A 72,089-nucleotide genomic window follows, 5' to 3' on the forward strand; every position below is an offset into this window, starting at 1 on the left:
ATATCAATCTAACTGAGCTTATGACATAGCCTTAGTGAATGGATCAGCTAGATTTTCAACTGATGCTATTTTTTGCATGGCTACATCACTTTGTCCAACTATCTCTCTGATAATATGGTAGCGCCTTTCTATGTATCTGGATTTCTAGTGAGACCGGGGTTCCTTATCCAAATAGCCTCTTTTGCAGCATCTAATACAACAATGTACTCGGCCTCTGTAGTAGAATTAGCAGTCGTACTCTACTTGGAACTCTTTCAACTAACTGCACCTCCATTACAAATGAACACAAACCCAGAGGTACACGTTCTATCATCGATATTTGATTGAAAATTAGAATCAGTATAACTATCCAATTACAAGTCACCACCTCCATAAATAAAAAATAAATCCTTAGTTCTTTTCAAGTACTTAAGGATATTCCTGACAGCTATCCAGTGTTCCAAATCTGGATTGGATTGAAACCTACAAGTCAAACTAACAGCATGTGCGATATCCGGCCTAGTACACATCATTGCATACATCAAACTTCCAATAGTGGAAGCATATGAAATCCTGGCTATTTTATCTCTTTCTTCAAGCGTCTTTGGAAACATCTCTTTAGAAAGGTGGATACCATGTCTTACTGGTAACAATCCTCTCTTGGAATTAAGCACGTTAAACCCTTTTAACACCTTTTCCAAACATAGACTTTCGGATAAACTAATTATTCTTTTCGCTCTATCTCTATAGATGCAAATCCCAAGAATATAGGTTACCTCCCCTAAGTTTTTCATGGAGAATGTATTTGACAACCATACCTTGACAGTTGTCAACATACCTATGTAATTACCTATCAATAGAATATCATCCACATATAAGACAAGGAAAGTGATAGCATTATTACTAACCTTCTTATATAGATATAACTCATCCTCTTTTTTGATAAAACCAAATGACTTAATGGCTTCATTAAAACAGATGTTCCAACTCCTCGAAGCTTGTTTCAACCCATAAATGGATAGCTTTAGCTTACATACCTTGGAACCATCTTGGGATTCAAAACCCCTAGGTTGTTCCATGAAAATGTTTTCTTCAATGTAAAGCTATTTTGACATCCATTTGCCAAATCTCATAATCATAGCATGCAGCTATTGCTAATAGAATCCTAATTGATTTAAGTATGTTAACAGGTGAGAAAGTCTCCTCATAGTTGATTCCTTACCTTTGGCGAAACCCTTTCGCTACTAGCCTTGCTTTATAGGTCTCTACCTTTCCATTAGAACCAATTTTCTTCTTGAAAACTCATTTATTCGCTATAGGTACAATACCTTCAAGTGGGTCAACAAGATCCCAAAGTTGATTCTTATACATGGAATCAATTTCGGATTTCATAGCATCAATCCATTTTTAAGAGTCTATATCTGATATAGCTTCTTCATAGGTAAGTGGATCATCTCTACGATCTACTTCTTCATGAGTAAACAACTCTTGTTCTTCTTCATGAAGAAAATCGTATCTCATTGGTGGGTGAGATATCCTAGTTGATATGTGAGGAATTACTGTAGATGTTTCATCAATAGGTGTATGTTGACTAGATGGATCTATATCTATTTGATCTGTTGGTTGATCAGAATTCTCCAATTCTAACTCTATTTGCCTTTCTTTTCCTCCTTCTTGAATAAATTGTTGTTCAAGAAATATGGCATCTCTGCTTACCATAACCTTTTGTGATGTAGGCAAATAAAAATAATATCCAAAACTCTCTTTTGGATATCCAACAAATCGACCTTTTTCTGATCTGGTTTCTAATTTATCAGTGTTCAGCTTTTTGATATAAGCTGGATAACCCCAAATCTTAACATGCTTAAGACTTAGTTTTCTTCCATGCCATATCTCATAAGGTATGGAAGAAACTGATTTTAATGTAATCCTATTCAGAATATGCAAAGCTGATTCTAACACAAATCCCCAAAAAGAGATTGGCATATCAGTATAGCTCATCATACTACATGCCATATTTAATAGGGTACAATTTCTCCTTTCGGATACACCATTCAACTGTGGCATTCCTGGAGGAGTTAGCTGGAAAACAATGCCATGCTCTTTCAAGTATTCATCAAATTCAGTACTTAAGTATTCACCTCTACGATCTGATCGAAGAGTTTTAATACTTTTTCCTATTTGATTTTCTACTTCTAATTTAAATTCTTTGAACTTTTCAAAGGATTCATATTTGTATTTCATCAAACACAAATACCCAAACCTTGATTTATCATCAGTAAAGGTGATAAAGTAATGAAAACTGCCTCTAGCCATTTCTTTAAATGGACCACATACATCACTATGTATTAGCTCCAAAATATTTTCAGCTCTTAGTTCTTGTCCAACAAAGGGTGATCTAGTCATTTTGCCCTGAAGGTAGGATTCACAATATGAAGTAGGCTCAGAACCTAATGAGGATAAAATCTCCATTTTCTCCAGTTTTGCAATCATATCTTCTACAATATGATCTAATCTTAAGTGCCAAATATATTTTGAACTTTAGTTGATTTTCACCATGGCATTGTTTAGATTGCTTGCATTAGATTTGTATTTAACATTATTATCTAAATAATAAAGTCCATCATACATATAACCCGAACCAACATATTTATTTCCAAAATAAATATTGCAAACAACATTTATAAACTGAAATTCATAACCATCTCTAGTCAAACTAGATATAGAAAAGATGTTCTTAAAAAGCATCAGGTACATGCAAAACCTTACAAAACATGTCCACACATGTATAAAGATTTAGATCCTATGGCTAAAGCTTCAACAGTTGAGCCATTGCCAACATGGAGTCTAGTATCTCATTACTGCAAGCTGCAACTATTTGCTATACTCTGGGCAGTTCCTATTCCAATGCCCATCCTTCTGACAGTAGAAACACTTTCCTTTGCCTTTATTAGCTTTGGTCTTCCCTTTCTGTTTGGCTATCTTCTTGGAAGGACCAGGAATTTGAGATTTCTTTTTCTTATTGCCCTTCTTCTTGTTGGACTTTCTAGCAGAAGAAGATGCAATCAAAGCTACCTCTTTTCCTTTATTATTCGACATATTCTTTTGGGTAATAACTAACATATTAAGTAAACCAACCAAGGTGTATTCCTACTTAGTCATAAGAAAATTTGTCACAAAATTCCCAAATGAGTCAGGTAGGGACTGAAGTATCAAATACGTCTGCAGTTGGAAATCCATGTGAAAGTTAAGATGTTCTAGCTACTCGATAAGCCGAATCATCTTGTGGACATGATCCCTAACATTTTGTCTCTCAGACATCCTCATGCGGAATAGCTGTCTAGATATCTTATACCTAGTATTCCTGTTGTGCTCACTATACAACTTTTGCAAGTGAAGGATGATCTCACTCGCATAATGCATATTTTCATGTTACTTCTGTAACTCATTACTCATATAAGCAAGCATGTAACACTTGACTCTCATATCATGCTCCTTCCACTTGTCCAAAGTATCATATTCCTCTTGAGTGGCCTCTGGAGGTAAGGGACCAAGAACATTTGAGTCTAGAACATATCCAATACGTTTTAAGTTCAGGACAAGTTTTAAATTTCTTAGCCAATCAGAAAGATTAGGTCCCGTCAACCTATTATGATCAAGTATGCTCGCAAGGATATTGGATGGTGGTGGTTGTTATGTGCTCATTATTATTAGAAAATTAACTGTAGAAAATAACTAGATTAATTATTAAAAGTATCATGTAATTAGCCAAAATGATTATGGTTTTTTAGTCAAATTGGTCATCCACTAACTTAGCGAATCCTACACTTCCAAAGTAGAAAATGGAAATCCTAGTTGGATGGATTTCTAATGGATGATTGAATTCTTATAGTCTTATTGATCATCCTCAGGCACATCTATTATTGGAATTACAATAAACTATAAATGAGTAACTCCTTGCCCATCACATCTAATGTGAGGCTCAATCCTTTATCTAGCCCCTAATGCTCAAAATCTCAGGCACATCTATTATTGACTTATCTTGCATTAGTTAAGTTGATCCCATTGAGCCTGTAAACATGCAAATAATTTTAATATCCTCAGGCACATCCATTATTGGCCACCAAACCATTTACATATTTACAACATCTCATGCTTAATAATTATTCTTAAGAAAATCTCTTAAATTAATTGTATCATATGCAAGTATTTAAAATTTCTTAAAATAATTGTCTCAATGGAGGGCCCATGATATAATTACCTTTAATTATACCATTTCCAACTTAATCATTTATTTGGAAGATTTTGTGGTCGGCCTAATTACTATTATGGTCTCACCTTGCCCATTATCCAATTAGCATGCATATATCATATACTTGCATACATTCTCATGCATCTCATGCATTCATGGATAAACATATAAATATGGTATGATCATGGACTTTCTAAGGGATTCAATTCTAAGTTACCAAGAATAGAATTAGGGCATTCCTAGGTACATTTCATTCATTCATTTTACAAGAGTTGTTGAAGGAGTACATAATCAACACTTGATCTTGAATTCCTCCCACAGGTCCTACCAATGCTCTTGACCTCCTCGATCTTCTTGCAATCTATTATATTGTAATCCTTGGCGTACCAAGGTGAATTTACAAAAATATGGACTTCAAAGTCCTCAAATAAATGAAATTACAACCCAAAAATATTACAGCCTTTATAATACATGCCACCAAAATAAATTAATTAATTTACCACCCAAAAAAATAAAAAAGAAATAAATCCAATCACATTAGTCTTTTATTGTCCATGATCATCCATCATACATATTACCATTTAACAATTAAATAAAACACACATACTAAAATTAAATTGAATATCTCATATTCAATTAAAAAACTCATATTTGAATCTCATTCAACCAAATTTAAAAATTCAGATTTGAATCTTATTCAAAACAAATTTAAAATTCAGATTTGAATCTCATTCACCAAATTTAAAAATTTAGATTTGAATCTTATTCAAAACAAATTTAAAAATTTATATTTGAATCTCATTCAACCAAATTTAAAAATTCAGATTTGAATCTCATTCAAATAAATTTAAAAATTCAGATTTGAATCACATTCAAACTTATTTAATTGTGTGATTATAATTCCCAATTAAACAATTTAATTAGTCATAGGCATAATTATGGGCATCAAAGCATACAACAATTGCACAATTGAAGTCCAATACAATGTGCGCCATGGTGGTGCTCAAACCATGCGCATCAAGGTGCACAACCAAGCATGCTGCCACACTCTTTGAAGCAACCAGCAGTGAATCAATCATCTTATGATCAAATCACATAATTAAATCATATATTAAACAATCTAAATGGCAAATATAGTGGCTCTGATACTAATTGAAAGAGCAGAAGCATGAAAAAATTTTCTTCTAGGGTCTCATGCATCATGCAAGATTCATTATTTACCTATTGATTTCAATGTTTAATAGCATATTAAAACACTTTAATATGTATTTAGATCTACATTTTCCATTTAAGATTTTAGAATTAACATATTATTTCATTAGAACCCTATATTAATTCAAGAATATGTGCACTAACCTTTTAATGCACTGCAGATGTTTTGGTACCTTTGGGAAGCACCTAGGACCCCAAATGTTATCCCTCTAGATTGTCCACACCAAGATCACCAATGGCAGCCCCTTGAACAGCTTCTAAAGCCTTGCCAACCAATTAGAATGTAACACCTCTCACCTGACTGCAGTGTAGCCAAGCAAGGTGTGCTACATTCGGTGCCGGAGCACCCTATCTTATCTTACTTTATTCCTTTAATAATTTGATCTTATTATATCTTAATATCAATTATTTTTAGATGGAGAAACCAGTGGAGTTTCCCTTATTTTATTATCAGTTGACGTATTTCACTATTCACCTGTTTGAAAATTTCAATAATATTTTAAAATAAAAAAAATATCATCCATACTAATCATAATCATCTGATCAGTTCAAATATTCTCTATATATTTCAATTTCACATTCATTTCCATACTTTATCATTAATGCTCATCATATTCATCTCACATTTAATTCTTGTAGTTCACATACTTATTTTATATGTAAACATTCTCAAATTACATAAGCAAAATTTTCAAATTTTCTTAATTTACATGATTTACAAAATAATTACATGATTTCATAATTTAAATGATCTACAAATTAATTACAGTTCCATAATCTATATTTCAACATACAATTCATAGTTTATATTATAAATAATACCTAATTATAATGTACAAAATACATAATATAATCTATATGGGCCTTATCTACGTGCATTGTTGAGGAAGTGACAACCTTGAACACTCTACAGATTAGACTCCAAAATCTCTGTTTAGTATTCACTGGGCTTTAAGTTCAGTACCTACGCGAGGAAACAAATCCATCGCACTAAGCATTGCTGCTTAGTAGTGTAATAATATAACAAAAAAATAATATATATAAATAAAAATAATTAGAGCATATTTTCTATATTCAAGAATTTTACTGGGTTCATATGAAATTTGTCATACAGTATATTTTTCGTCATTTATGTTGCTCTCTAGAATCTCTTTTGTCATAAGTTTACAACAATCATTTATATAATGTACAAATAAATCTAAATATTTATTTTATGTTTATTTTATTATGGAGGATGCATTTCTAATAATTACTTACATTATGCTTATTTTGCTAGTCTTTCATTTACTCTCTTAATATTTTCTATGTGTTGTGGATCATTTCGTAATATTTAAAATTTTTTTGGAACTAATTTAATTTACTTCATATCATTCTAAGGAACAAATTTTTGGAGATAATCTAATTTATTTCAGAACTTCTTCTCATTTATTTACTTTCTAGCATTTTTAATTGCTAATATTCGTAACTTATTTTAATAAATTAGTCTGCCTAAGTAACCTATAACAGGCTGACTAAACTTGATAACGGGTCGTTGGCACTGGACACCACGGTACCTCAGGCCGTCATACCATGGGACGCAGAACGTCACCCACGTATGCAGTTAGTATGGCTAAAAAGCCATGATAACACATAATCGAGCATTAAGCCATGAGTGTGAGCATAAAAGCCATGAATACAGGCATAAAGCTATGAGTACGGGCATAAAGCTATGAGTACGGGCATAAAGCCATGAATATAGGCATAAAGCCTTTCACAGTATTGCTAAAGCAATACCCTATTGGCATGCCAAACTATCCAATTTGACACACATATCTAGGCAATACAAGGGCACATAATATCATTAAATATTAATAAATTGTGTTTTATGATTTCATTATTTCATGATAAATTCCATAATTTATGCATTCATCATAATATTCATATTAATTTCAATTCACATTCATTTGGTTTCACGTACCATTTACATTCATCATCTTTCCTTTCTCTCTTGATGGGAACCTAAATCCTAAATGACACTTTTATCTCATTTATACATTCAACAATTTATTCATGTCAAGTACATTTCATACTTTAAGTTGTATTGCTAATATATTATAAATTCCACTGGCGTTGGGAGTATAAATCTCAATTACCTATTCCAAGTAATCCATGAACATTTCACGGATTCTAAATTTCATGCCTTAATTTCCTCTACGAATTTAGTTCTTACACTTTGTATCTTTGTTTTACTATTCACCTTACTATTCACTCAAATTGTTGACTTTTTTACGCATAATAAATTTATTGAACCTAAATTCACCAAGATACCACATTTTGCATTCTAAAGTTGTTGGTATTGGTTGCCAATACCATTTCAAAGCTTAGTGTTAGTTATTTACAATTTTCAGATTTCAAGCACTAAGTTTACTATTCTATTGGTCATTTGTACAGTAGGAATTTGGAAAAATTGTCTTCATGAAAGTTGTTCCTTATTGGGTCTAGATACATTTCTTCTTTTGAATCACTCCATTTGGAGTTTTGTAGCTCAAGTTATAGTCATTTTACCATAACTAGCCGGATTGACCTGTACCCAGAATTTTTGGGCAATTTGGTTCTGCTAGATTTGGTTACCTAAGTTTGGTTGGTAATTTGACTAGGTTATGGTCAGAATTTGGATTTGTGTTCTTAATGAAAGTTGTAGGGCTATGTCTTAGATTTCTGCTGGTAAACTTTCAGATCAATTGAACTTTTCTACACTGAGTTATGACCATTTGAACAAACACTGTTTATTTGGTCATTTTCCAAGGACAGCATGTTGGTTACCCGGATTAAGATAATTTTTAGGTCAACTTGGTTTGGTTTTCTGGGAAGGGTTTCTTCACCAAAGTTGTGCCATTATGTGTCTAGTTTCATGTCCAATTAACCTTGCACCAATTGAACCTATACAACTCCATTTATGGCTGCCCAAACTTGCTGGACTCACAATCAGTCCTGCAGTGCACACTGGACAACATACCTAACCTCAATTCCCATGGCACAAATCACTTCATTTCCTAATCAAACACAGCCAAATGGTCACTAATTGACCATTAGGACTGCCATTCACCAACACATGAGCAAAACCCTAACTTCATGCTCAAACCCTAGTTTTCAAATGTCCATTCATGCACAAAAATCAATTAAACATACTAATTCATTATCACTCTACATATACACTTCAAACACCACCTCTAATCCACTTTAATCCATAAAAATAATCATAACTACTTCTCCCCATACAGCTGCCAAAATTTGTAGATGCCCAAACATGCACATATTTATTCAATTTTCTCAATTTCCTAGCATAAATAATGTTACTAGCACAAAATCTAAAGAGAAAGAGAAGAAATAGGCACTAATCCTTGTGTGAGCAGAATTTTCCCTCATCCAATCTTAAATTTTCCTTCACTTTCTTAGCTTTTCTTGGCAGCTAAACACTTCCTCAAGGTGTAAGAATAATTTTTTGTGAAGGGGCCTAAGGGTTTTGGTGTGAAAAACTTGGGGAAATCAAGCTTACAAGACCAAACACATGGTGGAAACCCTCTCCTCTCTCTCTCTACGTTTTGGCTGTCCAAAGGATGAAGATGGGAGTGCAAATTGGTTTTTCATTTTGTCTCTTTTTAATTAGTTTTTATCCCTTTTAATTAGTTTGTCAAGTTGTGATTGGGTGGAGAGTGTTTAATGACATCATGTGATGTCATAATTCCTAATTCCTTTCATTTTTCTTTCCTTTTCTTTTCTACTCATTTTAATTAAATTTTTAGCAATATTTATTCATATTTTATATCATAATAATTATTTACTTAACTGGACAAGTCGGCCAAAAATCATCTCTGAAGACGAAATGACCAAAATGCCCTCCGTTTGGCTTAACAGACTAAAATTGTCTATACCAATTGAAAAATTTTTCTAAACCTTTTCTTGGCATTCTCATGCCATAGAACCCTCAATGACTCTTCTCTGGAGTCCCAAAACTTATTTTACGAATTTTCTCCTGGGTTTAGGGCCTTTAGCTACGAAGACCGTAACTTTTCACTGGGTTACCCATTGCTAGGGCACTAGCTCATTTAACTTAGTTCTATTTTATTTCTAAAATTTTTCCTAAATTTTTCTTATTAATATTTGAGTTATTTATGGCTCCTCAAATTAGTCTAAATATTTATCTAGACATTCTAGCTGTCCGAATTGACACCGGTCACCGGAACAGTAGAATGTATGGAATTGCTACAGTGAGGGTGTTACATAGAAAAGAGGGATATGCCTTTAGAGAGGTTGTAGATGTATACATGATACTAGAAACGATCAAACAATTTTAATTTAAGAGAATATAGGCAATTCTCTTTGAATTGATGAAAGAAGAAGAAGAAGAGAGAAGAGAGCTTTTTTGGGTGGCTGCACATATGAGAGAATATCAGATTGGTTTTTCATTCTTTCATAACATCACATTATATAATTAGGTCATCACTTAAAACCCTTGCCACATGTCATCTTTTGATTGCCTCTTAGTTTAATTAACCCAATCACGTTGTGCCAAGTGTCAAACCTAGATTTAATATTGACTTTGATCATCTTACATGGCAAGCTTATATGGTGCCATGTGTCACCATCTCATGGTGCCACATGTCACCCTGTGAAATGACCAAATTACCCTTGTGTTGTAATTTTGAGTTTTCAATCCAAAATAATTATTTCTCCTCTTCTAATCAATTTATGTCAAATATAAATTAATTAATTAATCTCCATTAATTAATTTCTCACAATTAAATTTATATTTATATAATTTAAATATAAATTTAACTTATACTATACATCAAATAACCTAGATTTGGTTTTAAACCATGATAGGGACTTTGCAATCTAATTGCAAGCCAAACCTATTTAATTAATCAATTAAACTCTTTAACTAATTAATTAAATCACATTTAACTTGGTGATTACTTGTGTATGTGTGTGACTCACTTGGCTCAACACTAATTGGCAATGAGATATGATATTAACTCTTAATATCATCAAAATTCTTTCTTACCATAAATGATTTCTCTAAATCGTTTTATGCACCTCATAGACCATGGTTAACACCTAGCATGGCATGCCATGGCCACCCAATTAGTAATAAGGAATACCTTAAATGAACCTTTAATCATATGTTATCATGCAATATAATCTCTTTGTAACATCCTCACCTTAGCTAGTTCGTACAGTCTACTGTTCTGGTGACCAGTGTCGATCCGGACAGTTAGAACATTTAGAAAAATATTTAAACTAAAGTGAGGAACCATAATTAACTCAAATATTAATAAGAAAAATTTAGAAAAAATTTTTGAAATAAAATACAACCAAGTTAAATGAGCCGGTGCCCTAGCGATGGGTAACCTAGTGAGAAGTTGCGGTTCTCGTAACTAGGAGCCCTAGACCTGGGAGAAAAATTATAAAATAATTATTGGGACTCCAGAGAAGGGTCATTGAGGTTTTTATAGCATTAGAATGCCAAGGAAATACTTAGAAAAAATTTTCAATCGGTACAGACAATTTTAGCTCGTTAAGCCAAACGGAGGGCATTTTGATCATTTTGTCTTCAGAGATGATTTTTGGCCAACTTGTCCAGTTAAATAAATAATTTATATAACATAAAATATGAATAAATATTGTTAAAAATTTAATTGCAATTAAATAGACAAGAAAAGATGAGAAAATGAAAGAAAATGGACTTTATGACATCATAATGATGTCATTAAGATTCTCCCAACCAACCCAATGTTGACACATGGCATAAACTTACTTAAAAGAGAAAAATGGGCTGAAAAATGAAAGAAAAATCAGAACTCTTCTTCCTCATCTCTTCCTTGCCGTGACCTATCCACTATTGCCAACCATAGCAAGCTTTTTCAAAGCTTGATTTCCTTAGCTCTCACCCCACTAAACCCTATACTCTTAACACAAAAAAGTGTTCTTGCATCTTGGTAATTCTTTTGGGGGCAAAAATAAAATGAAAAGAGCAACCCTAGCAAGTGGGGAATCTCACTCCATAGAGGTTGGTGACCTAACCTTGGTTTTTACTTTGAATTCATGTTTAAGGACCTTAAGTGAGTGTAAATTACAAAGAAAATTTGTTGAATACCATTTGTATGCCATCCATTAAATTTCGGCAGCCTTGGTAGGGTATGCTTGTGATGAGTTTTAAGGAGTTAACATAGCGTATGGCTGCCGACAATATGTATCTCCTAAGTGGATTGATGAAATGAAATGAAAATGCATGGGTTGTAATGTTTGAGTTAGGGTTTGGGGTGGAAAAATGGGACTTTGACCATGTGATGATGAAAATAGGTTTTAATGGTCAATTAGTGACCATTTGGTTCTGTTTAAATAAAAAATGAAGTGTGTTGAGTAGTGGGATTTGGGTTGGGTGTGGCTGCCCTTGGTGACCTGCAAAATTGGACATGAGTCCATCAGGTTTAGGCAGCAATAACTTGAATTATAGAGGTCCAATTGGTGCAAGGCCAATTAGACATGAAACTAAACACATAATGGCACAACTTTGGTGAAGAAATCATGCCCAGAAAACCAAACTAAGTTGACCAAAAGTTTGCCCTAATCCTATCCGGGTGACCTGCAGTCTGCCTAGGCAAAATGACCAAATGAACAGTGTTTGGTCATTTGGCCATAACTCAGTGTAGAAAGGTCCAATTGATCTTAAATTTTACCAGCAACAAGCTGAGATATATATCTACAACTTTCATGAAGAAACCTAACCCAAATTATGAGCAGAACATATTCAAAAAGTGAGTTGCAATCACTGTTCCTAACACTGTAGATTTGGTCAGTCTAGAAATTCTAGAAAAATTTCAATCCGGCCAGTTGTGGTTTTTGGTCCATAACTTCAGCTACAAAACTCCAAATGAAGTGATTCAAAAAAATAAATTCAACTAGACAAAATAAGGAACAACTTTCATGTTGATCATTTTGCCAAATTCCCCTTGCAAAAATGACCAATGGAACAGTAAAGAGAAAGCATGAAAACTGAAAATTCTGCCCATTTAACATTAAGCTTAGAAATGGTATTGGCAACCAATACCAACAAATTTTGAATGCAAAATGTGGTATGTTGGGAGTATTAAAACCAATGTACCTAATGTCTATGCAAAAGTCAACTTTTTAGTTGACTAATGAAATAAATAGTAACACTAAAACTTGAATTTCAAGAATTATGAAATTTAAAAGTGTAATATGCCCTAGTATACCTAACAAGATTGGTTTGGATAGCTTGGCATGCCAATAGGGTTCTGTTAACATTACTGCATATGGTTTCATGCCATTCTATGTTTCATGGCTTCCCATGCTATTCTGTGACATAATAGCCTTTGGCCATGTTATTTGAGTTGCTATACTCGGGTTGTAACCCTGATGGTTTTTACAGCCTATTAGCTGTTCTGTTGCACATCGGGAGACACAATGTGACCGACGGTGTGATGGTCCAAGGTACTTAGTACCCAGTGCCAGTTTACCCGTTTATCCAGTCCAGTTGACAAGTATGGGTTACTCAGGCATTGACAATAAACCTTACCAAATTTTAATTGAATAATACTGTAATAAATATCAGAAATTAAGTCTACTAAAAAATGTAAACATACATTCTGCATACTTATTTTTATTTTATTTTATTTTATATTGTCATCACTAAGCAGAATTGCTTAACGCGTCGCTTGTGCCACACGCAGGTACTGGAGATCTAGTTGGGGAGCCCAGCAGACATCAGACAGGGCTAGCCTTCAGAGCTACATCCGGAGTCTAGAGTCACCTCACCTCTGCAGTGCATATGGTAGGACATTAGGATTTTGGGTAGCATTTTGTATTTTGTATTTTTTATTAGTTTTGGGATTGTAACTATAAACTCTTGAAATTATTGATGATGTAAATATATGAAATTTCATATTATTAAAATTTTCTGTATATTATGTTGAGAAATAATTATGATTGTGCTTCCAGTAATGAAGTGAAAAGAAAAATTTCTGAAAATAGTGTTGTGATTTGAGATTGACTTGAAATGTGAATAATGGAGTTTGGGTTTGGAAATTATATTGGAAGTGTTTTTAAATAGGTTCAGAAGAACTTTTTTTCCAATTTACAGCCGGCACTTTACTGGATTTTTTATAAAAATTGCGTAAAAATTTAGATTTACCAAAAATTGTAAACAAATGAATTAAAAGGGATAAATTGTAATAGAAATATGAATTGGTGCTCCGCCACACTGAGTGGCATATCTTGCTCGGCTACACTGTAGACGGGTAAGGGTGTCACATTTAGTGGTATCAGAGCATCGATTTAAGTGTTTCTGGGCCTAGATAGAGTGCATACCATTGCATTGCATTTGTAAGTATTGAGGTGACACTGATGCAGATCTGTTTGTTTTCTTATTTTGAATAGGATATGGATTCTGCTTCGCAAAGAGCAGTTGATGAAGAGGTGGAGAGTCATGCTCCACCAAGGGCTAAATCTGGGGGCAGGGGAGAATCTGTTCCACCAGCAGCTGAGGCACCTGCCCAACCTTAGTTTGCTCTATTTTAGCAAATGATTGAATTTTACCGATAAATGATGGGGGCAATTCCACCACCACAACCATAGCCATAACCTCCACCGGCACTATAGAAATCTCATCTGGAGAAACTGCGAAACCATGGGGCTGTGGACTTCTTTGGGAAGAGGGAGAATGATCCCATTACAGTAGAAAATTGGTTGGATAGAACCATCAGAGTGTTGAAATAGCTTAATTGCACCCCCGAACAGAACCGGAGGGTGCTGTGTCCCTACTTTAGGATGATGTATTTCAGTGGTGGGACACAGTAACTAATGAGGTACAACCTGAATGGATCACCTAGGAATTCTTCCTCACAGAGTTCAGGAAGAAATATGTTAGCAAGGTGTATTTAGAAGAGCGAAGAAGAGAGTTTATCAGTCTGAGACAGAGACAATTGTTAGTGGTTGAGTATGAGTATGAGTTTGTCAGACTGAGTTGATATGGGAGGGAGATAGTCCCTATAGAGATAGAGAGGTGCAGACGGTTTGAAGAAGGGCTCAATGACAACATCAAAGCGATGATCACAGCATTGGAGATCACAGATTTTGCTAAACTAGTAGATGCTGCATCAAAAGTGGAAAGGGTCCGGATAAATGAACAAAATAAAAGGGAAAGACAACAGAAGAGGGGTCCGAGTCAGTCTAGTACATTTTCTGCTCCTAGTAAGAAGAGTAAGGGTCCTCCTGCTTAGAGTTCAGGACCACCATAGGGTCAGGGTCAGTCTCAAGGACCCAGACCACAGTTTACACCTAGGAGAGGCCAGTCCACACCATCAGTGGGCAGCTCTCCAGGAACGGTGTTCAGGGGACCAGCCCCAGCATTTTCTGCCTGTCAGTATTGCCAGAAGTGGCATAAGGGGGAATGTTGGCGAGTGACCGGTGCATGCTTACGGTGTGGATCTACAGAACATCAGATCAAGAATTATCCGAAGAGGACTACTACAGTTGCTCCAACACAAGCTGACAGACCTGCTCTTGCACCACAAAGGGGTAGAAAACCTGGTAAATCTGAGGCAGCTGGTCCATTACTGAGGCCTGCATCCGAGTCAGCTAAGAGGCTAGATACTAGAGTACCTACCAGGGCCTATGCCATCAGAGCTTAGGAGGAGCAAAATGCCCCGGATGTCATCAGGGGTACGTTTTCCCTCTACAACACTTCTGTGCATGCATTGGTGGATCCAGGATCCACTCATTCCTACATTTGCATCAAACTACCCATAGAGAGGGGAGTTCCAGTAGAGGACAATGATCAAGGCATTCTGGTCACAAATCCACTAGGCCACAGTGTGGTAGTGAATAAGGTGTATAAAGGTTGCCCGTTGAGGATTCAGGGGTGTGAATTCTTGGCAGACCTAATTGAATTGCCCTTCCACGAGTTTGACGTGATTTTGGAAATGGATTGGTTGTCACATCATCAGGCAATAGTTGATTGCAAATTGAAGAGGATTTCTCTAAAAACTTTTGAGGGTAATGAGATTATTGTTGTGGGTGAAAGGATAGATTTCCTATCCAATATTATCTCAGCCACAGTTGCAAGAAGATTGATGAGAAAAGGCTGTGAAGCTTACCTAGCATACGTGGTAGATACTAGGTAGGTTAAGCCGAACCTGTGTGATATACCCATTGTGAGAGACTTCCCAGATGTGTTTCCTGAAGAGTTACCTGGTTTACCACCAGAAAGGGAAGTCGAGTTTGCTATTGAGGTAATGCCAGGTGCAGCACCCATTTCTATTGCTCCTTATAGGATGGCACCCACTGAATTGAGGGAATTGAAAACTCAGTTGCAAGAGTTACTTGATAAGGGGTTCATATGCCCCAGTGTGTCACCATGGGGAGCTCCGATGCTATTTGTGAAGAAGAAGGATGGAAGCTTGAGATTGTGTATTAATTACCGGCAGTTGAACAAGGTAACTGTGAAGAATAAATATCCATTGCCCAGAATTGATGATCTGTTTGATCAGTTGAAGGGAGCCGGTGTATTTTCAAAAATTGATCTCAGATCAGGGTATCATCAGTTGAGGATAAAGGATGCAGATGTGTCAAAAACTGCATTCAGAACCCAGTATGGGCACTATGAATTTTTAGTGATGCCGTTTGGGTTAACAAATGTACCAGCAATATTTATGGACCTTATGAATTGTATCTTCCATCCATATCTAGATCAGTTTGTAGTGGTCTTTATTGATGATATTCTGGTGTATTCCAAGACCAGGGAAGAATAAGATGAACATTTGAGGATTGTTCTGCAAACCCTGCGAGAAAAGAAGCTGTATGCTAAGCTGTCCAAGTGTGACTTCTGGATGAGTGAAATCTCTTTCCTTGGACACATAGTATTAGCAGAAGGGATTAGAGTGGATCCCAAAAAGATAGAAGTAGTGATGGAATGGAAGCCTCCCAGAAATACAACTGAGGTCAGAAGTTTCTTGGGGCTAGTTGGGTATTACAGAAGATTTGTGAAGGGGTTCTCTCTTATAGTTGCTCCAATGACCAAGTTGTTACACAAGAATGTGAAATTTGGCTGCAACGACAAGTGCCAAGCCAGTTTTGAGAGGTTGAAGGCTATGTTGATAGAAGCACCAGTGTTAACACAGCCAGTGTTGGGAAAATACTTTGTGGTCTACAGTGATGCCTCACATAATGGGCTAGGGTGTGTATTGATGCAAAAGGGGAAAGTGGTCGCCTATACTTCTAGGCAGTTAAGGCCACATGAACAGAACTACCTTACTCATGATCTGGAGTTAGCAACAATTATCTTGGCATTGAAGATATGGAGGCATTATTTATATGGTGAAAAATGCTACATCTATACAGATCACAAGAGTCTAAAATATTAGCCAACCCAGAAGGAGCTCAATCTTAGACAGAGGTGATGGATTGAGTTCCTAAAGGACTATGATTGTGTGATAGATTATCATCCTGGGAAGGCAAATGTAGTTGCTGATGCTTTGAGCAGGAAGTCCATCACAACTTTAAGATCACTAAATGCTTGTCTGTCCTTAGCTCAAGATGGAGCTATTTTGGCTGAGTTGCAAGTGAGGCCAACCCTGCTACAGCAGATACAAGATGGGCAGAGGGTAGATGAAAAATTAATGACCATTGTGGGTAAAATTCCAGAGGAAAAGGAAACTGATTATGAGGTGAAAGCAGATGGGTGTCTGTACTACAGAGAAAGAGTGTGTGTACCAGATGATGGGGAATTGAAGATTAGTATTCTGAAAGAAGCACACACTAGTGTTTATGCTATACACCCAGGAAGCACAAAAATGTATAATGATTTGAAGCCTCATTATTGGTGGCCTGGTATGAAGAGGGATATAGCTGACTATGTGACTAAGTGTTTGACATGTCAGCAAGTTAAAGCAGAACATCAAGTTTCATCAGGATTGCTACAGCCTATAAGCATAACTGAATGGAAATGGGACCGAGTCACTATGGATTTTGTTAGTGGTCTACCTCTCACCCAAAGGAAGCATGATGCAGTATGGGTGATAGTGGATAGATTAACGAAGTCAGCACATTTTCTGCCAGTTAGGACTGACTACTCACTAGAGAAGTTAGCAGAATTGTATATCAGTGAGATAGTTAGACTTGCATGGAATCCCACTTTCCACATATCTGACCGAGACCCAAGGTTTACATCGAGATTCTGGAAAAAGTTGCAAGAAGCCTTGGGCACACAACTCCGCTTTAGCATAGCTTTTCATCCTCAGACGGATAGGCAGTCAGAACGAGTAATCCAGGTAAACCCAAGAACTAATTGAATTTTCGCAATTAATAAATTGAAATGACAATAACAATGTAAATTATGTGATAGATCCTGGAGGATATGCTAAGGAGTTATGTCATTGAGTTTGAGGGGAGTTGGGATAGATACCTCACACTGGCAGAATTCGCATATAACAATAGCTATTAAGCTAGCATTCAAATGGCTCCGTATGAAGCACTGTATGGGAGAAAATGTAGAACCCTAGTGTGTTGGACTGAATTAGGCGAAGATAAGCTAGTAGGACCAGACCTGGTGAAATAGACTGAGGAGAAAGTGAAGATAATCAAAGCAAACCTGAAGGTTGCCTCAGATAGACAGAAATCTTATGCTGACTTGAAGAGAAAAGAGATAGAGTATGCAGTTGGCGACAAAGTGTTTCTCAAAGTCTCATCGTGGAAGAAAGTACTGAGGTTTGGAAGGAAGGGTAAGCTAAGCCCTAGGTTCATTGGCCCATATGAAGTCATTGAACATGTGGGACCAGTGGCCTATCGGCTAGATTTACCACTAGAACTGGATAAAATCCATAATGTATTCCATGTTTCTATGCTGAGAAGATATCGCTCAGACCCTTCACATGTCATTTCCATGGAAGAGATTGAAATCCAACTAGACTTGACATATACAGAAGAACCTATACAGATCCTAGCTCGGGAAGTGAAGGAATTGAGAAATAAACAAATTCCACTGGTGAAAGTGCTTTGGAGGCACCATAACACTGAAGAGGCAACTTAGAAAAGTGAAGAGATGATGAGGCAACTTAGGAAAGTGAAGAGATGATGAGGCAATAGTTCCCTCAACTATTTAAATCAGGTAAATTTCAAGGACGAAATTTTTATTAGAGGGGAAGAGTTGTAACATCCTCACTTTAGCTAGTCCGTACAGTCTACTGTTTCGGTGACCCGTGTCGGTCCGAATAGCTAGAACGTCCGAAAAAATATTTAAACTAAAGTGAGGAACCATAATTAACTCAAATATTAACAAGAAAACTTTAGGGAAAAATTTTGAAATAAAATACAACCAAGTTAAATGAGCCGGTGCCCTAGCGATGGGTAACCCAGTGAGAAGTTGCGGTTCTCGCAATTAGGAGCCCTAGACCTAGGGGAAAAATTATAAAATAATTATTGGGATTCCAGAGAAGGGTCATTGAGGTTTTTATGGCATTAGAATGCCAAGAAAATGCTTAGAAAAATTTTTCAATCAGTACAGACAATTTTAGCTCGTTAAGCCAAACGGAGGGCATTTTGGTCATTTCGCCTTCAAAGATGAATTTTCACCAACTTGTCTAGTTAAATAAATAATTTATATAACATAAAATATGAATAAATATTGTTAAAAATTTAATTGCAATTAAATAGACAAGAAAAGATGAGAAAATGAAAGAAAATGGACTTATGACATCATAATGATGTCATTAAGATTCTCCCAACCAACCCAATGTTGACACATGGTATAAACTTATTTAAAAGAGACAAATGGGCTGAAAAATGAAAGAAAAATCAGAACTCTTCTTCCTCATCTCTTCCTTGCCGTGACCTATCCACCATTGCCAACCTTAGCAAGCTTTTTCCAAGCTTGATTTCCTTAGCTCTCACCCCACTAAACCCTATACTCCCAACACAAAAAAGTGTTCATCTTGGTGATTCTTTTGGGAGCAAAAATAAAAGGAAAAGAGCAACCCTAGAAAGTGGGAAATCTCACTCCATAGAGGTTAGTGACCTAACCTTGGTTTTTACTTTGAAGTCATGTTTAAGGACCTTAAGTGAGTGTAAATTACAAAGAAAATTTGTTGAATACCATTTGTATGCCATCCCTTAAATTTCGGCAGCCTTGGTAGGGTATGCTTGTGATGAGTTTTATGGAGTTAACATGCTTGTATGGCTGCCGACAATATGTATCTCCTAAGTGGATTGATGAAATGAAATGAAATGAAAATGCATGGGTTATAATGTTTGAGTTAGAGTTTGGGGTGGAAAAATGGGACTTTGACTATGTGATGATGAAAATAGGTTTTAATGGTCAATTAGTGACCATTTGGTTCTGTTTAAATAAAAAATGAAGTGTGTTGAGTAGTGGGATTTGGGTTGGGTGTGGCTACACTTGGTGACCTACAGAATTGGACATGAGTCCAGCAGGTTTGGGCAGCAATATCTTGAATTATAGAGGTCCAATTGGTGCAAAACCAATTGGACATGAAACTAGACACATAATGGCACAACTTTGGTGAAGAAACCATGCCCAGAAAACCAAACCAAGTTGACCAAAAGTTTGCCCTAATCCGGATGACTTGCAGTCTGCTTGGGCAAAATGACCAAATAAACAGTGTTTGGTCATTTGGCCATAACTCAGTGTAGAAAGGTCCAATTGACCTGAAATTTTACCAGCAACAAGCTGAGATATTGATCTACAACTTTCATGAAGAAACCTAACCAAAATTATCAGCAGAACATATTCAAAAAGTGAGTTGCAGTCACTATTCCTAACATTATAGATTTGGTCAGTCCAGAAATTCTGGAAAAATTTCAATCCGGCCGGTTGTGGTTTTTGGGCCATAACTTAAGCTACATAACTCCAAATGGATTGATTCAAAAAAAGAAATTCAACTAGACAAAATAAGAAACAACTTTCATGTTGATCATTTTGCCAAATTCCCACTGCAAAAATGACCAATGGAACAGTAAAAACAAAGTATGAAAACTGAAAATTCTGCCCAATTAACATTAAGCTTAGAAATGGTTTTGGCAACCAATACCAACAAATTTTGAATGCAAAATGTGGTATATTGGGAGTATTAGAACCAATGTACCTATTGTCTATGCAAACATCAACTTTTTAGTTGATTAATGAAATGAATAGTAACACTAAAACTTGAATTTCAAGAATTATGAAATTTAAAAGTGTAATATGCTCTAGTATACCTAACAAGATTGGTTTGGATAGCTTGGCATGCCAATAGGGTTCTATTAGCAGTACTGTATATGATTTCATGCCATTCTGTGTTTCATGGCTTCCCATGCCATTCTGTGATATAATAGCCTTTGCTTATGTTATTTGAGTTGTTATACTCGGGTTGTAACCCTGATGATTATTACAGCCTATTAGCTGTTCTGTTGCACACCAGGAGACATAATGTGACCGACAGTATGATGGTCCGAGGTACTTAGTACCTAGTGCTAGTTTACCCATTTATCCAGTCTAGTCGACTAGTATGGGTTACTCGGGCAATGACAATAAACGTTACCAAATTTCAATCGAATAATATTACAATAAATATCAGAAATTAAGTCTACTAAAAAATGTAAACATACATTCTGCATACTTATTTTTATTTTATTTTATTTTATATTGTCACCACTAAGCAGAATTGCTTAGCGCGTCGCTTTTGCCATGCGCAGGTACTGGAGACCTAGCTGGGGAGCCCAGCAGACATCAGACAGGGTGAGCCTTCAAAGCTGTATCCGGAGTTCAGAGTCACCTCACCTCTGCGATGCATATGGTAAGACATTAGGATTTTGGGTAGCATTTTGTATTTTGTATTTTGTATTAGTTTTGGAATTGTAACTATAAACTCTTAAAATTATTGATAATGTAAATATATGAAATTTCATATTATTGAAATTTTCTGTATATTATGTTGAGAAATAATTATGATTGTGCTTCCAGTAATGAAGTGAAAAGAAAAATTTCTGAAAATAGTGTTGTGATTTGAGATTAAGATTTTGAGATTGAATTAAAATGTGAATAATGGAGTTTGGGTTTGGAAATTATATTGGAAGTGTTTTTAAACATGTTCAGAAGAACTGTTTTTCCAATTTACAGCCGGCACTCTGCCGGATTTTCTATAAAAATTGCGTAAAAATTTAGATTTACAAAAAATTGTAAACAAATGAATTAAAAGAGATAAATTGTAATAGAAATATGAATTGGTGCTCCGGCACACTGAGTGGTATATCTTGCTTGGCTACACTGTAGACAGGTAAGGGGTGTCACACTCTTTGTTACAAAATCACAATTTCAGCTGGAGTCATGGTTAATGTCAAACTCCATTTGCTATGAATATTATGTTCTCATTTAATTTCAATTCTAGATTAAAAAGATTTTCACATCAGAAACTCTTTTCTGGTTAAATCTGCTTGTCTTGGCCAGGAACTTAAAACATCAAGAACAATTAAATGAGCATACGACTTTATCCCTATTTACTTAAGGTAACATATTCCATCTTGATCAATACCTTGTTAGTAGTATGCCCTAGAGCATATCATTTAGTATGTATCTTGTACATATTTTTATTAATAAAAGGCATTTCCACTTTTCTGTTTACATAAGATATTTATGTGTAATAGAAAAGGTCCATTGATATTTTGTTAGAAATTCTATTCTTAAGTTGTTAAGAATATGAGTGACAGTATTTCTAGTACAAAGTATCATAAATAGGTTCATAATCGAGGATACTTCATAATAAGGACATGACTTATCCAGAATGATTGTATTCATGCTTGTTCTCAAGTTATTTATATGAGATATAAATAAGATGGAATGGTGAGTCTCATGCCATATGACAAACATGATAGGCACTTATAAATGATAAGTAGGTCAACTAAAGGACACTTATGACAAGCACATAGAGTTTACTCTTGTCAATGTTTTGTCATAAATCATATCAGTGCATATAATCTTTAGACCTGAGATAGCACAGTTATCTTGTATATAGGTAGTTTGAGTTTGATACTGCTTTCAAACTTGTACTGTGTATGGGTATATGGGCATGTGTTGGCTCCTACTAGTTGTATATGCAGGTAGGTGTTGATCAAGATGGAATCTGTTCCTCTAAGTAAATAGAGATAAAATCCTATGTTCATTTAATTGTTCTTGATGTTTCAAGTTCTTGGCCAGGACAGATTGATTTATTCAGAAAAGAGTTTCTGATGAGAAAAATCTTTTTAATCAAGAACTGGAATTAAAAGAGAACATAATATTCATAGCAAATGGAGTTTGACATAAACCATGACTCCAGCTTGAGTTGGGATTTTGTAACAGAGAGATTCTAGTGCATGGTAACATATGATTATAGGTTCATTTAAGGTAAACCTTATTACTAATTGGGTGGCCATGGCATGCTATGCTAGGTGTTAACTATGGTCTATGAGGTGCATAAAATGATTTAGAGAAATCATTTATGGTAAGAAAGAGTTCTGATGATATTAAGAGTTGATATCATGTCTCATTGCCAATTAGTGATGAGCCTAGTAAGTCACACACATACACAAGTTATCACCTATTTAAATATGATTTAATTAATTAATTAAAGAGTTTAATTGATTAATTAAATAGGTTTGTTTGCAATTAAATTGCAAAGTCCCTAGCATGACTTGAAACCAAATCTAGATTATTGGATGTGTAGTATAAATTAAATTTATATTTAAAGTGTTTAAATATGAATTTAATTAATGAGAAATTAATTAATAGAGATTAATTAATTAATTTATATTTGATATAAATTAATTAGAAGAAGAAAAATAATTATTTTGGGTTAAGAACTCAAAATTAAGACACAGGGGCATTTTGGTCATTTCACAGTGTGACACGTGGCACCATGAGATGGTGACACATGGGATTACACATAAGCTTGCCAAATGTTTTTTAATCATGTAAGATGATTAAAATCAAGATTAAATATAGGTTTGATACTTGGCACAATGTGATTGGGTCACTTAAACCTAGAGCTAATCAAAGGGTGACATGTGGCAAGGGTTTAATGTGTTAACCTAGCTATTTAAGTGTGGTTATGAAAAGAAAAATAACCAGCAGCCACTCCTCTCCTTTGTCACACCACTTTGAGGCTTTTCATCTATTCTTCTTCATCTCTCATCAATTCAAAGAGATTAGCCATCAATCTCTTGAATTAAGAACACTAGAAATTGTTTCTAGTGTCCTGTTTACATCTCTAATCTCTTAAAAGGCAGAACTTGAATTTCAAATTAATAGAAAAGGCTTTAGAAGCTGTTCAAGGGCTGCCATAGGTGTTCTTGATGTGGACAAGCTAGAGGGACAACATCTGGTGTCCTGAAGATGAATCTCAAAGGCGCAGACACGCTGCAGTGCATTAAGAGGTTAGTGTAATCGTTCTTGATTTAATCTAGGGTTCTAAAATTAATCTGATTAATTTTAAAATCTTAAATGGCAAATATAGATCCAAAAAACATATTAAAAGAGTTTTAATATGTTGTTTATCATTGAAATCAAATAGATAAAAATAAATCTTGCATGATGCATGTGACCCTAGGTGAAAATTTTTGAATTCAATGGTATAAACTTGTGTTTTTCACGCTTCCGTTCCTTCATAAAAGCCCTAGTTGTCTTAAAAAAAAATTCACCCCACACCTTGAGGAAGCTTTTGGCAGCAAAATTTTGAAGAAAAATAAAAGTTTTGGTTGGCTTGGATTTGAGCTAAAAGAGGTTAGTGACTTAAACTTATGTTTCTTTTCAAATTTATGTTGAGTAATTATAAATGAGTGTAAATTACAAAGAAAAATTTTTGAATACCAATTGTATGTAAGCCCTAAATTTTTGGCAGCCATGGTTAGGGTTTGTTTGTGATGATTTTAATGAAGTTAAAAGGTTATTATGGCTGCCCTTAATGTGCATTTTGTAAGTGGATTGAAGAAATGCAATGAAAATGCATGAATGGTAATGTTTGAGTTAGGGTTTGGGGTGGAGAAATGGGACTTTGACCATGTGATGATGAAAATGGGTATTAAAGGTCAATTAGTGACCATTTAGTTCTATTTAAACCAAAAATGAAGTGTGTTGAGGGATGGGATTTAGGTTTAGTGCGGCTGCCCTAGGTGACTTGCAGAATTGGACATGAGTCCAGTAGGTTTGGGCAGCCATAACTTGAATTGTAGAGTTCAATTGGTGTTTGGCCAATTGAACATGAAACTAGACACATAATGGTACAACTTTGGTGAAGAAATCATGCCCATAAGACCAAACCAAGTGGACCAAAAACTTGCCCCAATCTGGGTGACCTGCAGTCTGTTTCTGCAGAATGACCAAATGAACAGTGATTGTTCATTTGGCCATAACTCAGTGTATGATTGTCCAATTGACCTGAAATTTTATCAGCAACAAGCTAAGATATAGACCAACAACTTTCATGAAGAAACCTACCCCAAATTATGACCATAACCTATCCAAAAAGGGAGTTGCAGTCACTATTCACTGCACTATAGATATGGTCAGTCCAGAAAAATTCCAATCCGGCCAGTTGTGGTTTTTGGACCATAACTTGAGCTACAAAACTCCAAATGGAGTAATTCAAAAAAGGAAATTCAACAAGATAAAATAAGGAACAACTTTCATGTTTATCATTTTTCCAAATTCCCACTGCAACAGTAACTAATAGAACAGTAAACCCAAAGCTTGAAAACTAAAAATTCTGTCCAATTCACATTAAGCTTAGAGATGGTATGTTGATGATATTTAAAATAATTTACCTATTTGCCAATGCAAAAGTCAACATTTTGGTTGACCAATGAAATGAATAGTAATCATAAAAATTCAATTTCAAAGAATTACATAAATAAAAAGTGTTAAATGCCCTAGTAGGCCTAATGTGATTGGTTTGGATAGGTTGGCATGCCAATAGGGTTACGTTAGCGATCTGCATATGGCTTCATGCCATTACGTATTTCATGGCTTTCCATGACATTCTGTGACCTAATAGCCTATGGCTATTATATTGAGATGTTATGCTCGGGTTTAATCCTCGATAATTATTACGACTTATTAGGCTCATTTGTTACTGCCGGAGACACTATGTGATGATGGTGTGATGGTCCAAGGTACTTAGTACCCGATGCAGTTACCCATTTATCCATCCGATCAACTAGTATAGGTTACTCGGGCAATATTAATAAATCTTACCAAACTTTAATAGAATAATATTGCAATAAATATTTGAAATTAAGTCTACCAAAAATGTAAATATACATTCTGCATACATGTTATTATTTTATTTTATTTTATTTTATATTGTCACCACAAAGCAGAATTGCTTAGTGCATCGCTTTTGCCACGCGCAAGTATTGGAGACATAACTGAGGAGTCCAGCAGACCTCATACAATGTGAGTTTTCAGATCTGCACTCATAGTTCAAAGTCACCTCACAAATTGCAGTGCATTGGTAGGACATTGGGCTACCTAAGTCTTTTGTATTTATAAACTTTTGTTATGTATATTATAAACTCATGTAATCATATTTTTGCTGTAATTACCTATGAGCTGTGTTCAGAAATAAATATGAGTATTTCTCATTGAATTGGGTGTGATATGAGATGAATGTGAATTTTGAGATACTGAATTGATTTGAGAAATTGTTGAAAAATGTTGGTGGTTGACTGAGATTGAGATTATAATTATATTGGAAGTGTTTTTAAACAGGTTCAGAAGAACTGTTTTCCAATTTATAGCCGGCACTCTGCCGGATTTTCTATAAAATTTGCGGAAAAATTTAGATTTATAAAAAATTATAAATAAATGAATAAAAAGGGATTAATTGAAATCAAAACATGAATTGGTGTTCCGACACACTGAGTGGCATAACTTGCTCGGCTACATTGTAGACGGATAAGGGGTGTCACATTAGTGGTATCAGAGCAAGGTTTAGCCGTTTCTGGGCCTAGATTGAGTCCATACATTGCATTGCATTTGTAAGAGTCGAGGTGACACTAATGCAGATATGTTCTCTTTGTTAAATAGGATATGGACCCTTCATTTCAGAGGGCAATTGAGGAGGAAGTGGAGAGTCATGCTCCACCTGCAGTAGCTGAGACTGGGGGAAGGGGAGAACCTGCTCCACCAGCTCCATCAGAGCCTGCTCAACCTCCACATGCCGTGTTCCAGCAAATGGCCGATTTCTTCAAACAAATGGCTGGGGTAATGCCAGCGCCACCACCGAAATCACACCTGGAAAGATTGAGAAAATTTGGAGCAGTGGACTTCTTTGGCAAGAGAGAAGATGATTCTATTGCAGCCGAAAATTGGTTGAACAGAACAGGCAGAGTTTTAAAACAACTCCACTGCACTCCAGAGCAAAACCTAGAAGCTGGCATATCTCTGTTACAAGACGATGCATATGAATGGTGGGATACGGTGTCTAGTGAAGTGCAACCAGAAGTAATAACTTGGGACTTCTTCCTCTCAGAATTCAAGAAGAAATATGTGGGTAGTGTATACTTGGAAGAGAGAAGAAGAGAGTTCATTAACCTGAGGCAGAGATAGCTGACAGTGGCCGAGTATGAAAAGGAATAGATTAAGCCGCTACAAAAGGGAGATAGTCCCTAATGAGGCTGAAAGGTGTAAGAGATTTGAAGAGGGATTAAATGACAACATAAAGATCATGATTACTGCCTTGGGAATCACAGACTTTACCAAGTTAGTGGAAGCTGCAATAAAAGTTGAAAAGGTTAGAATAAGTGAGCAGACTAGAAGAGAGAGACAGCAGAAGAGGGGCTCGGGTCAATCTAATTCATCTCCTGCACCTGGGAAGAAGTTCAAAAGTCCATCTGCACAGAGTTCAGGTCAACCATAAGGTCAGGGTCAGTCTCAGGGGCCCAGGCCATAGTTTACTCCTAGGAGAGGTCAGTCCACACCATCAGTGGGCAACTCTCCAGTGATGGGGTTCAGGGGACCAGCCCCAGCATCTTCTGCATGTCCACATTGTCTGAAATAGCATAAGGGGGAGTGTTGGAGAGTGACTGGTGCCTGCTTAAGGTGTGGGTCGACAGAGCATCAGCTGAGGAACTGTCCACGCAGAACTACTACAGCTGCTCCAACACAAGCAGACAGACCTGCTCCTGCACCACAAAGAGGTAGGAAATCTGGCAAATCTGAGGCAGTGGGACCATCACAAAGGCCTGCATCTGAGCCAACAGAGAGGCCTGAGGGCAGACTACCTGCCAGAGCTTATGCCATGAGAGCTTAGGAGGAGCAAGATGCCCCGGACATCATCAGGGGTACGTTCTCCCTCTACAATACATCTGTGCATGCATTAGTGGATCCAGGATCCACTCATTCATACATCTGCATCAACCTACCCGTAGAAAGGGGGATACTAGTAGGGGAGAGTGACCAAGACATTCTGGTCACTAATCCGTTGGACCACAGTGTAGTGGTGAACAAAGTGTACAAGGGTTGCCCATTAAGGATTCAGGGGTATGAATTCTCGGCAGATCTAATTGAGTTGCCCTTCCACTAGTTTGACGTGATTTTGGGAATGGACTGGTTATCACGTCGTCAGGCAATAGTTGATTATAAATTGAAGAGAATTTCTCTGAAAACTTATGAGGGTAATGAGATCACTGTTGTGGGTGAAAGGACAGATTTCCTGTCCAATGTTATCTCAGCCACAGTTGCAAGAAGAATGATGAGAAAAGGCTGTGAAGCTTACTAGCACACGTAGTTGATACTAGGCAAGTTAAGCCAAACCTGAGTGATATACCCACAGTAAGAGACTTCCCAGATGTATTTCCTGAAGAGTTGCCTGGTTTACCACCAGAAAGGGAAGTCGAGTTTGCTATTGAGGTAATGTCGCGTACAGCACCCATTTCCATTGCTCCTTATAGGATGGCACCCACTGAATTGAGAGAGTTGAAAACTCAGTTGCAAGAGTTGCTTGATAAGGGGTTCATACGCCCCAGTGTGTCACCATGGGGAGCTCCAGTGCTGTTTGTGAAAAAGAAGGATGGGACTTCGAGGTTATGCATTGATTACCGGCAGTTGAATAAAGTCACAGTGAAGAATAAGTATCCATTGACTAGAATTGATGATCTGTTTGATCAATTGAAGGGAGCAGGAGTATTTTCAAAAATTGATCTCAGATCAGGGTATCATCAGTTGAGGGTGAAGGATGAAGATGTGCCAAAGACTGCATTCAGGACCCGATATGGGCATTATGAGTTCCTAGTGATGCCCTTTGGCCTAACAAATGCACCAGCAGCATTCACGGACCTTATGAACCGTATCTTCCATCCATACCTAGATCGGTTCGTAGTGGTCTTTATTGATGATATTTTGGTGTATTCCGAGACCAGGGAAGAACATGATGAACATTTGAGGATGTTCTGCAAACCCTGACAGAAAAGAAGCTGTATGCTAAGTTGTCCAAGTGTGACTTCTGGTTAAATGAGATTGCATTCCTTGGACACATAGTGTCAGCTGATGGGATTAGAGTGGATCCCAAGAAAATAGAAGCAGTGATGGAATGGAAGCCTCCCAGGAATACAACTGAGGTCAGAAGTTTCTTGGGGCTAGCTGGGTATTACAGAAGATTTGTGAAGTGATTTTCCATAATAACTGCTCCAATGACCAAGTTGTTACACAAGAATGTCAGATTTGACTGGAATAACAAGTGTCAGACCAGTTTTGAGAAGTTGAAGGCTATGTTGACAGAGGCACCAGTGTTAACACAGCCAGTGTCAGGAAAGGACTTTGTGGTCTACAGTGATGCCTCTCATAATGGGTTAGGGTGTGTATTGATGCAAGAGGGAAAGGTGGTCGCTTATGCTTCCAGGCAGCTAAGGCCACATGAACAGAATTACCCTACCCATGATCTAGAGCTTCCAGCAATTATCTTCGCACTGAAGATATGGAGGCATTACTTGTATGGTGAAAAGTGCTACATTTACACAGACCACAAAAGCCTGAAATACTTGCCAACCCAGAAGGAGCTCAACCTTTGACAGAGGCGATGGATTGAGTTCCTGAAAGACTATGATTGTGTAATTGACTACCATCCTGGGAAGGCAAATGTAGTTGCTGATGCTTTGAGCAGAAAATCCATCACAGCTTTGAGATCATTGAATACCCATCTATCTTTGGTTCGAGATGGAGCTATTTTGGCTGAGTTGCAAGTGAGGCCAGACCTGCTACAACAGATTTTAGATGGGCAAAAGGCAGAGGAAAAGTTAATGGCTATTATGAGCCAAATCTCAGGGGGAAAAGTAACTGACTATGAGGTAAAAGCAGATGGGTGTCTGTACTACAAAGGAAGAGTATGTGTACCAGATAATGGGGAATTAAAAGCCAGTATTCTGAAAGAGCCACATGCCAGTGTTTATGCTATGCACCCAGGAAGTACAAAGATGTATCATGATCTGAAGCTTCAGTATTGGTGGCCTGGTATGAAGAAGGACATAGCTGACTATGTGACTAAATGCTTGACATGTCAGCAAGTCAAGGCAAAACATCAAGTTCTATCAGGTTTGTTACAGCTTATACGCATACTTGAATGGAAATGGGATTGGGTCACCATGGATTTTGTGAGTGGTTTGCCTCTCACCCAGAAGAAACATGATGCAGTATGGGTGATAGTAGATAGATTGACGAAGTCAGCAGACTTTCTGCCAGTTAGAACTGACTACTCACTAGAGAAATTAGCAGAATTATATATCAGTGAGATAGTTAGATTGCATGGAATTCCACTTTCCATCATATCTGATCGAGACCCAAGGTTTACATCGAGATTCTGGAAGAAGTTATATGAGTCCTTGGGTACACAACTCCACTTCAGCACAGCTTTCCATCCTCAAACGGATGGGCAATCAGAAAGAGTAATCCAGGTAAACAATTGAAACCAATTAAACTAATACACATATTGAACTGAAATGGTAATAATAACATGAAATATATGTCAGGTCCTTGAGGATATGCTGAGGAGTTGTGTCATTGAGTTGGAGGGAAGTTGGGATAAATACCTTCCACTGGTAGAATTTGCATACAACAATAGCTACCAAGCTAGTATCCAAATGGCCCCGTATGAAGCACTGTATGGGAGGAAATGTAGAACTCCAGTGTGCTAGACTAAATTGGGTGAAGACAAACTGGTAGGGCCAGACTTGGTGAAACAGACTGAGGAGAAGGTAAAACTAATCAAAGCCAATCTGAAGGTTGCCTCAGACAGACAGAAATCCTATGTCGACTTAAAGAGAAAAGAAATAGAATATGCGGTTGGCGATAAAGTGTTTCTCAAAGTCTCACCGTGGAAGAAGGTACTGAGGTTTGGAAGAAAATGTAATTTAAGCCCTAGGTTCATCGGCCCATATGAAGTCATTGAACGTGTGGGTCCAGTGGCCGATAGGCTAGCTTAACCACCAGAGCTGGACAAGATCCACAATGTGTTTCATGTGTCTATGCTAAGAAGATACCGCTCATATCCTTCACATGTCATCTCCATGGAAGAAATTGAAGTACAACCGGATTTGACATATGAAGAAGAACCCATACGGATCCTGGCTTGGGAAGTGAAAGAGTTGAGAAATAAACAGATCCCACTGGTGAAAGTGTGACACCTCTTACCCGTCTGCAGTATATCCGAGTAAGCTATGTCACACGGCGTACCGGAACACTCTATTTTACCTTAATTTATTTTTATCATAGTTTTGAATACAACTTGTGAAATATAATTCATTTAAGCCATTTATTGAAATTACAATTTATTTGAAGTTCCGAAAATTTTATAGAAAATCCGGCAGAGTACCGGCTAAAACTGGAGAAAACCGTTCTTCGGAACCTGTTAAAAACACTTCCAATAATCGTATTCAATCATTCTCAAACTCCAATGTCATCACAAACTCAATATTTTTCAACAACATTTCTCAATCAATCATTTCTCAGGGTACTCATATATAAGCAATGAATAAATACTCAAATTTTTCCATACATAACCACAAATCTTTATTATTTACATGAACATCAAAATACATTACATAAGTTTCATTTACACCAAGGAAAATAAAAATTGGTTACAAAATACCAAAATGAAGCCTAGTGTCCTACCAATGCACTGTGGGAGGTGAGGTGACACGGACATTGTGCAGAGCTGCAGGATGGACTCACCCAGTCTGCGGTCTACTGGGCTCACGATTAGTATCTCTAGGACCTACGCGTGGCAAAAGCAACGCGCTAAGCAATGATGCTTAGTGGTGCAATAATAAAATAGAAAGAAATAACAGAAATAAATATGCATTGAATGTATACGTCTTATTTGTTTTGTATTTGTATATCCATTTATTTCGTTAACTTTGTCCACTTTCATTCATTTGGTTGCCCAAGTAACCTATACCGACGATCGGATCGATAAGCGGGTAACCGCACTTTGGTATCAAGTACCTCGAGCCGTCACACCACTGGTCACATATGTATCTCCCGGTGTGCATCAGAATAGCTAACAAGCTGTAAATAATATTAGGCACGAGGCCAAGTCTGTGACACCCCTTACCCGACTACAGTGTAGCCGAGCAAGTTATGCCACTCAGTGTGCCGGAGCACTCTATTTTATCTTAATTCATTTTTATCGTAGTTTTGAATATAACTTGCGAAATATAATTCATTTATTGAAATTGTAATTTATTTGAGGTTCCGAAAATTTTAAAGAAAATCCGGCGGAGTACCGGCTAAAAATGGAGAAAACCGTTCTTCGGAACCTGTGAAAAACACTTCCTATATTCATATTCAATCATCTCAACTCCATTTATCAAAATCTCAACAATTATCAATTTCAGTTCTCAATCATCATCTCATTTATTAATCATGTACAAGTCATAAATAGACATCCACTCTTCCATTCACAAATACAATTTTCATTATTTACAAAAATATCGAAATTTATTACATAAGTTCAAATACATATGAGAAAATAGAAATTAGTTACAAAATATCAAAATGAAATCTAGTGTCCTGCCAATGCACTGTGGAAGGTGAGGTGACACGGACACTATGCAGAACTGTGAACTGCCTTACCGAATCTGTGGTCTACTGGGCCCTCTGTCCAAATCTTCAGTACCTACGCGTTGCAAAAGCGACGCGCTAAGCATAAAGCTTAGTGGTGCCAATAATACAAGAAAATATAATATGCAAATAAAGATAATAATTTCGTTGCTATTGTGTTCATAATAAATGAATAATTACTAACTTATTGTTTAGTCGAGGGCTATTCATGTTTTATGATATTAACTTCTTCATGCATTTCGTTAATTATTTTCTTCATGATCTTGAGCTTCTTTGTATTTTTGGTAATCATTCCTGATACTTAATTTTCGTATTTTCTTTAATGATCAGTTCAATCACAGTTATACTTTTCCATTCATTTGGTTGCCCAAGTAACCTATACTGGACTGGATAACGGGTCGTTGGCACTGGACACCGCGGTGCCTCGGGCCGTCATACCATGGGACGCAGATTGTCAACCACGTATGCAGTCAGTATGGCTAAAAAGCCATGATATCACATAATCGGCATAAAAGCCATGAATACGGGCATAAAAGCCATGAATACGGGCATAAAGCCATGAATACAGGCATAAAGCCATGAATACAGGCATAAAGCCTTTTTCAGTACTGCTAAAATAATACCCTATTGGCATGCCAAACTATCCAAACCAATCTTGTTAGGTATACTAGGGCATTTGATACTTTAAAATTCTTCAATCTTTGAATTTTAACTTTTGGTGTCACTATTCATTTCATTGGTCAACAAGAAAGTTGACTTTTGCATAGAGAATATGTACACTGACTTTGGCACTTCAAACATACCACATTTTTCATTTAAAACTTGTTGGCATTAAGCATTAATGCCATTTCTAAGCTTTAACCAAGAGAAACAAAATTTTCAGTTTTTGAAGCTTAACTTTACTATTCCATTAAGCACTGTTACAGTGGGAATTTGAGGAAATGGTAAACATGAAAGTTGTTCCTTATTTTGTCTAGTTGAATTTATTTTTTTGAATCACTCCATTTGGAGTTTTGTAGCTCAAGTTATGGCCAAAATAAGTTTACTGTTTCTGCATCGTTCTCGCTGAAATTTTGGGTTTTGGCAGATTTTGGTCCAACTTTGGTCAGTAATTTGACCAAGTTAAGTTCATAATTTGGTCTAACTTTCTTCATATGAAATGTTCTACCATGCCTTAGGTTTCCATCGGTTCAAGAATCGCCTAAATCTGAGTTTTCTAGAGAGAGTTATAGCCATCCAAACATTACTGTTCAAATGTAAATATGCAGAGTTGCAGGTTTGATAACTCAACTTTGTTCAATAATTTGAATGGGTTAATGGCATAATTTGGGGTAGGTTTCTTCATGAAAGTTGTTTGTCTATATCCTATCTTGTTGCTGTAAGCATTTCAGATCAATTTGACCACTCTACAGTGAGTTATGGCCAAATGAACAGTTACTGTTCATTTGGTCATTCTGCAGGGGCTGTTTGCAGGGTATCCGGATTGGGGCCAACTTTTAGTCCTCTTGCTTTGGTCTTTTGGGCATGGTTTCTTCAGCAAAAATGTGCCATTACAAGCCTAGTTTCATGTCCAATTGGCCAAACACCAATTGGACCAACACAGCCCAAGATATGGCAGTCCAAGTGGACTGAAATTTCAGTCACCCTACTACACTCATGGGGCAGCCTGCCCATTCCACTTTGCCATGCAATAATTCACTCCTAATTATGGTCAACTTACCTCAAATGGTCACTAATTGACTATTAGAATGTTCTTTAACAATTTCATAAGCAAATTCAAATTTCCACTCTTAAACCCTAGCTCAAAGTCATGGTTTTCATAATTTCTTTAGTTAACTCTTTCATTCTTTGTATATATATATGTATACACTTTAAACATAATCTCCAATTCACTCTAAGTCCATTAATACAATCAAACTCATTCCTTCCTAGGGCTGCTGAAAATTCAAGGGATGCATACACTTAACTTTTATTCATTTAATTTACAATTTCTCACTTATTTCAAGCTTCTAACATGGAATCAAAGAAGTATATATATAAGTAGGCACTAACCTCACTTTAACCTCTTGTAGAGCAGATTTCTCCAAGCTAAAACTTCACTTTCCTTCACTTTCTAGGCTTCCAAACACTTCCCAAGAGGTAGAGACAAGCTTTTAGTGAAGGGACTTAGGGTTTTATAGTGCAAATTCATGGGAAAATGGAAGTAATTAAAGGAAACTTCCATGGAGGGTTATGGAGGAGAGGAGAGGATCACGTTTTGAAGAAGAAGATGGCTGCTTGTTTTTGGTCTTCCTTGGTCTTTATTTATCTCTTTTATTAATTAGTCAAATGGTTACTTAATTGTGATTGGTTATGGCTTTTAAATGACATCATCAAGATGTCATAAATTGCTTTTTATTTCATTTTCCTTTTCTTTTATCCACTACTCATTTTCAATTTAATTTCTAGTAATGTTTATTCATATTTTATGTGATATTAATTATTTACTCAACTGGACAAGTCGGCCAAAAATCACCTCTGAAGGCGAAATGACCAAAATGCCCTCCGTTTGGCTTAACGGGTCAAAATTGTCTGTACCAATTGAAAATTTTTTCTAATGTATTTTCTTGGCATTCTAATTCCATGGGAACCTCAATAACCCTTCTCTGGAGTCCCAAAAATTATTTTATAATTTTTCCCCCGGGTATAGGGCTCCTCGTTGCGAGAACTGCAACTTCCCTATGGTTACCCATCGCTTGGGCACCGGCTCGTTTAACTCGGTTGTATTTTATTTCTAAAATTTTTACCAAATTTTTCTTATTAATATTTGAGTTAATTATGGTTCCTGACTTTAGTTTAAATATTTTTCCGGACATTCTAGCTGTCCAGACCGACACCGATCACCGGAATAGTAGAATGTACGGAGTTGCTACTGGGAGGGTGTTACAACTCTTCCCCTCTAATTTAAATTTCGTCCTCGAAATTTACCTGACTTAAATAATCGGGGAGTTGCTACCTTCTTGTTTCTTCACTTCCTTGTATCACCTCATCAGTGTCTGGGTTTGGATCTTCCTGAGCTTCCATAGCATATACTTGTGGTACCACCCTGACTTCAGCCTTTTCAACTGTCTCTGAAACAATCTTCTGTTGAATGTCAGCCGTTTCTGCTCTATCCGATCTTTTACCCCTTTGAACTATAGGGGAAGGTCTATCAACTTGTACCGGAGCTATTGAACCACTCCTCTGAGGGCAATCTCTTATGAAATGATCCGTAGCCCCACACTTGAAACACTCTCCAGTTAACAATCGACACTCCCCTCTGCGTCTTTTACCACAATGCATACATTCAGGCACTAGGGTTGATCCCCTTGTTATTGTGCCCGGGGAACTAGCTATAGATATTCCAATCTGGCCTCTGTGGCCCTGTGTCTGATCTTGTGAACTAGAACCCTTAAACTTCTTACTATCAGTTGGTATACTTGACTGTCCTGGTCCAAATTCCCTCTTACGCTGCCTATCTTTCCTATTTTGTTCATTTATTCTCACTTTCTCCACTTTTAATGCAGCTTCCACTAATTTGGTGAAGTCTGTGATCCCCAAGGCAGTGATCATAATCTTTATATTGTCATTCAGTCCCTCTTCGAATCTCTTGCACCTTTCAGCTTCATTAGGGACTATCTCCCTTCCATAACGGCTCAATCTGACGAATTCCTTCTCATACTCAGCCACTGACAACTGTCTCTGCCTCAGGTTAATGAATTCCCTTCTTCTCTCTTCTAGGTATACAGTACCCACATATTTCTTCTTGAATTCAGAGAGGAAGAAATCCCAAGTTACTATTTCCTGCTGTACTTCACTGGACACAGTGTCCCACCATTCATATGCATCGTCTTGCAGCAGAGATACAGTAGATTCCAAGTTTTGCTCTGGAGTGCAGTGGAGTTGTTTTAGAATTCTGCCTGTTCTGTTCAACCAATTTTCGGCTGCAACAGAATCATCTTCTCTCTTACCATAGAAGTCCACTACTCCAAACTTTCTTAGCCTTTCCAGGTGTGATTTCTGCTGTGGAGCTGGTGGTGGTGGTGGTGCTGGCATTACTCCGGCCATTTGTCTAAAGAAATCAGCCATTTGCTGGAACATGGCCTGTGGAGGTTGAGCGGGCTCTGCCTGAGCTGGTGGAGCAGGTTCTCCCATGCCCCCAATCTCAGCTGCTGCAGGTGGAGCATGACTCTCCACTTCCTCCTCAACAGCTCTCTGAGATGAAGGGTCCATATCCTATTCAAAATAACAAAGACAAACAGATCTGCATTACTGTCACCTCGACTCTTACAAATGCAATGCATGGTATGCAATCTATCTAGGTCCAGAAACGCCTAAACCGTGCTCTGATACCACTAAATGTGACACCCCTTACCCGACTACAGTGTAGCCGAGCAAGTTATGCCACTCAGTGTGCCGGAGCACTCTATTTTATCTTAATTCATTTTTATCATAGTTTTGAATATAACTTGCGAAATATAATTCATTTATTGAAATTGTAATTTATTTGAGGTTCCGAAAATTTTAAAGAAAATCCGGCAGAGTACCGGCTAAAAATGAAGAAAATCGTTCTTCGGAACCTCTGAAAAACACTTCCTATATTCATATTCAATCATCTCAACTCCATTTATCAAAATCTCAACAATTATCAATTTCAGTTCTCAATCATCATCTCATTTATTAATCATGTACAAGTCATAAATAGACATCCACTCTTCCATTCACAAATACAATTTTCATTATTTACAGGAATATCGAAATTTATTACATAAGTTCAAATACATATGAGAAAATAGAAATTAGTTACAAAATATCAAAATGAAATCTAGTGTCCTACCAATGCACTGTGGAAGGTGAGGTGACACGGACACTATGCAGAACTGTGAACTGCCTTACCGAATCTGTGGTCTACTGGGCCCTCTGTCCAAATCTTCAGTACCTACGCGTTGCAAAAGCGATGCGCTAAGCATAAAGCTTAGTGGTGCCAATAATACAAGAAAATATAATATGCAAATAAAGATAATAATTTCGTTGCTATTGTGTTCATAATAAATGAATAATTACTAACTTATTGTTTAGTCGAGGGCTATTCATGTTTTATGATATTAACTTCTTCATGCATTTCGTTAATTATTTTCTTCATGATCTTGAGCTTCTTTGTATTTTTGGTAATCATTCCTGATACTTAATTTTCGTATTTTCTTTAATGATCAGTTCAATCACAGTTATACTTTTCCATTCATTTGGTTGCCCAAGTAACCTATACTAGACGACTGGACTGGATAACGGGTCGTTGGCACTGGACACCGCAGTGCCTCGAGCCATCATACCATGGGACGCAGAACGTCAACCACGTATGCAGTCAGTATGGCTAAAAAGCCATGATATCACATAATCGGCATAAAAGCCATGAATACGGGCATAAAAGCCATGAATACGGGCATAAAGCCATGAATACAGGCATAAAGCCATGAATATAGGCATAAAGCCTTTCGCAGTACTGCTAAAACAATACCCTATTGACATGCCAAACTATCCAAACCAATCTTGTTAGGTATACTAGGGCATTTGATACTTTAAAATTCTTCAATCTTTGAATTTTAACTTTTGGTGTAACTATTCATTTCATTGGTCAACAAGAAAGTTGAATTTTGCATGGAGAATATGTACACTGACTTTGGCACTTCAAACATACCACATTTTTCATTTAAAACTTGTTGGCATTAAGTATTAATACCATTTCTAAGCTTTAACCAAGGGAAACAAAATTTTCAGTTTTTGAAGCTTAATTTTACTATTCCATTAAGCACTGTTACAGTGGGAATTTGAGGAAATGGTAAACATGAAAGTTGTTCCTTATTTTGTCTAGTTGAATTTCTTTTTTTGAATCACTCCATTTGGAGTTTTGTAGATCAAGTTATGGCCAAAATCAGTTTACTGTTTACGAGTACTGTTCCTGCTGAAATTTTGGGTTTTGGCAGATTTTGGTCCAACTTTGGTCAGTAATTTGACCAAGTTAAGTTCATAATTTGGTCTAACTTTCTTCATATGAAATGTTCTACCATGCCTTAGGTTTCCATCGGTTCAAGAATCGCCTAAATCCGAGTTTTCTAGAGAGAGTTATAGCCATCCAAACATTACTGTTCAAATGTAAATCTGCAGAGTTGCAAGTTTGATAACTCAACTTTGTTCAATAATTTGAATGGGTTAATGGCATAATTTGGGGTAGGTTTCTTCATGAAAGTTGTTTTTCTATATCCTATCTTGTTGCTGTAAAACTTTCAGGTCAATTTGACCACTCTACAGTGAGTTATGGCCAAATGAACAGTTACTGTTCATTTGGTCATTCTGCAGGGGCTGTTTGCAGGGTATCCGGAGTGGGGCCAACTTTTGGTCCTCTTGCTTTGGTCTTTTGGGCATGGTTTCTACAGCAAAAATGTGCCATTACAAGCCTAGTTTCATGTCCAATTGGCCAAACACCAATTGGACCAACACAGCCCAAGATATGGCAGTCCAAGTGGACTGAAATTTCAGTCACCCTACTGCACTCATGGGGCAGCCTGCCCATTCCACTTTGCCATGCAATAATTCACTCCTAATTATGGTCAACTTACCTCAAATGGTCACTAATTGACTATTAGAATGTTCTTTAACAATTTCATAAGCAAATTCAAATTTTCACTCCTAAACCCTAGCTCAAAGTCATGGTTTTCACAATTTCTTTAGTTAACTCTTTCATTCTTTGTATATATATATGTATACACTTTAAACATAATCTCCAATTCAATCTAAGTCCATTAATACAATCAAACCCATTCCTTCCTAGGGCTGCTGAAAATTCAAGGGATGCATACACTTAACTTTTGTGACATCCCTTACCCGTGTACAGTATACCCGAGTAAGTAATGCCACCTGGTGTACCGGCACACTCTAATATTTCTCAATTAATTTAGAAAATGCTTTTGCACATAATTTATGAAATACAAATTATTTAAACCATTTATCAAAAGTATCATGCATTTAAGGTTCCAAAAAATTTTAAGAAAATCCGGCGGAGTACCGGCTAAAAATAGAGAAAACCGTTCTTCGGAACCTGTTAAAAACACTTCCAATACTTTTATTTCATCATCTCAAACTCCAATATCCCAAAATCTCAACAATATTTCTCAAACATTCATTATCAACACCAAATTCAATATCATGATTTCCACATTTCAATTTCCATTTTCATTCATCATTCACATGTGATGTTCGCATGTAAATCACAAGTAAACATCTACTTTTCCATTAACAAATACAATTTTCATAATTTACATATACATCAAAATATATTACATGAGATCAAATACATATGAGAAAATACAAATCTACTACAAAATATCAAAATGACAAACTGACACCTAGTGCCCTACCGATGCAATCGCAGTAGTGAGGTGACACATAATCGAGCGTAATCGGATGGACTCACCCGGTGGTCTACTGGGCTCACGATCGGGATCTCCAGTACCTACGCGTGGCAAAAGCAACGCGCTAAGCAATAATGCTTAGTGGTGCAATAATATAATAGAAGAAAATAGCAAAAAAAATAAATGTGTATGCAAAGTGTATGCTTTCTTTGTTTGATTTTGGTATATTCATTAATTCATTAACTTTGTTCACTTTTATTCATTTGGTTGCCCCAAGTAACCTACACTAGACGACTGGACTGGATAACGGGTAAACTGGCACTGGGTACCTAGTACCTCGGGCCGTCACACCATTGGTTGCATATGCATCTCCCGGTGTGCAGAGCGACTAACAATTTGTAAATAATGTCGAGCACAAGGCCAAGTCTCAATGTAAAGTCAGAATGGCTAAAAGCCATGAAATCACAGAATGGCATTGTTGCCATGTGCAGTACTGCTAACGGAACCCTATTGGCATGCCAAACTATCCAAACCAATCTTGTTAGGTATACTAGGGCATTTGAAACTCTTAACTTCGTCAATTTGTGAATTTCAACTTTTTTTGTGTTACTATTCATCATTGGTCAACAAAAAAGTTGACTTTTAGCATAAAAATGTGTACATCAACTTTGGCACTCCCAACATACCACATTTGGTGTTTAAAACTTGTTGGCATTAAGTGTTTTTGCAATTTCAAAGTGTAACCCACACTAGCAGAAAATTTCAGTTTTGGTGCCCTAACTTCACTGTTCCATTGGACACTGTTACTGTTGGAATTTGAAGAAATGTAAAACATGAAAGTTGTTTCTTATTTTGTCTAGTTGAATTTTCTTTTTTGAATCACTCCATTTGGAGTTTTGTAGCTCCAGATATGGCTCAAAAACCCAAGCTGGCCGGATTTCAAATTCTGCAGATTTACCATATCTACAGTAACATGAACAGTGACTTGAGTCACTTGGTTGACTGGGTTCTGGCAATAATTTGGGGTAGGTTCCTTCATGAAAGTTGTTTGTCTATGTCTTAACTTGTTGCTGTAAAAATTTCAGACCAATTGACCAAATCTACAGTGAGTTATGGCCAAATGAACAGTTACTGTTCATTTGGTCAAATTCTGCAGAGGCAGTTTCAGGGTTCCGGATTGGGGCCAAGTTTTGGTCCTCTTGCTTTGGTCTTTTGGGCATGGTTTCTTCAGCAAAAATGTGCCATTATAAGCCTAGTTTCATGTCCAATTGGCCAAAATTCAATTGGACTTACACAGCCCAAGTTATGGCTGTGCAAAGGGACTGAAATTTCAGTCCCTATGCTGCTGTCCATAGGGCAGATTTCACCTCACTTTGCCATAGCATTTTTCAGTCCCATTTATGGTCAACATATCTAAAATGGTCACTAATTGACCATTACAATGTGCCCTAACAATTTCCTAAGCCAATTCACATTTTCACCCTTCCAAACCCTAATATCCAACTAAATTTACTCATGAACTTAATTAACATACTTAGTTTAATGTCCATGTGTTTTAATACTTTAACCATCATTTCTAGCCACTTTAAATTTATCAAAACAATCAACCTCATACTTCCATAGGGCTGCTGAAAATTTAAAGTACCATAACTCATGTAATTTACTTCAATTCTTTAAAATTTCTTAGCTCAAATGATATTCTAACTAAGATTAAAAGAAGGAGAATGAAGTTTGTAGCACTAACCTTACTTAGGGCAGATTTTTCCCACCTCTAAACTTCACTTTCCTTCACTTTCAAGGCTGCCAAAAGGTTGTTTAAGGTGTGGAGTAAAATTTTAATGAAGAGAGGTTAGGGTTTTGTGGTGAAACAAGGGAGAAATTAAGCTTGAGAAGTGAGGTTTAATGGAGTTTGAGAGAGGGAGAGAGGTTCACGTTTTGGCTGCACTAAGGAGAGAAGGATGGCTGCTGAAATTTTGTTGAATTTGGTCTTCTCTTATCTCTTTTAATGGTTAGTCAAACAATGGCTTAAGTGTGATTGGTCCAACTTTTTAAATGATGTCATTTTTGCCTTATTTTTGCATTTTCTTTTCTTTTCTTCCACTACTCATTTCAATTTTCATTTCTAGTAATATTTCTTCATATTTGATGTCATATTAATTATTTACTCAACTGGGCAAGTCGGCCAAAAATCACCTCGGAAGGCGAAATGACCAAAATGCCCTCCGTTTGGCTTAACGTGTCAAAATTGTCTTTTCCGATTTAAAAATTTTTCTAAGTATTTTCTTGGCATTCTAATGCCATGGGAACCTCAATTACCCTTCTCTGGAGTCCCAAAAATTATTTTATAATTTTCCCCCCGGGTCTAGGGCTCCTCGTTGCGAGAACCGCAACTTCCCTCCGGTTACCCATCGCTTGGGCACCGGCTCGTTTGACTTCGATTGTATTTTATTTCTAAAATTTTTACTAAATTTTTCATATTAATATTTGAGTTAATTAGGGTTCCAAACTTTAGTTTAAATATTTTTCTGGACGTTCTAGCTGTCCGGACCGACACCGGTCACCGGAATAGTAGAATGTACGGAGTGGTTACCGGAAGGGTGTTACAACTCTTCCCCTCTAATTTAAATTTCGTCCTCGAAATTTACCTGATGCAAACAGTTGAGGGAAACTGTTGCCTCATCGTTTCTTCACTTTCCCAAGTTGCCTCCTCGGTGTTGTGGTGCCTCCAAAGCACTTTCACGATGGAATCTGTTTGTTCCTCAACTCTTTCACTTCCCGAGCCAAGATTCGTAGAGGTTCTTCTTCATATGTCAAATCCGGTTGTATTTCAATTTCTTCTCTGGAGATGACATGTGAAGGGTCTGAGCGGTATCTTCTGAGCATGGATACATGGAACACATTGTGGATCTTGTCCACGGTGGTAAAGCTAGCCTATAGGCCACTGGACCCACACGTTCAATGACTTCATATGGGCCAATGAACCTAGGGCTCAACTTACCTTTTCTTCCAAACCTCAATACCTTCTTCCATGGTGACACCTTGAGGAACACTTTGTCGCCAACCCCATATTCTATTTCTTTTCTCTTGGTCGGCATAAGATTTACATGCATGCGAGGCAACCTTGATTAGCTTTGATCAATTTTACCTTGTCCTCGATCTGTTTCACAGTGCAGCCCTACCGGTTGTCTTCGCCCAATTCAGTCCAAAGACTGCTGAGTTCTACATTTTCTCCCATACGATTGCTTCATATGGGGCCATTTGGATGCTAGCTTGATAGCTATTGTTGTATCACAGTGCCGGTGGGAGGTATCTATCCCAACTTCCTCAAACTCAATGACACAACTCCTCAAAGATATCCTTAAGGACACGGATGCGATCTAACTATCTCAGCGATATACAATTACGCTAACCTCTCTAGTGAGTAGTCACCCTAATCGCGAGAAAGTGTCTTGACTTTGTCAATCTATCCACTATTACCCATCGCATCATGTTTCCTCCGGGTGAGAGGCGGACCACTTACAAAATCCATGGTGACCGATCCCATTTCCATTCGGTATGCGTATAGTGTAGCAATCTGATGGAACTTGATGTTCGCCTTGACTTGCGACATGTCAAGCATTTAGTCACATAGTCACCGAAATCTCTCTTCATACCAGGCCACCAATACAGAAGCTTCAGTCGTGATACATCTTTGTACTTCCTGGTGCATAGCATATACACTAGTGTGTGCCTCTTTTAGAATACTAGCTTTCAATTCCCCATCATCCGTACACAGTCTTCCTTTGTAATCTGAGACACCCATCTGCTTTCACCCCATAGTCAGTTGCTTTTCCCTCTGAGATCTTGCTCATAATAGCCAGTAACTTTTCATCTGTCTTTTGCCCATCTAGTATCTGCTGTAGCAGGTTTGGCCTCACTTGCAACTCAGCCAAAATAGCTCCATCTCGAATCAAAGATATATGGGCATTCAATGATCTCAAGGCTGTCATGGATTTTCTGCTCAAAGCATCAGCAACTACATTTGCCTTCCCAGGATGGTAGTCAATTACACAGTCATAATCCTTCAGGAACTCAATCCATCGCCTCTGTCTAAGGTTGAGCTCCTTCTGGGTTGGCAAATATTTTAGGCTCTTGTGGTGCTGTAAACGTAGCACTTTTCACCATACAAATAATGCCTCCATATCTTCGATCACGAAGATAATTGCCGCAAGCTCTAGATCATGGGTAGGGTAGTTCTGTTCATGTGGCCTTAGGTATGCGGAAGCATAGGCGATCACTTTCCCCTCTTGCATCAACACACACCTAACCCATTATGAGAGGCATCACCGTAAACCACAAAATCCTTCCACGACCTTTGGTGTGTGCTGCTGGTGCCTCTGTCAACATAGCCTTTAACTTCTCAAAGCGGTGCGGCACTTGTCATTCCAGTCAAATCGACATTCTTGTGTAACAACTTGGTCATTGGAGCGGTATTAGGGAAAATCCTTCACAAATCTTCTGTAATACCCAGCTAGCCCCAAGAAGCTTCGACCTCGATTGTGTTTCCGGGAGGCTTCCATTCCATCATCTTCTATTTTCTTGGGATCCACCTAATCCCATCGGTGACACTATGTGTCCAAGGAATGCAATTTCATTCACCAAAAGTCACACTTGGACAACTTAGCATACGACTTCTTTTCTTTCGTGGTTTGCAGAACAATCCTCAAATGTTCATCATGTTCTTCCTGGTCTTGGAATACACCAAAATATCATCAATAAAGACCACTACGAACCGATCTAAGTGTGGATGGAAGATACGGTTCATAAGGTCCATGAATGCTGGTGCATTTGTTAGGCCAAAGGGCATCACTAGAAACTCATAATGCCCATATCGGGTCCTGAATGCGATCTTTGGCACATCGCATCCTTCACCCTCAATCGATGATACCGATGCGAGATCAATCTTGGAAAATACTCTTGCTCCCTTCAACCGATCAAACAGATCATCAATTCTAGGCAACGGATATTTGTTCTTCACGATCACTTTGTTTAGCGCCATTGTCGATGCATAGTCTCAAAGTCCCATCCTTCTTTTTCACAAAGACCTGGAGCTCCCCACGGTGACACCTTTGGCGTATGAACCCCTTATCAAGCAACTCTTGCAGAAGTTTTCAACTCCCTCAACTCGATGGGTGCCATCCTATAAGGAGCAATGGAAATGGGTGATGTACGGCAGTTGTCTCAATGGCAAATTCGACTTCCCTTTACGGTGGCAAACCAGCAACTCTTCCGAAATACCTGCAGGAAGTCTCTCACCGTGGGTATGTCACTCGGGTTTGGCTTAGCACGCCTAGTATCCACCACATGTGCTAGGTAGGCTTCACGACCTTTTCTCATTATTCTTCTTACAATCGTGGTGAGATGACATTGGACAGAAATCGTCCTTTCCCCACAATCGTGATCTCATTACCCTCTGAAGTTTTTAGAGAAATTCTCTTCAATTTGCAATCAACTATTGCACGATGACGTGACAACCAATCCATTCCCAATATCACGTCAAACTCATGGAAGGGCAACTCAATTAGGTCCGCAAGAATTCATACCCTGAATCCTCAACGCAACCCGTGTAGACTTTGTTCACTACCACACTGTGGCCCAATGGATTAGTGACCAGAATGTCTTGGTCACTCTCCCCTACCAATATCCCCCTTTCTACGGGTAGGTTGATGCAAATGTAAGAATGAGTGGATCCTGGATCCACCAATGCATGCACAGGAGTATTGTAGAGGGAGAACGTACCCCTGATGACGTCCAGGGCATCTTGTTCCTCCTGAGCTCTCAAGGCATAATTTCGGCAGTGGTCCGTTATCTAGCCTCTGCTGGCTCGGATGTAGGCCTCGAGATGGTCCCACGACTTCGTTTACGGACCTTCTACCCCTTGGTGGTGCAGAGCGGTGCATCTACTTGTGTCGGGCACTGTAGTAGTTCTGCGTGGGCGGTTCCTCGATTGATGTTACGTCGACCCAAATCTCAAGCAAGCACCATTCACTCTCCAACATTCCCCCTTGTTACATTTCTGACAGTGTGGACACGCAGAAGATGCTTGGGCTTGTCCCCTGAACCCCATCCCTGGAGAGCTGCCCTCTGATGTTGTGGACTGAGCTCTCCTAGGGGTGAATCGTGGCTCAGGCCCTCGAGACGACCACGACCACGTGGCTGACCGAACTCGTGCGGGAGGACCCTTAAACTTCTTCCCAAATCCAGGTGGAACTAGACCGACTGGTCCCCTCTTCTCGTCTCTCCTTCTCGGTCCGCTCATTGATTCTCACTTTTTCAACCCTTATTGCGGCTTCCACTAGCTTGCTAAATTCAGTGATTCCCAAGGCGTTGAGCTGTATCTTGATATTGTCATTCAGTCCCTCTTCGAATCTCTTGCACCTTTCAGCCTCATTAGGGACTATCTCCCTTCCGTAGCGGCTTAATCGGACGAATTCTTTCTCATACTCAGCCACTGACAATTGTCTCTGCCTCAGGTTAATAAATTCCCTTCTTCTCTCTTCCAGGTATACAGTACCCACATATTTCTTCTTGAACTCAGAGAGGAAGAAGTCCCAAGTTACAGCTTCGGGCTGCACTTCACTGGACATAGTGTCCCACCATCCGTAGGCATCGTCTTGTAACAAGGATATAGCAGCTTCTAAGTTCTGCTCTGGGGTGCAGTGGAGTTGTTTTAAGACTCTGCCCCTTCGGTTCAACCAATTCTCTACCAGTAGTCATCTTCTCTCTTGCCATAGAAGTCCACACTCCAAATTTTCTTAACCTTTCAGTGTGATTTACCGTGGAGCTGGTGGTGGTGGTGGTGGTGCTGGCATTTCCCCAGCAATCTTTCTAAAGAAGTCGGCAATTTGTTGGTACATGGCTGTGGAGGTGGCGAGCTCGCTTGTGCTGGCGGAGCTGATTCTCTCATGACTCCAGTCTCAGCTGCTGCAGGTGGAGCATTACTCTCCACTTCCTCCTCAACGGCTCTCTAAGAGGAAGGATCCATATCCTATTCAAAATAAGAAAGATAAACAGATCTGCATTAGTGTCACCTCGACTCTTACAAATGCAATGCATGGTATGGACTCAATCTAGGCCCAGAAACGCCTAAACCGTGCTCTGATACCACTAAATGTGACACCCCTTACCCGTGTACAGTATACCCGAGTAAGTAATGCCACCGTGTACTAAGCACACTCTAATATTTCTCAATTAATTTAGAAAATGCTTTTGCACATAATTTATGAAATACAAATTATTTAAACCATTTATCAAAAGTATCATGCATTTAAGGTTCCGAAAAATTTTAAGAAAATCCGGCGGAGTACCGGCTAAAAATGGAGAAAACCGTTCTTCGGAACCTGTTAAAAACACTTCCAATACTTTTATTTCATCATCTCAAACTCCAATATCCCAAAATCTCAACAATATTTCTCAAACATTCATTATCAACACCAAATTCAATATCATGATTTCCACATTTCAATTTCCATTTTCATTCATCATTCACATGTGATGTTCGCATGTAAATCACAAGTAAACATCTACTTTTCCATTAACAAATACAATTTTCATAATTTACATATACATCAAAATATATTACATGAGATCAAATACATATGAGAAAATACAAATCTACTACAAAATATCAAAATGACAAACTGACACCTAGTGCCCTACCGATGCACTGCAGGTAGTGAGGTGACACAGACACTGAGCAGAACTGTCAGATGGACTCACCCAGTCTGTGGTCTACTGGGCTCACGATCGGGATCTCCAGTACCTACGCGTGGCAAAAGCAACGCGCTAAGCAATAATGCTTAGTGGTGCAATAATATAATAGAAGAAAATAGCAAAAAAAATAAATGTGTATGCAAAGTGTATGCTTTCTTTGTTTGATTTTGGTATATTCATTAATTCATTAACTTTGTTCACTTTTATTCATTTGGTTGCCCCAAGTAACCTACACTAGACGACTGGACTGGATAACGGGTAAACTGGCACTGGGTACCTAGTACCTCGGGCCGTCACACCATTGGTTGCATATGCATCTCCCGGCAGGTAATGCAATGCCTAACAAGTCAGAATAATGTCAGGCACAAGGCCAAGTCTCAATGTAAAGTCAGAATGGCTAAAAGCCATGAAATCACAGAATGGCATTGTTGCCATGTGCAGTACTGCTAACGGAACCCTATTGGCATGCCAAACTATCCAAACCAATCTTGTTAGGTATACTAGGGCATTTGAAACTCTTAACTTCGTCAATTTGTGAATTTCAACTTTTTTTTGTGTTACTATTCATCATTGGTCAACAAAAATGTTGACTTTTAGCATAAAAATGTGTACATCAACTTTGGCACTCCCAACATACCACATTTGGTGTTTAAAACTTGTTGGCATTAAGTGTTTTTGCAATTTCAAAGTGTAACCCACACTAGCAGAAAATTTCAGTTTTGGTGCCCTAACTTCACTGTTCCATTGGACACTGTTACTGTTGGAATTTGAAGAAATGTAAAACATGAAAGTTGTTTCTTATTTTGTCTAGTTGAATTTCCTTTTTTGAATCACTCCATTTGGAGTTTTGTAGCTCCAGATATGGCTCAAAAACCCAAGCTGGCCGGATTTCAAATTCTGCAGATTTACCATATCTACAGTAACATGAACAGTGACTTGAGTCACTTGGTTGACTGGGTTCTGGCCATAATTTGGGGTAGGTTCCTTCATGAAAGTTGTTTGTCTATGTCTTAACTTGTTGCTGTAAAAATTTCAGACCAATTGACCAAATCTACAGTGAGTTATGGCCAAATGAACAGTTACTGTTCATTTGGTCAAATTCTGCAGAGGCAGTTTCAGGGTTCCGAATTGGGGCCAAGTTTTGGTCCTCTTGCTTTGGTCTTTTGGGCATGGTTTCTTCAGCAAAAATGTGCCATTATAAGCCTAGTTTCATGTCCAATTGGCCAAAATTCAATTGGACTTACACAGCCCAAGTTATGGCTGTGCAAAGGGACTGAAATTTCAGTCCCTATGCTGCTGTCCATAGGGCAGATTTCACCTCACTTTGCCATAGCATTTTTCAGTCCCATTTATGGTCAACATATCTAAAATGGTCACTAATTGACCATTACAATGTGCCCTAACAATTTCCTAAGCCAATTCACATTTTCACCCTTCCAAACCCTAATATCCAACTAAATTTACTCATGAACTTAATTAACATACTTAGTTTAATGTCCATGTGTTTTAATACTTTAACCATCATTTCTAGCCACTTTAAATTTATCAAAACAATCAACCTCATACTTCCATAGGGCTGCTGAAAATTTAAAGTACCATAACTCATGTAATTTACTTCAATTCTTTAAAATTTCTTAGCTCAAATGATATTCTAACTAAGATTAAAAGAAGGAGAATGAAGTTTGTAGCACTAACCTTACTTAGGGCAGATTTTTCCCACCTCTAAACTTCACTTTCCTTCACTTTCAAGGCTGCCAAAAGGTTGTTTAAGGTGTGGAGTAAAATTTTAATGAAGAGAGGTTAGGGTTTTGTGGTGAAACAAGGGAGAAATTAAGCTTGAGAAGTGAGGTTTAATGGAGTTTGAGAGAGGGAGAGAGGTTCACGTTTTGGCTGCACTAAGGAGAGAAGGATGGCTGCTGAAATTTTGTTGAATTTGGTCTTCTCTTATCTCTTTTAATGGTTAGTCAAACAATGGCTTAAGTGTGATTGGTCCAACTTTTTAAATGATGTCATTTTTGCCTTATTTTTGCATTTTCTTTTCTTTTCTTCCACTACTCATTTCAATTTTCATTTCTAGTAATATTTCTTCATATTTGATGTCATATTAATTATTTACTCAACTGGGCAAGTCGGCCAAAAATCACCTCGGAAGGCGAAATGACCAAAATGCCCTCCGTTTGGCTTAACGGGTCAAAATTGTCTGTACCGATTGAAAAATTTTTCTAAGTATTTTCTTGGCATTCTAATGCCATGGGAACCTCAATTACCCTTCTCTGGAGTCCCAAAATTATTTTATAATTTTTCCCCGTCTAGGGCTCCTCGTTATGAATCAAGAACTTCCTCCTGCTACCCATCGCTGGGCACCTACTGCTTGACTCAGTTGTATTTTATTTCTAAAATTTTTACTAAATTTTTCTTATTAATATTTGAGTTAATTAGGGTTCCTAACTTTAGTTTAAATATTTTTCTGGACGTTCTAGCTGTCCGGACCGACACCGGTCACCGGAACAGTAGAATGTACGGAGTGGTTACCGGAATGGTGTTACAACTTTTATTCATTTAATTTACAATTTCTCACTTATTTCAAGCTTCTAGCATGGAATCAAAGAAGTATATATATAAGTAGGCACTAACCTCACTTTAACCTCTTGTAGGGCAGATTTCTCCAAGCTAAAACTTCACTTTCCTTCACTTTCTAGGCTGCCAAACACTTACCAAGAGGTAGAGACAAGCTTTTAGTGAAGGGACTTAGGGTTTTATAGTGCAAATTCATGGGAAAATGGAAGTAATTAAAGAAAACTTCCATGGAGGGTTATGGAGGAGAGGATCACGTTTTGAAGAAGAAGATGGCTGCTTGTTTTTGGTCTTCCTTGGTCTTTATTTATCTCTTTTATTAATTAGTCAAATGGTTACTTAATTGTGATTGGTTATGGCTTTTAAATGACATCATCAAGATGTCATAAATTGCTTTTTATTTCATTTTCCTTTTCTTTTATCCACTACTCATTTTCAATTTAATTTCTAGTAATGTTTATTCATATTTTATGTGATATTAATTATTTACTCAACTGGACAAGTCGGCCAAAAATCACCTCTGAAGGCGAAATGACCAAAATGCCCTCCGTTTGGCTTAACGGGTCAAAATTGTCTGTACCAATTAAAAAATTTTTCTAGGTATTTTCTTGGCATTCTAATGCCATGGGAACCTCAATAACCCTTCTCTGGAGTCCCAAAAATTATTTTATAATTTTTCCCCTGGGTCTAGGGCTCCTCGTTGTGAGAACCGCAACTTCCCTATGGTTACCCATCGCTTGGGCACCGGCTCGTTTAACTCGGTTGTATTTTATTTCTAAAATTTTTACCAAATTTTTCTTATTAATATTTGAGTTAATTATGGTTCCTGACTTTAGTTTAAATATTTTTTCGGACATTCTAGCTGTCCAGACCGACACCGGTCACCGGAACAGTAGAATGTACGGAGTTGCTACTGGGAGGGTGTTACAAAGTCTCAACACAATATCAAAATGGCTAAAAGCCATAAAATCACAGAATGGCATAATGCCATGTGCAGTACTGCTAACTGAATCCTATTGGCATGGCAAACTATCCATACCAATCTTGTTAGGTATACTAGGGCATTTGATACTTTTGAATTCTTCAATTTTTGCATTTCAAGTTTTGGTATCACTATTCACCTCATTGGTCAACAAAAATGTTGACTTTTTGATAGAAAATAGGTACATTGGTTTTGACACTCCCAACATACCATATTTTGCATTCAAAACTTGTTGGCATTAAGCATTAATACCATTTCTAAGTTTAAACCAAGGGAAGCAGAATTTTCAGTTTTTGTAACCCAACTTTACTGTTCCATTGGTGACTGTTACAGTGAAAATTTGAGGAAATGGTAAACATGAAAGTTGTTCCTTATTTTGTCTAGTTGAATTTCGTTTTTTGAATCACTCCATTTGGAGTTTTGTAGCTCCAGATATGGTCCAAAAACCACAGCTGGCCGGATTGCAAAACTGCAGAATTTACCAAATCTACAGTACAATGAACAGGGAGTGCCACTGCCTTGTTGGATAGGTTCTGGTCATACTTTGGGGTAGGTTTCTTCATGAAAGTTGTTTTTCTATGTCTTAACTTGTTGCTGTAAAAAGTTCAGGTCAATTGACTATATCTACAGTGAGTTATGGCCAAATGAACAGTTACTGTTCATTTGGTCATTCTGCAGATTCTGGTTGCAGGGTATCCGGATTGGGGCCAACTTTTGGTCCACTTGCCTTGGTCTTTTGGACATGATTTCTTCAGCAACATTGTGACATTATAAGTCTAGTTTCATGTCCAATTGGCCAAACACCAATTGGACCTACACAGCCAAAGATATGGCAGTCCAAACAGGCTGGACTCATAGCCTCATTGCTGCTGTCTCTAGGCAGCCTTCCCATTTCAGTTTGCCATGCATTAGTTCACTCCAACTTATGGTCAACTTACCTTAAATGGTCACTAATTGACCATTAGAATGTTCACTAATCATTTCATAAGCCATGTCAAGTTTTCACTTCCAAAACCCTAATTTCCCATTTCAATTCACCCATACACCTTAGATACACACTTTCATTCATTATATATGTGTATATACACTTTAAACATAATCTCTAATTCATTCTAAGTCCATTAAAACAATCAAACTCATTCCTTCCTTAGGGCTGCCGAAATTCATGGTATATATACACATGAGTTTTAATCCATTTAATTTACAATTTAATACTAAATTCAAGTCCCTAACATGGAAATAAAGAGTTTTAGGTATATAGGCGCACTAACCTCTTGTAGGGCAGATTTTTCCAAGCTTAAACTTCACTTCCTTTCCTTTTCTTGGCTGCCAAAAGGTTATGCAAGGTGCAAGGATGAATTTTAGTGAAAGGAGTAGGAGGATTTCTAGGGAAACAAAGAGAGAAATGAAGCTTTTGAAGGTGTTAATGGAAGTTTGGTGCTAAGCAAGGTTTCGGCTGGTTGGGGAAGATGAAGATGGCTGCTGTTGCTTTTAATTTTTTTTGGTCTCAATTATCTCTTTTATTAGTTAGTTGAGTGTTTGTTTAATTGTGATTGGAGGGGGCTTTTAAATGACATCATAAAGATGTCATAATTTGCTTTATTTTGATTTTTCCTTTCTTTTCATCTCTACTCATTTTCAATTTAATTTTTAGTAATGTTTATTCATATTTTATGTTATAATAATTATTTACTCAACTGGACAAGTCGGCCAAAAATCACCTCTAAGGCGAAATGACCAAAATGCCCTCCGTTTGGCTTAACAGTCGAATTGTCTCAGACGATTGAAAAATTTTTCTAAATATTTTCTTGGCATTCTAATGCCATAGGAACCTCAATGGCCCTTCTCTGGAGTCTCAAAAATTATTTTATAATTTTTCCCCCGGGTCTAGGGCTCCTAGTTGCGAGAACCGCAACTTCCCTCTGGGTTACCCATCGCTAGGGCACCGGCTCATTTAACTTGGTTGTACTTTATTTCTAAAATTTTTACTAAATTTTTCTTATTAATATTTGAGTTAATTATGGTTCCTCACTTTAGTTAAAATATTTTTCCGAATGTTCTAGCTGTCCGGACCGACACCGGTCACCGGAACAGTAGAATGTACAGAGTTGCTACCGGGAGGGTGTTACAACTCTTCCCCTCTAATTTAAATTTCGTCCTCCAAATTTACCTGATGCAAACAGTTGAGGGAACTGTTGCCTCATCGTCTCTTCACTTTCCCAAGTTGCCTCCTCGGTGTTGTGGTGCCTCCAAAGCACTTTCACCAGTGGAATCTGCTTATTTCTCAACTCTTTCACTTCCCGAGCCAGGATCCGTAGAGGTTCTTCTTCATATGTCAAATCCGGCTGTATTTCAATTTCTTCCCTGGAGATGACATGTGAAGAATCTGAGCGGTATCTTCTGAGCATGGACACGTGGAACACATTGTGGATCTTGTCCAGCTCTGGTGGTAAAGCTAGCCTATAGGCCACTGGACCCACACATTCAATGACTTCATATGGGCCAATGAACCTAGGGCTTAACTTACCTTTTCTTCCAAACCTCAATACGTTCTTCCACGGTGACAACTTGAGGAACACTTTGTCGCTAACCACATATTCTATTTCTTTTCTCTTCAGGTCGGCATAAGATTTCTGTCTGTCTGAGGCAACCTTCAGATTGGCTTTGATTAGTTTTACTTTCTCCTCAGTCTGTTTCACCAGGTCTGGCCCCACCAGTTTGTCTTCGTCCAATTCAGTCCAGCACACTGGAGTTCTACATTTCCTCCCATACAGTGCTTCATATGGGGCCATTTGGATACTAGCTTGGTAGCTATTGTTATATGCAAATTCTGCCAGTGGGAGGTATCTATCCCAACTTCCCTCAAACTCAATGACACAACTCCTTAGCATATCCTCAAGGACCTGACATATATTTCATATTATTATTATCATTTTAATTCAATATTTGTATCAATTCCATTGTTTTCAATTGTTTACCTGGATTACTCTTTCGGATTGCCCATCCGTCTGAGGATGGAAAGCTGTGCTGAAGTGGAGTTGTGTACCCAAGGACTCATGCAACTTCTTCCAAAATCTCGATGTAAACCTTGGGTCTCGATCAGATATGATGGAAAGTGGAATTCCATGCAGCCTAACTATCTCACTGATATACAATTCTGCTAACTTCTCCAATGAGTAGTCAGTCCTAACTGGCAGAAAGTGTGCTGACTTCATCAATCTATCTACTATCACCCATACTGCATCATGTTTCTTCTGGGTGAGAGGTAGACCACTTACAAAATCCATGATGACCCGATCCCATTTCCATTCAGGTATGCGTATAGGCTGTAGCAAACCCGATGGAACTTGATGTTCTGCCTTGACTTGCTGACATGTCAAGCATTTAGTCACGTAGTCAGCTATGTCTTTCTTCATAACAGGCCACCAATACTGAAGCTTCAGATCATGATACATCTTTGTACTTTCTGGGTGCATAGCATATACACTGGTGTGTGCCTCTTTTAGAATACTGGCCTTCAATTCCCCATTATCTGGTACACATAGTCTTCCTTTGTAATACAGACACCCATCTGCTTTCATCTCATAGTCAGTTGCTTTTCCCTCTGAGATTTTGCTCATAATAGCCATTAACTTATCATCTACCTTCTGCCCATTTAAAATCTGCTGTAGCAGGTTTGGCCTCACTTGCAACTCAGCCAAAATAGCTCCATCTCGAACCAAAGATAGACGGGCATTCAATGATCTCAAGGCTGTCATGGATTTTCTGCTCAAAGCATCAGCAACAACATTTGCCTTCCCAGGATGATAGTCAATCACACAATCGTAGTCCTTCAGGAACTCAATCCATCGCCTCTGTCTAAGGTTGAGCTCCTTCTGAGTTGGCAAATATTTCAGACTTTTGTGGTCTGTGTAAATGTAGCACTTTTCACCATACAAGTAATGCCTCCATATCTTCAGTGCAAAGATAATTGCTGCAAGCTCTAGATCATGGGTAGGGTAATTCTGTTCATGTGGCCTTAGCTGTCTGGAAGCATAAGTGACCACCTTTCCCTCTTGCATCAATACACACCCTAACCCATTATGAGAGGCATCACTGTAGACCACAAAGTCCTTTCCTGACACTGGCTGTGTTAACACTGGTGCCTCTGTCAACATAGCCTTCAACTTCTCAAAACTGGTCTGACACTTGTCATTCCAGTCAAATCTGACATTCTTGTGTAATAACTTAGTCATTGGAGCAGCTATTAAGGAAAATCCCTTCACAAATCTCCTGTAATACCCAGTTAGCCCCAAGAAACTTCTGACCTCAGTTGTATTCCTGGGAGGCTTCCATTCCATTACTGCTTCTATTTTCTTGGGATCCACTCTAATCCCATCAGCTGACACTATGTGTCCAAGGAATGCAATCTCATTCAACCAGAAGTCACACTTGGATAACTTAGCATACAGCTCCTTTTCTCTCAGGGTTTGCAGAACAATCCTCAAATACTCAATCATGTTCTTCCCTGGTCTTGGAATACACCAAAATATCATCAATAAAGACCACTACGAACCGATCTAAGTGTGGATGGAAGATACGGTTCATAAGGTCCATAAATGCTGCTGGTGCATTTGTTAGGCCAAAGGGCATCACTAGAAACTCATAATGCCCATACCGGGTCCTGAATGCAGTCTTTGGCACATCTACATCCTTCACCCTCAACTGATGATACCCTGATCTGAGATCAAATTTAGAAAATACTCCTGCTCCCTTCAACTGATCAAACAGATCATCTATTCTAGGCAACGGATATTTGTTCTTCACAGTCACTTTATTCAATGCCGGTAATCGATGCATAGCCTCAAAGTCCCATCCCTTTTCTTTACAAACAGCACTGGAGCTCCCCACAGTGATACACTGGGGTGTATGAACCCCTTATCAAGTAACTCTTGCAACTGAGTTTTTAACTCCCTCAATTCAGTGGGTGCCATCCTATAAGGAGCAATGGAAATGGGTCTTTGTGCCGCGGTGTCTCAATAGCAAATTCAACTTCCCTTTACGGTGGCAAACCGTGCAACTCTTCAGAAATACCTGCAGGAAGTCTCTTCGTGGGTATATCACTCGTGTTTAGCTTAGCCTAGTATCCACCACATGTGCTAGGTAGGCTTCACGACCTTTTCTCATCATTCTTCTTGCAATCGTGGTTGAGATGACATTGGACAAGAAATCATCCTTGCCCCCACAACTGTGATCTCATTACCCTCAGAAGTTTTCAGAGAAATTCTCTTAAATTTGCAAGCAACTATTGCCTGATGACGTGACAACCAGTCCATTCCCAAAATCACGTCAAACTCATGGAAGGGCAACTCAATTAGGTATGCAAAGAATTCATTCCCCTGAATCCTTAACGGGCAACGCTTGTATACTTTGTTCACCACTACACTGTGGCCCAATGGATTAGTGACCAGAATGTCTTGGTCACTCTCCCCTACTAGTATCCCCCTTTCTACGGGTAGGTTGATGCAGATGTATGAATGAGTGGATCCTGGATCCACCAATGCATGCACAGATGTATTGTAGAGGGAGAACGTACCCCTGATGACGTCCGGGGCATCTTGCTCCTCCTGAGCTCTAATGGCATAGGCTCTGGCAGGTGGTCTGTTATCAGGCCTCTCTGCTGGCTCAGATGCATCCCACTATGATGGTCCCACTGCGTCAGTTGCGATTTCCTACCCCTTTGTGGTGCAGAGGCAGTGCATGCGCTTGTGTTGGAGCAGCTGTAGTGGTTCTGCGTGGACAGTTCCTCAACTGATGCTCTGTTGACCCACACCTTAAGCAGGCACCAGTCACTCTCCAACACTCCCCCTTGTGCCACTTCAGGCAATGTGGACATGCAGAAGATGCTGGGGCTGGTCCCCTGAACCCCATCCCTGGAGAGCTGCCCACTGATGGTGTGGACTGACCTCTCCTAGGGGTAAAATGTGGCCTGGGCCCCTGAGACTGACCCTGACCTTGTGGCTGACCTGAACTCTGTGCAGATGGACCCTTGAACCTCTTCCCAGATGCAGGAGCTGAACTAGACTGACCTGGGCCCCTCTTCTGCTGTCTTTCCCTTCTAGTATGCTCACTTATTCTCACTTTTTCAACTTTTATTGCAGCTTCCACTAACTTGGTGAAGTCGGTGATTCCCAAGGCAGTGAGCTGGATCTTTATGTTGTCATTTAATCCTTCCTCAAATCTCTTGCACCTTTTAGCTTCATTAGGGACTATCTCCCTTCCATAGTGGCTCAATCGGACAAATTCCTTCTCATACTCGGCCACTGACAGCTGTCTCTGCCTCAGGTTAATGAATTCTCTTCTTCTCTCTTCCAGGTATACAGTACCCACATATTTCTTCTTGAATTCGGAGAGGAAGAAGTCCCAAGTTACTATTTCTGGCTATACTTCACTGGATACCGTATCCCACCATTCATAAGCATCATCTTGCAATAGAGATATGGCAGCTTCTAGGTTTTGTTCTGGGGTGCAGTGGAGTTGTTTTAAGACTCTGCCTATTCTGTTCAACCAATTCACGGCTGCAACAGAATCATCTTCTCTCTTGCCAAAGAAGTCCACTGCTCCATACTTTCTCAATTTTTCCAGGTGTGATTTTGGTTGTGGAGGTGGTGGTGGTGGTCTTCTTCTTTGGCATTACCTAGCCATTTGTTCAAGAATTCGGCCATTTGTTGGAACATGGCTCGTGGAGGCCGGCGAGCTCGCTTGAGCTGGCGGAGCAGTTCTCCCATACCCCAGTCTCGATTCTTTGCAGGTGGAGCATGACTCTCCACTTCCTCCTCAACTGCCCTCTGAGATGTAGGGTCCATATCCTATTCAAAATAAGAAAGACAAACAGATCTGCATCAGTGTCACCTCGGCTCTTACAAATGCAATGCATGGTATGGACTCAATCTAGGCCCAGAAACGCCTAAACCATGCTCTGATACCACTAAATGTGACACCCCTTACCCGTCTACAGTATATCCGAGTAAGCTATGTCACACGGCGTACCGGAACACTCTATTTTACCTTAATTTATTTTTATCATAGTTTTGAATACAACTTGTGAAATATAATTCATTTAAGCCATTTATTGAAATTACAATTTATTTGAGGTTCCGAAAATTTTATAGAAAATCCGGCAGAGTACCGGCTAAAACTGGAGAAAACCGTTCTTCCGAACCTGTTAAAAACACTTCCAATAATCATATTCAATCATTCTCAAACTCCAATGTCATCACAAACTCAATATTTTTCAACAACATTTCTCAATCAATCATTTTTCAGGGTACTCATATATAAGCAATGAATAAATACTCAAATTTCTCCATACATAACCACAAATCTTTATTATTTACATGAACATCAAAATACATTACATAAGTTTCATTTACACCAAGGAAAATAAAAATTGGTTACAAAATACCAAAATGAAGCCTAGTGTCCTACCAATGCACTGTGGCAAGTGAGGTGACACGGACACTGTGCAGAGCTGCAGGATGGACTCACCCAGTCTGCGGTCTACTAGGCTCACGATCAGTATCTCCAGGACCTACGCGTGGCAAAAGCAACGCGCTAAGCAATGATGCTTAGTGGTGCAATAATAAAATAGAAAGAAATAACAGAATTAAATATGCATTGAATGTATATGTCTTATTTGTTTTGTATTTGTATATCCATTTATTTCGTTAACTTTGTCCACTTTCATTCATTTGGTTGCCCAAGTAACCTATACTGGATGACTGGACTGGATAAGCGGGTAAACTGGCACTGGGTATCAAGTACCTCGGGCCATCACACCATCGGTCACATATGTATCTCCCGGTGTGCATCGTAGCGCTAACAAGTCAAATAATATTAGGCACGAGGCCAAGTCTCAACACAATATCAAAATGGCTAAAAGCCATAAAATCACTGAATGGCATAATGCCATGTGCGATCGCTAATCGAACCCTATTGGCATGCCAAACTATCCAAACCAATCTTGTTAGGTATACTAGGGCATTTGATACTTTTGAATTCTTCAATTTTTGCATTTCAAGTTTTGGTGTCACTATTCACCTCATTGGTCAACAAAAATGTTGACTTTTTGATAGAAAATAGGTACATTGGTTTTGACACTCCCAACATACCATATTTTGCATTCAAAACTTGTTGGCATTAAGCATTAATACCATTTCTATGTTTAAACCAAGGGAAGCAGAATTTCCAGTTTTTGTAACCCAATTTTACTGTTCCATTGGTGACTATTACAGTGAAAATTTGAGGAACTGGTAAACATGAAAGTTGTTCCTTATTTTGTCTAGTTGAATTTCTTTTTTTGAATCACTCCATTTGGAGTTTTGTAGCTCTAGATATGGTCCAAAAACCACAACTGGCCGGATTGCAAAACTGCAGAATTTACCAAATCTACAGTACAATGAACAGTGACTGCCACTGCCTTGTTGGATAGGTTCTGGTCATAATTTGGGGTAGGTTTCTTCATGAAAGTTGTTTTTCCATGTCTTAACATGTTGCTGTAAAAATTTCAGGTCAATTGACCATATCTACAGTGAGTTATGCCCTTGGTTATTCTGCAGATTCTGGTTGCAAGGTATCCGGATTGGGGCCAACTTTTGGTCCACTTGCCTTGGTCTTTTAGACATGGTTTCTTCAGAAAAATTGTGCCATTATAAGTCTAGTTTCATTTCCAATTGACCAAACACCAATTGGACCTACACAGCCAAAGATATGGCAGTCCAAACAGGCTAGACTCACAGCCTCATTCTTTCATTGTCTCTAGCGACCTTCCCATTTCAGTTTGCCATGCATTAGTTCACTCCAACTTATGGTCAACTTACCTTAAATGGTCACTAATTGACCATTAGAATGTTCACTAATCATTTCATAAGCCAAGTCAAGTTTTCACTTCCAAAACCCTAATTTCCCATTTCAATTCACCCATACACCTTAGATACACACTTTCATTCATTATATATGTGTATATACACTTTAAACATAATCTCTAATTCATTCTAAGTCCATTAAAACAATCAAACTCATTCCTTCCTTAGGGCTGCTGAAATTCATGGTATATATACACATGAGTTTTAATCCATTTAATTTACAATTTCATACTAAATTCAAGTCCCTAACATGGAAATAAAGAATTTTAGGTATATAGGTGCACTAACCTCTTATAGGGTAGATTTTTTCAAGCTTAAACTTCACTTCCATTCCTTTTCTTGGCTGCCAAAAGGTTATGCAAGGTGCAAGGATGAATTTTAGTGAAAGGAGTAGGAGGATTTCTAGTGAAACAAAGAGAGAAATGAAGCTTTTGAAGGTGTTAATGGAAGTTTGGTGCTAAGCAAGGTTTCGGCTGGTTGGAGAAGATGAAGATGGCTACTGTTGCTTTTAGTTTTTTTTGGTCTCAATTATCTCTTTTATTAGTTAGTTGAGTGTTTGTTTAATTGTGATTGGAGGGGGCTTTTAAATGACATCATAAAGATGTCATAATTTGCTTTATTTTGATTTTTCCTTTCTTTTCATCTCTACTTATTTTCAATTTAATTTTTAGTAATGTTTATTCATATTTTATGTTATAATAATTATTTACTCAACTGGACAAGTCGGCCAAAAATCACCTCTGAAGGCGAAATGACCAAAATGCCCTCTGTTTGGCTTAGTCAGTCTGTATCTGGAGATTGAAAAATTTTTCTAAATATTTTCTTGGCATTCTAATGCCATAGGAACCTCAATGGCCCTTCTCTGGAGTCCCAAAAATTATTTTATAATTTTTCCCCCGGGTTTAGGGCTCCTAGTTGCGAGAACCGCAACTTCCCTCTGGGTTACCCATCGCTAGGGCACCGGCTCATTTAACTTGGTTGTATTTTATTTCTAAAATTTTTACTAAATTTTTCTTATTAATATTTGAGTTAATTATGGTTCCTCACTTTAGTTAAAATATTTTTCCGAACGTTCTAACTGTCCGGACCGACACCGATCACCAGAACAGTAGAATGTACGGAGTTGCTACCGGGAGGGTGTTACAGAAAGTGCTTTGGAGGCACCACAACACCGAGGAGGTAAATTGGGAAAGTGAAGAGATGATGAGGCAACAGTTCCCTCAACTGTTTGCATCAGGTAAATTTCGAGGACGAAATTTAAATTAGAGGGGAAGAGTTGTAACACCCTCCCTGTAGCAATTTTGTACATTCTACTATTTCGATGATCGGTGTCGGTTCGGACAGCTAGAATGTCTGGAAAAATATTTAAACTAAAGTGAGGAACTATAATTAACTCAAATATTAATAAGAAAAATTTAGGAAAAATTTTAGAAATAAAATACAACCAAATTAAATGAGTCGGTGCCCTAGCGATGGGTAACCTAGTGAGAAGTTATGGTTCTCGCAACTAGGAGCCCTAGACCCGGGGGAAAAATTATGAAATAATTTTTGGGACTCCAGAGAAGGGTCATTGAGGTTCCTATGGAATCAGAATGCCAAGTAAATATTTAGAAAAAAATTTTCAATCGGTACAGACAATTTTGGCCCGTTAAGCCAAACGGAGGGCATTTTGGTCATTTCGCCTTCAGAGATGATTTTTGGCCGACTTGTCCAGTTAAGTAAATAATTATTATGACATAAAATGTGAATAAATATTACTAAAAATTGAATTGAAAATGAGTAGAAAAGAAAAGAAAAAAAAATAAATTAAATGGGAATTTATGACATCACATGTTGTCATTAGTGTGCCTTCAGCCAACCCAATGTTGACACATGGTATAACTATATTTAAAAGAGACAAATGGGCTGAAAAATGAGAGAAAAACCAGATTTCCCTTTCTTCTTCATTTCCTTGTTGTAAACCATTCTTCCCTAATCTCCATGGACAAGCTTTTTCAAGCTTGATTTTCCTTAGCTTCCACACCATAAAAGCCCTAGTTGTCTTCACAAAAAATTCACTCCACACCTTGAGGAAGCTTTGGGTAGAAAAATTTTGAAGAAAAATTAAAGTTTTGGTTGGCTTGGATTTGAGCTAAAAGAGGTTAGTGACTTGAACTTATGTTTCTTTTCAAATTTATGTTAAGTATAAATGAGTGTAAATTACAAAGAAAAATTGTTGAATACCAATTGTATGTAAACCCTAAATTTTTAGCAGCCATGGTTAGGGTTTGTTTGTGATGATTTTAATGAAGTTAAAAGGTTATTATGGCTGCCCTTAATGTGCATTTTGTAAGTGGATTGAAGGAATGCAATGAAAATGCATGAATGGTAATGTTTGAGTTAGGGTTTGGGGTGGAGAAATGGGACTTTGACCATGTGATGATGAAAATGGGTATTAATGGTCAATTAGTGACCATGTAGTTCTGTTTAAACCAAAAATGAAGTGTGTTGAGGGATGGGATTTAGGTTTAGTGTGGCTGCCCTAGGTGACCTGCAGAATTGGACATAAGTCCAGCAGGTTTGGGTAGCCATAACTTGAATTGTAGAGGTTCAATTGGTGTTTGGCCAATTGGAAATGAAACTAGACACATAACGACACAACTTTGGTGAAGAAACTATGCCCATAAGACCAAACCAAGTGGACCAAAAACTTTCCCCAATCCGGGTGACCTGCAGTCTGTTTTTGCAGAATGACCAAATGAACAGTGATTGTTCATTTGGCCATAACTCAGTGTATAATGGTCCAATTGACCTGAAATTTTACCAGAAATAAGCTAAGATATAGACCAACAACTTTCATGAAGAAACCTACCCCAAATTATGACCAGAACCTATCCAAAAAGGGAGTAGCATTCACTGTTCACTGCAATGTAGATATGGTCAGTCCAGAAAAATTTCAATCCGGCAAATTGTGGTTTTTAGACCATAACTTGAGTTACAAAACTCCAAATGGAGTGATTCAAAAAAGGAAATTCAACTAGACAAAATAAGGAACAACTTTCATGTTTATCATTTTTCCAAATTCCCACTGTAACAGTAACTAATGGAACAGTAAACCCAAAACTTGAAAACTGAAAATTCTATCCAATTCACATTAAGCTTAGAGATGGTATTGGCAACCAATACCAAAAAGTTTAAAATGTAAAATGTGGTATGTTGATGATATTTAAACTAATTTACCTATTGCCAATGCAAAAGTCAACATTTTGGTTGACCAATGAAATGAATAGTAATCATAAAAATTCAATTTCAAAGAATTACATAAATAAAAAGTGTTAAATGCCCTAGTAGGCCTAATGTGATTGGTTTGGATAGGTTGGCATGCCAATAGGGTTCTGTTAGCAGTACTGCATATGGCTTCATGCCATTCTGTATTTCATGGCTTTTCATGCCATTCAGTGACATAATAGCCTTTGGCTATGATATTGAGTTGTTATGCTCGGGTTTAATCCCCTATAATTATTACAGCTTATTAGCTGTTCTGTTGCACACCGGGAGACACTATGTGACTGATGGTGTGATGGTTTGAGGTACTTAGTACCCAGTACCAGTTTACCCGTTTATCCAGTCCAGTCAACTAGTATAGGGTACTCGAGCAATATTAATAAATCTTACCAAACTTTAATCGAATAATATTATAATAAATATTTGAAATTAAGTCTACCAAAAATGTAAACATACATTCTGCATACATGTTATTATTTTATTTTATTTTATATTGTCACCACTAAGCAGAATTGCTTAGCGCATCACTTTTGCCACACGCAGGTACTGGAGACATAGCTGGGGAGTCCAGCAGACCTCATGCAGGGTGAGTTTTCAGATCTGCACTCAGAGTTCAAAGTCACCTCACAAATTGCAGTGCATTGGTAGGACATTGGGCTACCTAAGTCTTTTGTATTTGTAAACTTTTGTTATGTATATTATAAACTCATGTAATCATATTTTTGCTGTAATTACCTATGAGCAGTGTTCAGAAATAAATATGAGTATTTCTTATTGAATTGGGTGTGATATGAGATGAATGTGAATTTTGAGATACTGAATTGATTTGAGAAATTGTTGAAAAATATTGGTGGTTGACTGAGATTGAGATTATAATTATATTGGAAGTGTTTTCAAACAGGTTCAGAAGAACTGTTTTCCAATTTATAGCCGGCACTCTGCCGGATTTTCTATAAAATTTGCGAAAAAATTTAGATTTATCAAAAATTAAAAATAAATGAATAAAAAGGGATTAATTGAAATTGAAACATGAATTGGTGTTGCGACACACTGAGTAGCATAACTTGCTCAGCTACACTGTAGATGTGTAAGGGGTGTCACAGTAAACTCCACGTGCTTGTCATAAATGTCAGTGGTTCGGCCTACTTATCATGCATAAGTGCCTATCATGTTTGTTATATGGCATAAGACTCATCATTCCATCTTATTTGCATCTCATATAAATGACTTAGGAATAAACATGACTACAATCTTTCTGGATAAGTCAAGTCCTTATTATGAAGTATCCTTGATTGTGAACTAATTTATGATACTTTGTGCTAGAAATACTGTCACTCATATTCTTAACAACTTAAGAATAGAATTTTTAACAAAATATCAATGGACCTTTTCTATTACATATAAATACATTATGTAAACGGAAAAATGAAATTGTCTTTTATTAATAAAATATGTACAAGATACATACTAAATGATATACTCTAGGGCATACTACTAACACCATCCATCCTAAGCGAGGGTCTACCACTTTTGTGGTGTACCAATAGGTCTTTCACGATGGCCTCTCCTCCTCTTTAAGACTCGAGCATCCTTGCTTGATGCACTGTACTGGGGGAACATTCGGCTCTGATACTAATTGTAACCGCCATGCTCCAACCAAGCTGAATGCTCTTCATATGTGTCTAGTTTCATATCCAATTAGCCTTGCACTAATTGAACCTATACAACTCCATTTATAGCTACCCAAACCTACTGGACTCACAACCAGTCCTGCAGGTCACCAAGGGCAGCATAACTAAGCTCAACTCCAACATCCTTACTCACTTCAATTCCTCCTCACACACATTCAAATGGTCACTAATTGACCATTACAATGTTAACATATCATTACATGAGCAAACCCTAATGTTGTTCAAGTGTCCACATTTTCAAGGTTCATTCATGCATCACACTTGCATTTCATTTACTCTTACATGTTCAAGCACTCGTCGCATGCTATGGGCAGCTCATAAACACTTTACTTCAAGTAAATTCATCAAACCCTAACCATCCCTAAGCTGTCGAAATTATAGGGATGCACACACACAAATTTTTATTTTGTTTTCCTATAATTTCCACTTATCTCATGTTAATAAACATGAATTAAACAAAAAAGGGAGGAGAGTGGTCACTAACCTTGTTGGAGCTACTCCCAAGCTTGCCAAAACCTTTCTTTTTCCTCTTCTTTTTGCTGCCTAGTGATGATTTATGGTGTGAGGATCAAATTTAGTGAAGAGCTTGAGTGGGTTTATGGTGATGTTAGGTGGGGTGTAAAGCTTTGGTGAAGCTTTAATAGAGGAATGGGTTAAGGGAGAGGTTTCGGCTGGTTTGATGAGGAAAAAGGCAGATGGCTTTTTTGATTTTTTTTTGTCTCGATTATCCTCTTTTTATTAGTTAATTTAAGTGATGATTAAATGTGATTGGTGGAATTTTTTTTATATGGAATAAAATTAATATGGAATAAAATAATATAAGATAAGGGGCTCCGACCCAGAGTGTGATATTCGTTGCTCAGCTACACTATATATCGGGTAAGGGGTGTCGCATTCCAGAGGCCGTCATGAAAGACCGATTGGTACGCCACAGAAGTGGTAGAGCCTCACTTAGGATGGATGGGAGACCCATCTCACATCAGAATGGGAGCAGAAAGTAATGATATATAAAATAGGAGAACTAATCACTAGAGGTGCCTCTTAGTGGAATGGCCTGGAGAGTTGGAAGAACTCCAGGGTTAAGCGTACTCGCTTGAGAGAAATCCTAGGATAGGTGACCTCCTGGAAAGTTCTCCATTCCACCAATGGACAAAATCGTAAGGCTTATTGGTATCAATTATGACATAAAATGTGAATAAATATTACTAAAAATTAAATTGAAAATGAGTAGAGAAGAAAAGAAAAAAAAAAGAGATAAAATGTCAATTATGACATCACCATAAGGTCATTTAAAAAAATTCCACCAATCACATTTAATCATCACTTAAATTAACTAATAAAAAGAGGATAATTGAGACAAAAAAAATAAAAAAAGCCATCTGCCTTCTTCCTCATCAAACTAGCCGAAACCTCTCCCTTAGCCCATTCCTCCATTAAAGCTTCACCAAAGCTTTACACCCCACTTAACATCACCATAAACCCACTCAAGCTCTTCACTAAATTTGATCCTCACACCATAAATCATCACTAGGCAATAAAAAGAAGAGGAAAAAGAAAGGTTTTGGCAAGCTTGGGAGTAGCTCCAATAAGGTTAGTGACCACTCTCCTCCCTTTTTTGTTTAATTCATGTTTATTAACATGAAATAAGTGGAAATTGTAAGAAAACAAAATAAAAATTTGTGTGTGTGCATCCCTATAATTTCGGCAGCTTAGGGATGGTTAGGGTTTGATGAATTTACTTGAAGTAAAGTGTTTATGAGCTGCCCATAGCATGAGATGAGTGCTTGAACATGTAAGAGTAAGTGAAATGCAAGTGTGATGCATGAATGAACCTTGAAAATATGGACACATCAACAACATTAGGGTTTGCTCATGTAATGGTATGTTAACATTGTAATGGTCAATTAGTGACCATTTGAATGTGTGTGAGGAGGAATTGAAGTGATTAAGGATGTTGGAGTTGAGCTTAGTCATGCTACCCTTGGTGACCTACAGGACTAGTTGTGAGTCCAGTAGGTTTGGGTAGCTATAAATGGAGTTGTATATGTTCAATTGGTGCAAGGATAATTGGACATGAAACTAGACACATAATAGCACAACTTTGGTGAAGCAACCCTGCCTAGAAAACCAAATCAAGTTGACTTAAAAATTACCCTAATCTGGGTGACTTACATTCTGCCTGGGCAAAATGACCAAATGAACAGTGTTAATTCATTTAGACATAACTCAGTGTAAAAAGGTCCAATTGACCTAAAATTTTACCAGCAGAAATCTGAGACATAGCCCTACAACTTTCATGAAGAAAACAAACCCAAACTTTGACCATAACATGTCCAAAAACTAACCTGCAGTCAGTATACAAAAACTGTAGATTTGGTTCTGCCCAGAAAATATGAAAAATTTGCAATCAAACCAGTTATGGTATTTAGGCTATAACTTGAGCTAAAAAAACTCCAAATAGAGTGATTAAAAAAAAAATAACTAGACACAATAAGAAACAACTTTCATGAAGACAATTTTGCCAAATTCCTACTGTACAAATGACCAATGAAACAGTAAACTTAGTGTTTAAAACCTGAAAATCGTGAATAAGTAACACTAAGCTTTGAAATGGTATGGGCAACCAATACTAACAACTTTAGAATGCAAAACATGGTAAATTGGAGATATTAAAACCAATGTACCTATTGTCTATGAAAAAGTCAATATTTTAGTTGACTAATGAAATGAATAGTAACAATAAAACTTCAATTTCAAGAATTGTAAAGTTTAAAAGTGTAACATGCCCTAGTACACCTAGTAAGTTTGGTTTGGATAGGTTGGCATACCAATAGGGTTTAGTTAGCAGTACTGCACATGGCATTATGCCATTCTGTGATTTTATAGCTTTTAGCCATTCTGAAATAATGGTGATACTTGGCCTTGTGCCTAATATTTATAATGACTTATCGGTACATTACATTGCCTGCCGGTAGATACATATGTGACCAATGGTGTAACGGCCCAAGGTACTTGATACCCAGTGCCAGTTTACTCGTTTATCCAGTTTAGTCATCCAGTATAGGTTATTTGAGCAACCAAAAATGAAAATTGATAAATTTAATAAAATAATGAATATAACAAGTACCAAATAAATAAGACTACAAATAATTATCGAAAATTTATTTGCATGAGATATCAATACATTCATTGCATATTTATTTCCTTTTAGTTCTTTTTATTTTATTATTGGCACCACTAAGCATTATTGCTTAGCGCGTTGCTTTTTACCACGCGTAGGTTCTGGAGAAACTGACAGAGAGCCCAGTAGACCATAGACTGGGTGAGGCCGTCCACAGTTCTACATAATGTCCGTGTCACCTCACAGACTTCAGTGCATTGGTAGGACACTAGGTCCCATTTTGGTATTTTGTAATTAAGCTTTTATTTTCTCATGTATAATTGAGACTCATGTACTATATTTTTGGTATTAATGTAAATACTTGGAATTTGTGTTTATAAAATGAAAAATTAACTATTTATTTATGATTTATATATGATTATCATGTGAAATGAATGAATGAGAAATAGAAGTATTGTTGAGAAATATTGAGACTTTGTTGATATAATGGAGTTTGGGAATGATTGAAAACGTATTGGAAGTATTTTTCATAGGTTCCGAAGAATTGTTTTCTCCATTTTTAGCTAGTACTCTGCTCGATTTTCTATAAAATTTTTAGAACCTCAAATAAATTTATAATTTCAATAAATGACTCAAATAAGGTAAATTTAACAAATTTCACTTCATAAATAAAAGAAATAAATTAAGGATAAAAATAGTTGAAATAAAATATGGTATTCCGATACACTGTATGGCATATCTTACTCGGCTACACTGTAGACGGGTAAGGGGTGTCACATTTAGTGGTATTAGAGCACGATTTAGGCATTTCTGCGTCTAGATCAAATCTATACCATGCATTGCATTTGTAAGAGTCGAGGTGACACTAATGCAGATATGTTTGTCTTTGTTATTTCGATTATGATATGGACCCCACATCTCAGAGGACAGTTGAGGAGGAAGTGGAGAGTCATGCTCCACTTCCAGCAGCTGAGACTGGGTGTAGCACCCTTATATTCGGTAGTGTGTTCTACTGTTCCAGTGACCGGTGTTTGTCCGGACAGCTAGGATACTTGGAATTATACTTAAATATATGTGAGAAGACATAAAATAATGAAATACAATAGAGAACAATACAAGAAAAATAAAAGAAAAATAAGAGCAATGAAATGTGATTAGGTTTAATGAGCCAAAAATCGTAGCGATGGGTGACCACACCAGGAAGTTACGGCGAGGACCGTTAACTAGCCCTAGATCGCGGGGAACCCTAGAAAATATTTTTGGGACCTAATTAAACATCTATTAAGGAATAAATGACATTAGAAATATTAAAAAAAATTAATAAATTAGTACAAAGAAAAATGAAAAATTAAGAAACAAACAAAAACGGTGTTACTGAAAAATTGGGAATACAAACCGAATAGGAGCATTTTGGTCAATTGACACCCCGAGTTGCCTTTTTGACCTAAATGTCTATTAAAAATAAGTAGTATTAAATTTTGAAAATTCCATGCAAATAAGAAATATTACACATAATGTAAATAGTGAAAAATGAGGGCATAATTGCAATTAGAGAAAAACCTTGGATTATTTAAATATTAATTATACTTAGTGGGGGATTTAGTAGACATATTTAAGGCCATTAGTGGACAAAGAGGGCAGCACTAACATCATCTTCTTCATTCTTCATCTTTGCAGAATTCATTCTCCCTAAAGAACCTCCATAGCCATTTCATGCATGAGCTTTAAACTACCATGATCAAGCCATAATTCTTACAAGTGTTTTCATTAAACTTGGTCCATACAACTTGGGGAAGAGATTGGGAACAAGAAAGGAAGGTTTTGGTGAAGATTTGCACAAGCTCCAAAAGAGGTAAGTGCTTTTTTTCTTAACTTGCTTCATTAAAGTTTGTGTTGAGGTTATGGGGAGTATTTTGGGTGAAGAAATTTGAAGAAATGGTTGAGTTATGGGATGTTCCATTTTGGCAGCCATGATTGTTGAAGAAACTTGATGTATTTTCACTTGTATTTGATGGGTAATGAGGTTAATTAAAGTGCTTAAATGTATAAGAGCTTGATTACCATGTGTATGTGTGAATTGTGCATTAAAAGTGAGGTTAGGAAGTCAATATGGGAGATTAAAGTATATGTGTAAATTAGGCAGCCTTGTAATGCATGGTAGAGTGCTTAAATTCATGAAATAGTTTAGTGAATTATGGTATCAAGGATGGCAGAATGTATATGTAAATATTGGTGGGAAATTAGATTTGTTAATGGGAGGTATTCATGTGTAGGTATTGTTGAAATTGAACTTTAAAATTTTAAGTTGTAATTGATGTATTGTGAATTGTTATATTCTGCCCAAGTTGAGCTAAATATGATGTGTTGAGTGGTTATGGTTTAGTACCAATTCAGAATTTGGTAGAGAAGTGGACTTATAACAAAGATAATGTGTATGTGAATTGGTGTTTGAGAGACATGTAAAAGGGCAGTATATGTTTTAGGCTATAAATGGACTTGTGTGACTCCAATTGGTATGAGGCCGATTGGAGGTGAAACTAGGCACAAAACATCCAATTTTCATGTTGGAAGCCTACCTAAATTCTGTCCAGAAAGTGACATGAAGATTGACTAAATCCGGATTGGTGACTTTGCAAACCTGAAAATTGACCATTTGAATAGCAGTCAGTATTTTGGCCATAACTCACTCAAAACAGGTCCAAATGACCTGAAATTTATACCATGGAAAGCTTAGACATAGAGCTACAACACCTATGAAGATACCAAGGCCTAGAAATGACCAGAACCAAGTCAAAATGCTTGCAAAAATTGGGTTACAAAAACTGGCCGAATTGACTTTGACCTAAAAATGACCTAAACTTTGTAATATAAGTGCAACTTGACCAGCATTAGTAAAATGACCATAACTTGGTCCATAGAATTCCAAATGACATGAAATCAGTCCCAAAATTTCAATAAGACATAGATCTACAATATTGGTAATTTGATCAAAACCCAAAAATCAAGGAAACTAGGTCAATTAACTTGATTAAATTAGCACACTAAATCTGGAATTAGCACATTTGACCATAAAATCCAGAAAATTCAAATAAGTATATCTCCCACTAGAAGTGTCCAATTTAAATGAGCCATATCAATATGGAAAGCTAAGAAAGAGACCTAAAATATTGTTTTAGACAACTTCCTCAAATTATAAATATATACGGTTAGAATTTAAGGTTAAAGCCATTGACCTAATTGAGGACCATGCCAATATAGGACCTTTGAGTCCAAGTTAACAATTTGTCTATAAAGAATTCTATAAGACTTGAAAAATGGTAAGCAAAATTTTTGGTTGTCCCTAAGACATAGGGAAACAATACTTATGAAGAATGCTGACCTCAATGTGATTACAAACAGTCCAAATAAATTAGTAAAATCAGAACCGAAAATGTCTAAAAAGGAAACTAAAATTTAGATTTGACCTAGTTATGGTTAATTGACCATAACTTGAGATATACAACTCCAAATGGAGTGATTCAAAAAGGAAATTAAAGAAGACACAATGAGAAACAATTTAATGAAGAGAAATCTATTAAATTTACACTGTAGCCTAGTCCAATAGACAGTAAACATTGGCTATGAAATCTGGAAAATGGCAATAAAATGCAATAAGCTTTAAAATGAAATTGGTAACATATACCAACACTTAGAGACTATAAAATATGACAAATTTGGAACATTAAAATTGACTCACTTAGAGTGCATCAAAGGCCAACATTATAGGTTGACTAATGAAATGAATTGAAGGGAATAG

Source organism: Hevea brasiliensis, chromosome 5 (assembly GCF_030052815.1).
Source record: "Hevea brasiliensis isolate MT/VB/25A 57/8 chromosome 5, ASM3005281v1, whole genome shotgun sequence".
Classification (NCBI taxonomy): domain Eukaryota; kingdom Viridiplantae; phylum Streptophyta; class Magnoliopsida; order Malpighiales; family Euphorbiaceae; genus Hevea; species Hevea brasiliensis.